Source organism: Chinchilla lanigera, unplaced genomic scaffold (genome assembly GCF_000276665.1).
Source record: "Chinchilla lanigera isolate Chin_1 unplaced genomic scaffold, ChiLan1.0 scaffold00006, whole genome shotgun sequence".
Classification (NCBI taxonomy): domain Eukaryota; kingdom Metazoa; phylum Chordata; class Mammalia; order Rodentia; family Chinchillidae; genus Chinchilla; species Chinchilla lanigera.
In genome coordinates this window covers 25,457,802-25,529,890 of record NW_004955407.1, presented here as the reverse complement: position 1 = coordinate 25,529,890, position 72,089 = coordinate 25,457,802, and the positions used below count along the sequence as shown (strand labels likewise).

The 72,089-nt window shown below is 38.3% G+C and overlaps 1 protein-coding gene and 1 long non-coding RNA gene across 5 annotated transcripts in view; both read left to right on the top strand.

Annotated features, from left to right (window-relative positions):
• The first annotated feature begins 38,776 nt into the window (after window positions 1-38,776).
• On the top strand, window positions 38,777-55,048 carry Mrpl39 (mitochondrial ribosomal protein L39). 2 transcript variants are annotated; one of them, XM_005375586.2, is made up of 10 exons: window positions 38,777-38,891; window positions 39,752-39,958; window positions 41,602-41,741; window positions 43,729-43,828; window positions 44,526-44,593; window positions 48,397-48,509; window positions 51,659-51,724; window positions 52,809-52,962; window positions 54,157-54,204; window positions 54,945-55,048. In XM_005375586.2, exons 1-10 carry the CDS (start codon window positions 38,810-38,812, stop codon window positions 54,990-54,992), a joined length of 1,026 nt encoding a protein of 341 aa, XP_005375643.1. In that variant the 5' UTR covers window positions 38,777-38,809; the 3' UTR covers window positions 54,993-55,048. The 2 variants fall into 2 exon arrangements, with proteins under 2 accessions (XP_005375643.1, XP_013359344.1); XM_013503890.1 differs by lacking the exon at window positions 38,777-38,891 and adding an exon at window positions 38,936-38,975.
• Window positions 55,049-71,423: 16,375 nt separating this feature from the next.
• The window catches only part of LOC102016447, an 8,630-nt gene continuing 7,964 nt past the window's right edge, over window positions 71,424-72,089 (top strand). For all 3 annotated transcript variants that reach the window (XR_259581.2, XR_259583.1, XR_001231470.1), the window contains exon 1: window positions 71,424-71,501. This is a non-coding gene — a long non-coding RNA (uncharacterized LOC102016447). The remainder of the gene's footprint in view (window positions 71,502-72,089) is intronic.

Genomic DNA, 72,089 nt, shown 5'->3' with positions numbered 1-72,089 from the left:
ATGATAGTCAAATCTAAAACTGTTGGGGTATTTTAAGCAAGGGGAGGAGGTGCAGAGTAAATGGTCACAGTGCATTAGGTGAAAACCTAGGTATATTCAGAAACCTGGTTAGCAGGATTATGTCATCAATTAGATGTAGGGGTGAGAAAGCTACAGGTAACTGAGATGTCTGGCTTGGGTGGTGTTTATAACTAGTATCATTAATCAAATAAGAAATATAGGGAGCATACATAGATTGAGATGAGCTGATTAAGGGTTGAATAGCTAACGCAGTGACAAGCAGTCTGTTAGAATGATGGGAGTAGACTTCAGGAAACCACCTGTATTGACAAAAGAAGTGGATGTAAATATTATCAGTATCTTATAGAATAACTAACACCTACACTCTCTGCTTCTCAGAATCCTGGGAAGGTCCATAAGTAGGATCATCTCCTTAAAATTATGTTAAAATTCTGAGTCCCCGAAGTTTCAGCTTCAGTGACACCTGTGAAGCTGTACTTCTTCAGCATCCTGGTTGATTCTGATCCGTGGACTGGTGTGGAACGCATGGGCTGGTTCTGTAAGTCAGGAAAAGCCATGAGAGCAAATCAAATGAATGAGGAGAAAGTGAATATTTATCTGTAGATAAATCTGAGAAAATAACTGCAGTAAGAGATCAGGAGAAAATGAAGAAAAAGAACAAAAGAAAGCAATAAAGAAAAAGTATGAGCCAGGCATGGTGGCACACAACTGTAACCCCAGCACTCTGGAGGCTGAGGCAAGAGGATTGTTGCGAGTTTGAGGCCAGCCTGCACTACAAAGTAACCTCATGGCCAGCCTGAACTGCATAACGAGACCCTGTTTCAAAAAGACAAAAAAAAAAAAGTATGAGAGGACTGGGAGTGAACCAGCAGCCACAGATGGAGGTGTTTACAATGTCAGTGTTTAAAAAGGACTGGGAATTGTCTCCTATATTTAGTAATTATGAGGGCATTGACCAATTAGGCGATAGAGAAAGAAGCAAACATCCAAAAAACTTACAGAAAAATATGTACAGTGATGTTCTATACTTAATAAACTGACAAATGCACATGTTAAAGAAAAACTAAAAGTTACTCGTGACACTTGTTAAAGATGGCAAGGCAAACTTTCCTCAAAGGTGGAGGCCATAGTAATAGATATAGGGATACTGCACTGGGTCTTGTGGCGGAGGAGAGAAATTGGACTTTAATTCCAATAGGGACAGGCCGAGATTTATAACCAAGGTAGGATAGGGGCAGAAGATGAAAGATTACTAAGAGGAAACATCACGGATAAGAGTTTGCTGGCTAAACTGACTTGGAGGATTATTACAGAACAAGGTGAGGGTGATAAAAATCAAAGATCAGATATCAAGAGTGGGGATCACCAACAAATGTATTTAACTGGGCTCTTGCTGAAACTGTATTCTACCAGAAGAGAGACAGAGAGAATCCCAAAGCCGGGCCTAGTCAAAGAGAGGACTCAGAGAAGTGTAACTAAAATTTTGTGCCAGAACAGTCTTTGTCAAATAAAAAAGAACACAAAACTGAAATTGTTAACAAAACATCAGCAGCAGCATGGTGAAGAGAATGCTAGCGGTTAACACTGCTTCATGAGTGACTAGTTAGGGCTTGGTTTTATTATTGTTTTGCTTGTAAGAATCCCTGTGCCAAGGAGCACACGGCAAGTTGTAGGGAGGAACACCTGCATAAGTCACTCTGAACTCTTCTGTTCCCGTGAAACCCTGCTTGTCATGGTCACTGTCACTCTGATGTTATGAACAGGATTTTCAGGTAATCATTAAATGGAGATTCAGTTATTTTGGGACATCTTAACATGCTGTGTTCTTTCCACCCACTGTAATTGTGAACTAAAAATAACGCTGAGGAGGTGTGGAGCCACTTTTCCTAAAACAAGCAATGAAAGAAAAGGCTGGGTTTAAATTGAGTGACTTCTCACAACACCTCATATTTGGCATGTCTGTGTTGGGTGGGTTATTTTCCTCATGGGTGTGGATGAGGTGCTGGAAAGCACACCCACGTGCTGCAATTTAAAGAAAAGTGAAAAAAAAATCTTCCATTTCCAAAATTATATAAATTCTGCATTTCCCCTCATGTACAAAATTTTCAGCTACAATGGATCAACTTCTAAGTCTTTAGTTAAGAAATTGCTTACTACATAGCTCCCCTTCTTTCTCACCATTATCTCCTCACACCATTTTCTGGAATATGCCTGATTTCAACACTCTGTTCTGATGTGCACATCGGCAAACCTGTGCTTGTGTTACCCTCCTTTGGTCTTGATGCTGCGTTGCCCCTAAAGATACCTGTGAAAATGCTTGGTCTCCAGGGTAGTGGTACGGAGAGGTGCTGTGGACCTTTGCGAGGCAGGGCGTAGTGCAAGGTCCTAAGGTCATTGGGAGTGTGCCCTTTTAAGGGGACTGTGGGAGCCTAGGCCCTCTCTCGGTCTCTGTTCCTGATCAGAGATGCAATCACGAGCTTGCTCCTGTCATGCATTCCTGCCACAGCTCTCCGCATCATGAGTGACACAGCCCAGGGTCGCCACTAGGCCAGTGCTATTCCATTTGGACTTTCAGCTTTCAAAACTTATGGTTTGTGTCTGATGTCTCCCGAAACCTCATGTGGTCACGAGGGGAGGGCTTTTTGGAGGTGCCTCAACCTAGAGTTTGTGATTGGTTCATTTTCTAGTGCTGGGGTTGTGGGGTATAAGTGCAATACTGCCTGGGGTGGGCAGCCTGCATACAATACAAAGGGTGGAAAAGAGGCTCACTCCCCTTTTGCTCTTATTGCTTTTGCTGCCTTCCACTGCCATGAACAGTTGCCCCTCTACCAAGCCACCCTGTCTTGAAGCCAGCTGATTATGGACTGAAACCTCCACGAACCATGAACTAAATAAACCTTTCATCTTTTAATTTTGCGTTTCTGGTATTTTGTCCCAGCAACAAGGAAAAAGTAACTAACACAAAAACTGTCTAACGAAATCATTTTCTTTTAATTTAGCTACTTCACGTATTGCAGTAACATGAAGCAAATACATATCCCCAGCCACCTTTTCAGCCAATTTTACCTACTCAGAGAAGTCCGTGGTGTTTTAGGCATGCAGTTCATGTTAGTCTCCCAAAGTGACACCTTCCTTCAGGCACATTATAACAGTGTGCCCCCAACTTAGTGCCAGGCAGGGGGCAATTGACTAGTGCCACTTTATTCTTGTTGCTACAAGCAGGAACATTCCTTCATGCACTCTGCTCCTAAAGTATTTAACATCATTAAGTGACTTCTACCTTCTAAGTAAAGTTCACTAGCAATTAATGAACAAGTTATTAGTACTTTTTTCCCAAAAAGCCTAATTATTATCAACTGAATAATTGGTATCTTCATAAAAAGGTAATTAGTACTTCTTAGAGAACTAGGTGATATAAAAATTATTTTTAGAGAGTTTTTTTTAGGGGAAGAACTAGTATTTAATAAACATTGTCAGTGTCAAAGAGTGGGCAGATATCAGTTAATCTGTAGGTGTGGAATCTCGACATCAACATCTTGGGGAGAACCGAGAGATAATTTTGAAATACACTCCTCCCCTTCTTTGTTTCATAGTTAAGGATAAAAGAGATCTCACGTGCTGAAATGACTTACTCAAGATCATATGCCGGGTAAGCAAAGAGCCATGCCTGCATCGAATACCAATTACATCTTTGTTGTCTGTCTAGCCCAAAGAATGCTCTTGCTTGAAATTCTCAATGCCTTCCAGCAGCTTTTAGAATCAGAGCAGAAAATACCATAGGACTTCCTTCCCTTTTCTCATCAAATTTTTGGGGAACTTTGTGTATACTGTTCCTGCTTTGCATTTATTTTCTTTAGTATTATGTAGTATTTATTGAATATTTGCTATTTGTTAGGCATAATGCTAAGGTCTTTTCATAATTATCTAAATTTAATCCTCCTAACATTCATACCAGATGAAGTAATTTGGACAGAAGTTGAACAGCAGACCAGAGTCTCAACAACTTGTAGATGCTCACTGTAGACTGAATGTGTTTTGCCCAAATTCACATGTTGAACTCCTAACCCATAAAGTGACAGTATCAGGTAGTGGAGACCGTGGTGAGCAATTACATCATGAGGGTAGCATCTATATGATTAAAATTGTAATGATGTAAGCAGAGACTGAGAGCTTCTTCCTCTCTCTGTTTTCTCAATGATGTGAGAATGCAAGAAGAAAATGACCATTTATTAACCTGAAAGTGAAGCTCCCGCAGATGTTTAACCTGCCAACACCTGGATTTCACAGCCTCCCAAACTGTGAGATATAACTGTTTATTGGTTAAGCCATTCAGTCTGTATCTTTCTGTTTTAACACCCTGAACTTAGTGTAATCTGAGGTTGGGAACTGTAGCTGATTGATTCCAAACTCAGTGTGCGTAACAGTGTTATACACTGCTTTCTACTTCTGTGAGTCTCACGCGATCAAAGTCTACCCATCCTCCTATCTCTACACAACTGCCATTTTCTTAGGAAACATCCTTTCGCTTCCCAAAAGAACCAAACCCTACTATTGCAAGTCCTAATTACCCCCCTCTCTTTCTTGTACCAGAACTAGAGCTTATGCTTAATTTTACATCGGTAAAAGCAGTAGACTGTGGACTCCATAAGGCAGGGACTGGTAATTTATGGTTCACTGTAATATTCTCTTTGCCTAGCAAAGTGCTTTGTAGTTAGTAAATGCTCAGTAAATATGGCTATTGGATGGCATTATGGTTTAGATCTGGGGCATCTCCAAAAGCCTCATGTTTGGATGGTGATTGGATCATAAGGGCACAGTACTGAATACTCTAAATGTGCCATTAGGAGGCGGGGCCTGGCTGGAGGTGGTCACTGGGGACGTGACCCGGCAAGGCAACCCTGCCTCCTTGGCTTCTCTTTCATGCTGTGCTTCCTGGCTGCCACGAGGTGAGCAGCTTTCCTCTGCCCAGGCCCTTCCACCATGCCATTTCTGCCTGGGGGCCTGCCAAGTATGGATTGAAACTTGTGAACTTCTCATAAACCAAAATAAACTGCTCTTCCTTTACACTGTGCGTGTTGAGTGCTTTGTCCCAGTGATGAGAAAATGATTAAGACAGATGGACACATAGCTCATACACCTTTGGGCAAAATGTGATTGTATTGTAAATGTTTTAAAAAACTTAACAATGCATTTTTAAGCTAATAGCCCCTTTAGGTTTCATGATCTCTATATGCAACCTTATTGCTAAGTGTTCTATTCTCATTACCGTCTTTGATTCCACACATGAAAGAACTGAGGGTTACGGTGAGGCTACCCAGCTGGTCAGTGATTGAACATGGGTGCACTTCCATGTCTGTCTGTAAAATTTTCCTCTACAACTCTGCTGTTACTGCCACTCTGACAACCTTCTTTCCAAGTCAGTCAATCTACCACAACATCAGTCCTGAGGGCACCATTGTGTTTACTATAGGGGCTTAGTAATTTATTTGAAAGACTGTTTTTAAAAGTATTTTAAAGTTGTTTTCATTTTTTAACGCTATGAAATAAAGAAGCTGTGATGCACCTCATTATGCAGTTCTATGTGTGTCTATTTCCTCAGGGCACTTGGTACATACATGACTTACTCCATTTTCTACTAAATAACACTGGTGATTTATAAAGGTTTATTTCCCTCATGGTCCTGGAGGTTGGAAAGTCAATGCAGAGAGTCCACATTGGTGGTGAGAACCTTCTTGCAGGTGAAGACCTTACTGAAGTGAGATAAAGCATCACAAGGCTAAAAGGGCAGATAGATACAAAGGACAGAATCAAACTGGCTTTGTGTGTGGGAGTGGTATTGGGAATCAAACCTAAGGGTTCATGCACGCTAGGCAAATATTGGACCATTGAGGTACACCCTCAGCTCCAAACTGGCTTTCACAATAGACCCACTGGTAAATTACCCACTAATCTATGGATTGATTAATGCATTCACAAAAGAGATGCCTATGTCCTAATCACATCTAAAAGTTCTTACCTCCAAATACTTCACAGTGGGGATTAAATTTCAATTTGAGTTTTGGTGAAAACATGTAAAACATATCAGTGAGTAAAAAAATTAGGCAATTCTAAAAGTTTCTGATGCACATGGCCAAATTAGCAACACTAATACCTGAGGTTTTAGTAGTAATTGTTTCTGCCATTGTGCCAACAAATAAAAACCTGAGGTAAAAAAAAAAAATCCTCTGCATTTTTGTTAATTTACCTTGGAGAAAGGGAGAGAAAGAGAGAGGGGAAAGTGGGAAGAGGGAGCAAGATGGAGAGGAAGAGGAATGATAAGGAAGGAAGGAGAAAGAAAAGGAGGAGAAGGGAAGGAAAAAGAAGTGAAGGAAAGGGAAGAGGAAAGAAAGGAAAGGAAGGGGGATTGAACCCATTGTACCCCCATCCCCTTTTCTTTGGGCCTAGCCCTCAAGGCATTCTTTTGAAGTAAAGAATTTATTGTTTACTCCAACCTAAGGCAGATGGATAAAGGGATAAATAAGAACCCATAGCAAAAATAGGTGGCTTGTGATTTATTTAGTATTTACTGTGTAGAGTATCCTGAACATATTTTTTCTAATATATCTGCATAAACCTTTTTTAAATAAAAATTTTAATGCTGACAGAATTACACACCTAAAACAACTTTACTTACTAGTTTCTCAGTTGCATTCTCTCATCTTTAAAGGTCTTTGGGAAGGCATTAGAGAGCATGTATAATTTGATCTATCTTGCTACCGGGAAAACTGGATGCGGAAGATGAGGAACAAAATGGTACCTCTCACTCCCAAAGATTTAGGAATTCTGCTACATTCTTGGACCTGTACATTCTAAACCAGGTGGATGGTTTTAGTCTTTCTGAAATGCACTTTTTGGCTGTGATGAAAAGTAGCTGACTGGAACAGCAGCAAAAGAGTAACAATTTAGTTTCTCCCTAATAATGCTGTTAAATGACAATGTTCTGTCTGCCTCATAAGCCACAGTTTCTGTTTTTCTGGAGAAATCCATATTATGTACTTGCAGATCCTTTCATTGTTTCATTATATTTTAAGGCTGCCTTGTGCCTTCTAGAAGTTAGTGCTGTTAAGAGTTAGAAGAGTTCTTAAAAGTGTTTTTTCCAGGAAGGGTAACGTTACACAGAAGGCCAACATATTGGTTCCTGGAAGAGCTAACAACCATCACAGAGCAGTTCCAAGTGCTGGTCTGTTGACTTGGAGCTAGGACAGAATGGCAAGAAATGGTGAGGATTTTGATCTTCGGGTAACAACGTTTAAAGCAGAACGCAAACTAGAGTGCATGGGGGAAGTAGCTGTTCTTGTCATTCCTTCCCAGAGAGAATGGAAAATCAAAGGTAAAAATGACTGTCCATTCCAGAAACAATATTTTTTTTCTTGCCACTCCCTGAGGGATGACATCTAATATTTTCTCTAGAAATTTGGTTCCTCATATTTAAAAAATGGGACTAAGATAAGGAATTTTAAAAACATTTTCTACTGTAAAACTGGACTGCTCATAAATTTGAGTCTTCAAATTCAGAAATAAAGAGTAAGAAATTCTTATAATTCCATATAGTTAGCTAGAAAGTTGTCAGTATGATAAATGACTTGTACTCAACTACTACAGATATTTTCTCTCTCTCCTCTTACCAGCAGCCAGTGGAAACATACACACTCTTTCTCTCACAAATATTCTCTCTCTCACTCTCTGTCTCTTTCTCCCACATACACCACATACAACACACACAAACATACTACACACACTATTGAAAATACATTTAACTTTACCTTAGTCAAGAATGTTGGAAGAGAAAGGGGTGTAGGGAAATAGAAGAAGAGATGCTCTGATGTGGCATGCGAGTTAAGATTCATAAGATGTTTCTTTTCTTCTCTCTCCTGATCATTTTTTATTGTTATGTTTCTATACTCCCTTCCCTTTTTTCTGTACTCAAAAGCTCCAACATGTTGCCTGAGATTCTTAATTAAGAAAAACTCCTGGTCCCTAGCCGAATCTTTCCTCAGTGTTTTTTAGTGACAAGAGTTTTGACTTCTGGCCTAACTTGACTAGAGTCTTCATCAGTAGTTTACGATTAGAGAGAGCTTTGCTTTCTGCTGTCAGGACCCACTGAAAACACCAAAATATAAAGCCTCAGCTGTTATTTGGACCTATTCTCACAAGTCCAACTTTTTTCTTCACCTCCTGCTAGTAGGACAAAAAGTGATGGGAATAATAATGAAAGTTTTTGGTATACTGGAAATGTCTCACTGTAACCTCTAAAGTTTTAGTTAAGTAAAACTAACTTTTTTATGTAATAAAATGTTACTTTTCAAAAGACGTATATAGAAGATCAGAGGTGAAATGTCATGCTGCCAGTAATATATTAAAATTCTTCTGAAAAATAAATAGAAAAATGTGGCGAATTGTTAATTTAATTTCTTTTGTTTGTGCAGACTACAAAAAGTACCATAAACTGCATAGTTTATAGACACTAGAAATTTATTTCTCAGAGTTCTAGATTCTGGGAAACCCAGAATCAAGACATGGCAAATGTCAGCATCTGGTGAGTGCCAACTTTCAGGTTCATAGATTGCTTCTTCTCATGTTGTTCTTATAAGCTGGGAGGGCATTAATTCTATTCTTCAAGGCTCTGTCTACATAATGTAATTACATCCTGTGGCCCTGCCCCCAAAGGCATTGGGGAACAGGTTTTAGCATAATGCTTAGGGGGGTGACAAACATTCATACCCCAGCACTGGCATTCAATGCAATATTTTTTTCTGTTTTTTTACATGATTGAAATAGTTCATATACATAAAAGATTAATGAGCACCAAGGCCTGTTGTTGCATACTTATAATCCCAGATATTCAGGAGGTTGAGGCGGGAAGATTTCAGGTTGGAGGTCAGCCTTGCTGATTTAGGAAGACCCTGTTACAAAACACAAGGAAAAGGATAGGGGTGTAAACTCAGTAGTAGTGTGCTTTCCTAGCATGTATGAGGCCCTAGGTTCAATACCCAGGACTACAAATCAGTAGATAAATAATAAAATATTAACCTAAACTTCATAAATAAGGAACCAAGGGATATTGAATTATTCTATACCCTCTTCCCCTATGCTCATCTTTTTACTTTTCAAAAGTGTAAAGCTAAGCTTTCTGAGGAAGCTGGATCTGTATAAAAGACCCTACAAATTACTTGATCTTGGCTGAGTGGAACACTGTGATTGTGGAGAAATGAAATTTTGCAAATTGAAAGCCAAAATTATCTGGCCTGTCTTAGGCTCTTCAATAGACACTTTAACTTTTGTATCTGACTTCATATTTTCACAATAATTAGGTAAACCTCTCAGAATGTATCACCAAGTTTAGCAGACATCTAGCCTTTACCACCCTAAAGCTGAAAAAGCTATAACATTTGGAACCTATAGAAGAGTTTCCCCAGTTTGCTGTAGCTCATCTACTTAATGCCCCACCAATGTATTTGTATAGTGTATTGATTTATGATGTTATTTTTAGGCTGCAACACTTTGTTTAACCTCTTTCATAATGAAACATGTCACTGAAGATATATTAAATCTGTTTTCCCATGTGTAGTTACTCACATTCAACTCAGAATAAACTATTTTCTTATTGTCTTTATATCATAGTTGTTATTTTACATTGACAAAGTAGTAAAATAAATCCTACTATGGTCCTAGTTCTACTTATCCAGGAGAAATTATCAATCTATCAAAAAATGTTAATTTTATAGAGGCCTTTGAGTAAGAGTTGGAAGGTGAGTTAACTGGGGAGGGAAAACAGACCCTTTTATGGTCTTATCTTGCACCTGTTAATCAAAGTCTTAGGCCAAAAGAGGCCCAACTTTGAAGATTCTCAACATGCCAGGTCCAAAAAACACCCCAAAAACCAAATGAGTAAAGCAGTCATGAAATGCAGGGAAGGAATTTGTTCAGTGTAGGCATCCAGGGAACACAAAGGGCACCAAATATCCCTACTTCTCTCTTTGTAGGCACTATAAGGGTCCAGGATTCTATGGAGAAGGGGTTGATGTAGGAGCAAGAGGTGTGAATAAATAAGTAGTCTTGGTCAAACTGTGACCTGGTTGATCATTTTCTTAAGTGTGGTTCCTCAAGGTCCTGGTGGTCTGCTTCCTCTTGGATTGTTCCCTTTACAAGGATTTAATGCCCTTCTTTGTCTCTCTTAATCAGTCTTGGCTTGTCTGCCAACAGAATAGCTAATCCTGCTTTTTTACCATGTTCTTGCCACATGGAGTATTGTTTTCCATCCTTTGACTTTCAGTCTATCAATTCCTTTCTGGATTAAATGCATTTCTTATATGCAGCATAGTGTTGTATCTTGCTTCTTGATCTATTCTGCCAGTCTTTTTCTTTTGACTGGTAAATTGAGACAATTAACATTGATGGTTATAACTGATGTGTATTGACTTATCCTTGTCATGTTACTTTCCTATTGTTGGCTCCCTTTCCCCCTTTCCTTCCCCCTATCTAATTGTTTGCCTTTCCTGGTGGATTCATTCTGTTAGCATTCATGGAGTTGTGGTCCTTGTTATCTTTTTCTAGAATGTCCTTCAGAACATTTCGGAGTGCTGGTTTAGTGGTCATGAATTTCCTCAAGTGTTCTTTGTCATGGAAGTATCTTATTTCTCCATTTTGAAAGGTACTTTTGGGAGGAAGGTACATCAGTCTGTGTTGGAGGTTGTTTTCTTTCAGGGCTTGAAACACTTCACTCCAAGCTCTCCTTGACTTGAGGGTTTGTGTTGAGAAGTCAGCTTTGATTCTAATGGGCTTGCCTTTACAGGTGATTTGTTTCTTTTCTCTAACAGCTTTTAATATTCTGTTCTTGTGTTGGATTTCTGGAATCTTGACTATTATATGCTTTGTTGTAGTTTTTTATCATGGCTAATTGGAGTTCTATGTGCCTCACTTTTATGTATATCAAATTCTTTTTTCCCTACACAGGAAGTTTTCTGCCACAATGTCTGTGAAAAGGTTTTTTAAAATATCATTTGTGCTATCTCCTTTTTTTTTTTTTTACTGACTCTGATCAACCTTATGTTATTCTTCTTTGCATTATATAGCAGCTGCTGGATGGACTTTTCATGATCTCTGGTTATTTTTAAGAACTCTTTCTCTTTATGATTGCTAATAGAACTCTTTCTCTTCATGATTGCTAATGGCAAGCTTGTCTTCTATGTCTGAGATTCTGTCCTCATATTGGTTTATTCTGCTCCAGATACTTTCAATGGAATTTTTAGTTTCCTGGACAACTGCTTGAATCTGTTTTATGGTTCCATTCCTTTCCTGTGTTCCACATTCATGGTTTCCATCATTTCCCTAAACTCCACTATTTTTTATCTGTATAAGCATGTTTTCCATCATGCTCACCATCTCTGTAGTTATATGAGAAATTATTTCTAATTTGATTTTTTTAGAGCCTTATTCATTTGCTTTGTTGTTAACACTTCAGAGAGTCCAGGTGGGTGGCTTTCAGATTGTGCCATCTCATTTGGTAAACTTTATGTCTGGAGTTGCATCTTGTTTAAGAGTCTTCTCACTTTCTAGGTTTTTGTTTTAGTTTTATTTCTGGCTTTATGTCTTGGTGAATACCTTTATTGCTAGTATTTAGAACCCTTAGGAAATGAGTACTTCTGAGGGATATCTTTTGGGTAAAGCTACTTGTGGGTTTTGAGTCTACTGCAAAATCTTGCCTCTTCAGTTTACTGGGGGTGAGAAATTGCTACCGAATTGGCCCAGCTCCTGATTCTTTGGCTGGTCCACAGTATTTTGTATGACCCTTAGGCAATCTCAGACTTGGTATATGAGGAAGAACATTGCTTAGAACAATTTTGGCACTTTGGCTAAAGTAGTGCAATCAGAAATAACAATATCATCAAACACAGCCTAGAAAATGACAAACTGAGGTAACCATTAATTTGCCACCTTTGAGGATGGGGATTTAGCTCAGTGGTATAGTGCCTGCCTGGCAAAAGCAAGGTCGTGAGTTCGATTCCCAGTACTGGAAACCTGCCCCCCCAACAAAAAATAATTTGCCACCTTTAACATATGAACTAGATTTGTAGTTATATAACAAAGTCTAAAACAAACTAGAAAATTACATACAGTAAATAAGCCCTCAATATTCCCATTTTACCCTCAGGGGAGAAAATTTCAAAGGGGTTAGGGGGAAAATTGTGAAATAGAAGAAGAGGAAGAGATTAGAAGCAAGGCTGGATGACAAAGGAGGATCACATAAACTTTGGGAAACTTGTGAAGAAAAGAGGAGGGAAAGAGAGAAGGAATAAATAAAAGGAAGAACAGAACAAGAACCACACAAAAAAGCTAGAAACCATGCTCACACTCATATAAAAACAAGATCAAACAATGAAAAAAACCCCAAGAAAACAGGAAAAGAGAGAGGAAAAAATATCCATTTCAAGGTTTGTCTCTGCTGTCACTGGTAGACAACAAGTGGAGACAGAGTCCAGATTCTTGTGGATTTAAGCCAGCTGTAGCTTTATGTTTGGGTAGTGGATAATTTCAGTGAGGCTGCACCTTTATTTCCTCTGAAGTTTAGGCTGGTTTCTGGCTGGGAGACTGGAATCAGACCCATTCGGCCTGCAGCAGTCAGTGCACCTTCTGCAGGCTTGCACTCAGCTGGGAGCCAATATATGGAGCCTGCAGTTACACTGAGTTGAAGCTCAGTTTGCCCCTTTCCAACATGGCTCCCAGCCTATCACCCTCTCCTGTTGGATGGTCAAGTCTGCTTCACTCACCAGCTAGCACAGTTCATGGCATCCACCCCCTCTGTTGCACTGCTGCATCTCTTCATGGAGGCCCCTGGGATTACCAGCAGTCATCATATGTCCACAGATTTGAACCATTCCTCCAACCCAGCGAGTTTCAATTCACAGAGAAGGTGCCATCACCACCTTCTTCTTCTTTGTTGAAGTTTCCCTCTTCACTCTCTCCACAGGCTTCTACTCTTGATTCAAATCCTTCCTGGGTCCAGAAGACCCACTTCCCTCCTTTTTCTCTTCCTCACCTGGTGTCTGGACAACAAATCTCAGAGAGGCTCTTCATCTGCTGCTTATCACTCTGCCATCTTTTGTTTACTACTCTGCCATGGGTCCTACTGCTCCTGATGAAACTGTTATTGCTTGAACTTATTGTCCTGTTTTAGTATGAATTACTGGTCCTGCTTTGAGTGTGTGTGTGTGGGGTCCTGACATAGTCAGATAGGGACAGAGTATAAACAAACTCATGGGCCACTTTATTCATCAAGACCATGATTTATGTTTTCTTCTGACATAGTTAAAACCTTAGAGGGGCTGGGGATTTAGCTCAGCGGCAAAAGCGCCTGCCTGGCATGCGCAAGGTCGTGAGTTCGGTTCTCGGTACCGGAGAAAAACCAAAAAAAAAAAAAAAAAAAAAACCTTAGAGGTTGTTTTTGGTGAAACCAACATCAAAAACCAGTGATCTTCTATTGGACCTATGATGTTTAATTGGTAATAAAAAGCAAAAAGCCAGACCTTCATTTACTACCTTAAGACCCATGTTTATCTCTGCATATAAGCACTTTAGTCATTTAGGTAGCGTCTGTCTAAAATTTGGCAAATCAAGTGTTTCAAGCCCCAAAAGATAACAACTTCCAACTTCAGCTTATGCATCTTGTAAACCTTTCCTTCAAAACTAATGGAGGAGTAAGGTACTTTCATGACAAGGAGCACCTCAGGAAATTCATGACCACCAAGCCATCGTTATAAATAATTCTTAAGGATATCTCAGAAGGAGAGAAATGAAGCCAACAATGCCAACAAGTAAAAAACAATGCATATACCTAGTGACATGAGCAGCTAAGTGAAAGAGAAAAAATCAAGGAAATCAGCAATAGAAAAATAATGCAATGAGAGGGATAAGTTAACATGTCTTAGTAATAACTTTCAATGTGGATGGTATCAATTGCCCAATCAAAAGACACATATTGGCAGAATGGATCAAGAGATAAAACTCAACAATATACACTATATGGGAAACACATTTAATTCAAAAAGAAATAAACTAAAAATCAAGGGCTAGAAAGTAATATTTCATGCAATGAGAAACCAGATAAAAGCAGGAGTAGCTATTCTGACTTCACAAAAAGCGAATTTTAAGCCAGAACTGATCAGAAAAACTAAAGAAGGTCATTACATATTGGTTAAAGGAACAATTCAACAGAAATAGATGACAGTTATTAACGTAGATGCACTAAATACTGGTGCACCCAACTCTATAAAAGACACTAAAGGACATGAAATATCAGATAAATACTAATACAGTTGTAATGGCAGTCCCCAATACCCTACTTTTGCAAATGGATGATCAACTAGACAAAAGAAAACCAAACCTTTAAGCAAATGGATTTAATACACATCTACAGTGTACCATCCAAAACCAGTAGAATACACATTCTTCTCAGAGGCACATGGGACTTTCTGTGAAATAGACCACTTAGTACTCAGTAAAGCATGCTTAAGTAAATGTAAAAGAACTGAAATTATCCTATGCATATAATCAGATCATAGTGTAATGAAACTAGAAATCAATGGCAAAGACACCCCAGAAACTGTACAATCACATGGAAATTATATTATACCCTCTTGAATAATCAGTGGATCACAGATGAAATTAAAGAAGAAATTAGTTCCTCAAATCAAACGATAATGCAAGTATAACATACTTGAACCTATGGGGCACAATGAAAGCAGTCCTAAAAGGGAAATTTATAGCTGTGAATTCCCACATCAAGAAAACAGAGTGAGATGAAATAAATAACCTGAAAATACACCTCAAAGTCCTAGAAAAACAGGAACAATCCAAACCCAAAGCTAGTTAAAGGAAGGAAATTATTAATATCAGAATAGAAATTAATGAAACAGAATAAATATGCAAAGAATCAATGAATCAGAGTTGGTTCTTAGAAAGGTTAAATAAAATAGACAAATCCATACCCAATCTTACAAAAATAAGGAAAAAAAAATACTCAAATCCATACAATTAAAAATGAAAAAGAGAAATCACAGCAGATTCTGCTAAAATCCAGAAGATTATCAGTAACTATTTTGGAAAACTTTAATAAAATGGAAAATTCAGGAGAAATGGATAAATTTCTAGTTATATATGAACCAGCAAAATTAAACCAAGAAGATATAAAAATTTCAAATAATCTAATACTAGTCAATGAAATGGAAGAAGTAACAAAAAACTAACAACTAAGAAAAGCCCAGGTCCTAACAGATTCACTGCTAAATTCTTCAAGAACTTTAGAGAAGATCTAACACCAATACTTCTCAAACTCTCTCTCTCTTTCTTGGGCTGGCTCTGCTTACTGCTTGCAGCTTTCCTTGACAAGAATTCCATATTCCCAACCTTGCTAACTTCCTGACTATTCTATTATAGCTTTGCCTCCACTCCCACAACTTCACACATCCCCCTTTCAGTGGCTCCTCTCAGGAATTGTAGACCTGTCACACATTGCTTGGATTCCCAGGCCTTTCTTTGAAATCTTAGTGGAAGACTTTGTAGCATAATTCTTGTATTCTGCACACCTGAAAAAGAAGCATCACATGCATGGATAATGCCAAACTGTACTGTCAGCTCAATTGGTAGTGAGGTCCCCTCTGACCATGGCTGCAGAGGCCTTTGAATGCCTGGATGGCTGAAACAGGGAAAACTTGCAGTGGTAGCCCTGAGTAATTAGGAAGCTCTACGGGCATCCTCTACTTTTCTCAAAACAAAGTCTGTTAACTGGTACATCCATTGAGTCTGCATGGATGGAGTCTGGCCAATTCTGGAGATGCTCTTGAAGCATTTTTTTTTTATCATCCTACTGTGAAGTACTTAGCTTCTTTTTAAATGGCACTAATCTCTTCAATAAACACACTCCTTTGGCCCCAAATTTACATATGCCTTTCTCTGGCCAGACTAAAAGTTTAAAAATATCTTTCTAACCTTTTGCTCCTGATACTCACTATAAATCTGGGTAACAGTAGGCAACAGTACTCATGCCAAAGCCTGAACATTGGGCTGCCTTGAAATTTCCTCCACTGGATCATTTAATCCATTGTCTTTTAACTCTGCCTTACAGAAAGTTATGGACAAAGTATAGACAAGTTCTTTGCTAAAATGTAACACACATAGCCTCTAGTCCAGTTCTTGATAGAGTCTTCACTCCCATCTGAAGCCTTGACAGCACAATCTTTTCTGTCTTTATTCTTATCAGCATTCTGATCTTCTATGTTCCCACCAGAATCATTCATTATGCTCTGTTTATATAATTGTAGAACTTCACTAGCCTACATCTCCAACCCTTTTCAACCTCTTTGTGAAAACCAATACCAAAGTCTTCTGAACTATATGGTCAGGTACAATGAGAATAGCAATCACTTTTTAGTACCAATTCTGTGTTATTCTATGTTTCCTCACTGTAACACAAATAACCTGACATGCAGAAATTAAAGGAGAAAAGGTTTACTTTGAGTCACAGTTTCAGAAGTTTCAGTCCATGTTCAGCAACAAGAAAGCCCATTGAACTAATGAGCTCATTAGCTAATTAACTTCACTTGATGAAGTTAGAAACTTCATGATTCAGTCACTTCCCCAAAGGACATAATCTATGAACACATGAGATTTCTGAGGGGAATTTTAGATCTAAACTGTAAAGCTGGTATATATCCGAAGGATATGAAACCCATATGTCAAAAACATACCTGCACTCCTACATTATTGTAGCATTATTTACAGTAGCCATGATGTAGAATCAGCCTGTGTTCAGCAGTAGATAAATAGATAAAGGAAATGTGAGGTATTTACAATATATAATACCATTCAGCCATAAAAATGATAAAATCTTGTCATTTTTAATAACATTGACAGTCCAGGAAATCATAAGTTCAGTGAAATAAGTGAAGCATGAAAAGAAAAATACCATATATTTTCCTCAGGTGCAATATAAAAAATGTAAGCTCAGAGTTGCTGATAGAATAATAGTTACCAAAGGCTGGGGAGAGAATATGGGAATGACTGGATAATGGTATAAAATCACAACCAGATAGGAGGAAACAATTATGGTGTATTATTACACAGAAGGGTAATTGGCATTAACAATATTGTATTATGTATCTCAAAATAATTGGAAGAGATGACTTTGAATGTTCTCATATAAATAAATGATTAAAGTTTTAGATGATGGATAACCTAAACATTTTAAATTCATTATTAATATGTAAATGCACTGGAACATTACATTATACCCTATAAAGATGTATAACTATTATACAACTTAAAAATAAATTTTAAATGAACACGTGGTCTTTTAAATAGAAAACAAACAAATAAATGAGGCTCTAACAGTTTGTTGAGTTGGTTAGCTGAACCATGAATCAAAATGTAGCCAACTCTGGGTGAGTTGGATATGCCCAGTCTCCTTTGGTTTAATGAAAAGGAAGGGATCCAAAGTCTTAGAAATATTGGGATGTTGAAGTAGACCATTTAAGACCTACTCACTTACACTGAGATGGTTTGAAAAACACATGTTTCACCACAACTATGAGGAATAAGCTTGTGAGGGTAGCTGTAGCACCTTTCAAATTAGAAACATCAGTCACGAAATGGCAGGGACTGAGTAGCAACTCAACTGCCAGGGACAAGGTGGGTCCAAATGGCAATCAGAATAGCCTGCCTTACACAGACCTATAGGCTTGCTAATTGATTATGGTGTTTTTGGAAATGAAATCGATAAGATTCTGCCTAAATTCTTATTTTATTTACATAAGATTTCTAAGTCAAATGAACAAAAGTCTAATATAAATCATAAGAACAGGGTCACAAGGGCCAGGGATATAGCTCAGCGGCACAAGCACCTGCCTGGCAAGCGCAAGGTCTTGAGTTTGATTCCAACCACTGGAAAAAAAAAAAAGAAAAGAAAAGAACAGTGTCACAGCCCTTTAATCAATTCCCAGACTTGAGCCAGTTAACAGGCCCACAACTTTTCAAGAGCCTGGTACCCCTTCATGAAGGAACCCTGTACACCACCAGAGACTTTATATTGTCATATTTCTTCCAACTTTCCCACAAAAGACCTATTGCTTTCATCAGGGTGAATGTGCATTGGCCAGAATGAAATACTCACATCTCTTATTCACTAAGAGAAACTGGACACTAATTCTACCATGGCCTGTCAGTTAGAACAGGGGCTTATGGAGTTCAGTAATCAGTAGACTTTTAGTTCAGGTCCATATTACAGTAAAACTATTGGATTCACTAATCCATTGCTCTAGTTCCAGGATGTATAACTTGAATACATATGTATAATGCATGTATATATATAACATATGTGTTATATATAATGTATAATTGGAATACAGTAGCTGGCAGAATCCCATTAGCTTCTTGACTTTTGAAATGAGAATTTGGGAAAGGCCGGATGAAAACCACTAGAACTGCTTCTGTCTAGGAAATAGTAAACCAAAATCAGTTCCACATTTCTGGAGGGATTGAACAGATTAATACCACCATCAAATATTCGAAGAAGGTAAGGTTGAGGATTCTCACCACATCCTCATTAAATTTATCTGTTTGGCCTGTGCAGAGACAGATGGGTCTTGGGAATGATGATAGATTAACATAAGGTTGGCCAGGTGGTCATTACAATTGCAGCTGCTATATCAGATGTGATTTCATTGCTTGAACAATTTAATACGTCATCTGGCACATGGAAGCTATTGCTCTGGAAAATGCTTTTGTTTTATCAAGTTCAAATAAAAATATATAGAGGTGAATCTCCAAACAAAGGATTTATTTGGCAATAATGAAAAAAAGCAGAATTACAATCTCAGACATACACATAAACCAGGGTGATTTTTGTTATGTGTGGGGAACAAAGGAAAAGATTATCATGTTATTGTGAAAGGGGAGGTTATCAAAGTTGTTTTGAAAAGAAAATTCATTAATTCCAGCACTGTCTCCCTAGGTCTGGTGGTTTCTATTTGAGGAATGTCAGCAGTTGCTATCTAAGACTTGCAATCCTACAGTTACATTTGGGCCTTGTTGTTTTGTATTGGGCTTCTGAGGCAGTTTTGGAAAAAGCATAAATGACCTGAGTGTTTTCTATTATGGTCTCTGACTCCATTTTTCATATGACAATAAATGACTCACTTTTGTACAATAAACTTTCACATTTATTAATACCAGTGAGTAAAGACAAGCAGCAGTGGATTGCTTTCAGCTGACAAGACCAGCAGTGCACATGCACGTCCTACTTCAGTGCTATATCTACTCTGGCATGATGTTATCATTTAATTTCCAGAGATCTTGATCACCTTTTTCTCCCATAGGGTATCATACTGGCCCATTACATCAATGATGTTATGCTGGTTATATGTAATAAGCAAGAAGTGGCAAATACCCTAGACTTATTTGTAAGAAATTTGCATGCTGCAGGATGGGGCATATATATGACAAAAATTCAAAAGCCTCTATCTCAGTCAAATTTCTAGGTATCCATCCAGTGGTACAGGTATATTGAGTTTTGTGTTCTAAGACGAATATTACATCTGATCCATCCTCCAGTAAAAAATGTTTAATGGACCTCTTAAATGTTATATGTCTTATATCTTATATATTTAATGGGGCTTTCAATAAATGCTTAATGGGGCTCTTTACATTTTAAAGGCAACATACTATTCCTTCAGGTTCCTTACTCTGGCCCATTTAGCAAGTGACCTAAAAAGCCGCCAGTCTGAATGGCACATAGAGCAAGAGAAGTCTCTGCCACAGGTACAGGTTCTCCACGAGCTGCTCTGCTGATTGGACCACATGACCAAGCAAATCTAACAATACTTGGAGAGTCGGTGGTAGATAGGGATGCTGTTTAAAACTGTCGGCAGGCTCTTAGAGGTGAATCACAGAGCAGGCCCCTAGGGTTTTAGAGCGAAACCTGTCATTCTCCACAGATAACTACTTTCTTTTTTAAAAAAAAACAGCTCTTGGTCTAAAGCTGAGTAGCTTTAGTGGAAACTGAGCACTCAACTGTGGGCCATCAAATTACCATGGAACCTGAGATGCCAGTTATGAACTCTGTGTTATCTGGCCCAGCAAGCCATCAATTTTGTTAGGTACAACAGTACTCTGTCATCAAGTAGCAATAGTACAAACAAGCTTCGGAAGAAGTGGTCCAAACGCCCACGTTCCCCTCTCCTACTGTACAGTCTTCTCTTCTCCAGTGTGTATCTATAGCATCATAGGGAGTTATGTATTATTAGGTGACACAGAGAGAAAAGGGTGGGGGCAAATTTATAAATGATTTTATGCAAGGTACAGATATCACCCAAAATTGGATAGCTGCAGCATTACATCTTCTTTCTGAGACATCCTTGAAGGAGAGTGGTGAAGGGTCATCATCTCAGAAGGTGTAATTTTAAATAGCGCGCCTGGTTGTTCACCTTCCTTGGAAGGATAAATGGCCCAGAACATGAGATTATGTGTGGATTCATGGGCTGTGGCTGATGATTTGACCAGACAGTGATGTTTGGAAAAAATGCAATTGGAAAGCTGGTAGCCAGGTAATTTGGAGAAGAGGTTTGCGAATAGACGTCTGTGAATGAGCAACAACTGTGGAGATATGTAAGTGGTCCACAGAGGGGAACAGAAGCAGAGGGGGATTTTAGTAATCAAGTGGATAGATTGACCTTTTCTGCATCACAACATTGGCTCATAAATAAAGTGGTCCTGTGGCAGGGATGGAGTTCTCAGCAAACATAGAGGACCACTCACCGAGGCCATCCTGGCCATGACCACTACTTAGTGTGAAATCTGCCAGCACAGAGACCAGTACTGAGTCCACTATTTCCCAGAGTGGTCACTAAGCTACCTGACTGCTCCTCTCATGGAAAGAGCAGCGTTTTTTCTTATTTGGATAGACATCTTGATACAGATTTATCTGCCTTCATACAATACTTCTGCAAAAACTGCAACCTGTGGACTCATAGAATGCCTTTTCTGCCATAATGATATTCTGTACAGCATTGCTTCCAATAAAGGAATTTATTTCACAATAAAAGAAGGGCTGCAATGTGCCTATGTTCATGAAATTTACTGGGCTTTCCATGTCCTCCATTATTCTGAAGCAGCTGGAGAAATAGTACAGTAGAATGGCTTTTTAAAGAGTCAGTTGCAGCACCAGGGAGATGGCAGTACTTGTAGGACTGGGCCAAGGTTCTGGAGAGGCTGTGTATAGTCCAGAACAGTATCTGTATATTGTGCTGCTTCATAGATAGAATTCATGGGTTGAGGAATCAAGGACAGAACTGGAATAAGCACCTCTTACTAGCATCCCCCATGACCCACTGGCAAAAATTTTGCTCCCTTGTTCCCATGACCATAAATTCTGCTGGCCTAGAGGTCTTATTTTCAGAGGCAGCAATGCCCCTACTAGGAGACAGAACTGTAATTTCACTGAACTGGAATTTAAGAGTGCCATCTGGTCATTCTGGGCTTTTCATATTTCTGGGTATATCTCTGAGGGCATAGCTGGAAGAGATTAGAATTTGAATCTGTAGGCTATGTAAAACAGGTTGCCCTCCACAATGTGTGCGTGTCGTCTAATCCACTGAGATCATGAATAGAGGAAGAGAGAATTCACTCTCTCTGCCTGAGTCAGGATATCAGTCTTCTGTGCAGAAACCAGAACATACACCATTGGTCTTCCAGTTGTCAGTTGTCAGCTCTTCAGACTCAGACTAGAATTATACCACCTCTTTACTCGGTTTACAACTGCATGTTATAGGACTTCTTGGCCTTGACCTTGATAATTTCACAATCTCAATCTCTCTCTCTCTCTCTCTCTTTCTCTCTCTCTCTCTGTCTCTCTGTCTCTGTCTCTGTCTCTCTCTCTCTCTCTCTCCCCCCACCCCGTTTCATACCAGGGATTGAACCTAGGTCCTTCACACTGAGATAGACCCTCAGCCTTTTCTGAGACAGGGTCTCACTAACTTGCTAAATTGTCCAGGCTGAGTTGAACTTGAGATTCTCATGCCTCAGTCTACTAGAGTAATGGGGTTACAGGCATACATCACCAGTCCTGGCTCATGGCACAATTTCTCATAACAAACCTCTTCATTTATACCATTCATTTGCTGAAGAAGACAACTATAGTTATTTTTTAAAAATGGGAAGTCTTAGTCACTTTTCCATTGCCGAGACACAATATCAAACACCTGTAACTTAAAAGAGGAAAAATTTATTTTAGACCATGGTTATAGTCCCTGGTCAGCTAGCTCCAGGGCAGAATTGGCATTCCGGAAGGGCTTAGGTGGAGGATATCTTCTCATACTGTGGTGGCCTAGACTGGAGAGAAGGGAGGCACAAGGAGAGAGGTACCTATACCCTTGTGGGTCATGCTGACAGTGAGCTGCCTCTTCTGACAAGGCTCCACCTCCTAAGAGCGCCTTCCACTATGGATTCCTTGGTACACCAATTCACTTGTGAGTACAGCACCCTGGATGATCCGATCACCCTCCAAGTACATGAAGGTTTTGGAGGACACCTCAGATCCTAACCATAACAGCTACCTAGACGTTTGTGGAAAGCTTCATTTAAGAACGGTGGGGTAGTTTATTTGACCAAAGAAATTTTTGAACAACAAAGCACTGAAGATGCAGTGTGGGTATTGTTAGCTTTTAGCCAGATGTACAGTGGGTTCAAAAGCAAAGGGAAGCAGTGGAAATCCTTGAAAAGTTCACAGCCTGACCAAGGAAAGAGCAAAAAGGAGAAAGTGGTCAAGGGTGCAGCTTAGTGACTGCTTGCCAAAGAGATTAGTATATACAAAAAGCCAATTGTTTCACACTGAAAACAATAGGAAAAAGTCCTCAAGGGCATCTTAGAAATTTCTGAGATCTCTTCTCCCACTGTAGGCCCAGAGGCCTGGGAGGCAACTTTGTTTCAGAGACTGAGCCCAAGAACCTTTCATGTCTTGGGTTTTATCTCCCTGCTTTGAGTCAATAAAGCACTACACAGTTGCACTGTGGTACATGTGGGCACAAGCACACCTCGTGCTGGCAGCGGACCTTGATGGTATCTTTGTGGGACTAATTTCACCAGCATGCAGAGTGGAAGAGCTATAGGGTCGTAGCAGCTTTCACCAGAATTTCCAAGGATAGCCTTGGAGGTCTGCAGAACCTTGTAGGGGTGGAGCTACCACCAAAAGCCCCAGGTAGGGTGGTGCCAAGTGGGGCTGCAGTTGTGACCCATGGAAACTACACTAGTGAGTGAAGCCACCAGAGAGGGCTTCAGGCAACAGCACAGGGCCCTGGAGAACAGCCCTGTGGCCTGTGACAAATAAAGCCAAAGGACAGGGGTACCTAGCCCCTTGGAGGTCCACTCCAGGCTGTAGTATACACAGGATGCTGGACTTGAAGCTTTAAGATTTAATCTCTATTGTGCTGAGTTTTCATCTTGTTTTAGTCTGCATATGCCTATTTCCATTTTGGAAGAAGAATTTTTATCTTATTCCTGTTTTGCTGTTGTACCCAGAAGATCTCTAACTTGTTTTGTTTTGTTTTTTTATTTCAGGGAATTACAGTTAAAGGGTTGGCTTGAGGTGAGACTTTGGACTTGGATTTTTGTGTGATGCTTGAGGAAGTTGAGACTAGAACTATTGAGGTGAAATAATTGTATTTTGTGTCATGAGAAGATCATAAACCTTGGGAGCGACGAGTTGGATGCTATGGTTTGAGTTAATCCCCTAAGGGCTCAAGGGTTAGAAGCCCAATGTTATGGCTGGGGTCTAGATAAGTGGGGCTTTTTTCAGAGGTGGCTAAATCTAGAGTGTGTGATGTGGGGATTTAAGGATGAGTGATTACTAAATGAGTACACTGATTGGTTTCGCACTAACCTAATCCCCGTAGCCTGGTTATAATATAATGGACAGAAAAAGGATTGTGTGCTCCTTGTTTGCTTGCTTGCACTGCTACCGTCTGCCCACCATGAACTGTTTTTCCTCTGTGATGACTAACTGCCTTTCACCCCATCTTGGAGCCATCCAATTATGGACTGAAAGCTCTACAAACTGTGAGCTGAATAAACCTGTTCCCCTTTAACTTTGCGTGTTGGGTAGTTTTCTCAGCAACAAGAGAAAAGTACCCAACCTGTGACCTAGTCTCTGGCTTTCCATCTCATCAATTTGATTTTCCTCTCTTTCTCCTTCCCACCCTCCATTCCTTCTCCTCTCTCTTTTTTTTCTCTTTCACACAGTTCTGCCATGATGCCATATACGGTTAGATCTTCACCAAAGCTAGTACCATGCTGTTTGTAGTTTCAGGCTTGAAAACTGTGAACTAAATAAGTCTATTTTCCTTGTAAGGTACCCATTATAATAACAGAAATGAACTAACACATAGCTTTATTAAGATATAGTTCACATACCATATCATTCACCCATTTAAAGTATAAAATTAATGTTATTCAATATATTAATTGGGACATGCAGCCATCATTCCATACAATTTTAGAATATTTTGGGCACTCACAAAAAACCTAGTTTATTTTAGCAATCATTCCCCATTTCTACAACCTTTCCCACCCAGATTTAAACAACTGTATATCTACTTACTTTATCTGCAGACTTTCCTATTCTGTACATTTAATATAAATCAAATTATGCAATAAATAATTATTTGTGAAGAGTTTTCACTTGGCATAATGTATGTAGATTGATCTGTATTGTAGCATTTGCTTTTTATTGATTAATAATATTTATTGATTAATAATAATTTTATCAATTAATATTTTATTGATTATAATATTGAAAAATATATTACTTTTGTTTCCTAGCCATCAGCTGATGGACATTTGAGTCTTCTCCTTTTCTGGCTTTTATGAATAATGCTGCTCTGACTATATAAAATTATTTGGTTTATGTACACACTATGATCCAAAAATACAGCAAATGTTTAAAATTTTCAAAATTTATTACAGTAAAAGACAAATTACTGGGCTAGAGATATAAATCAGTGGCGCAAGTGTCTGCCTGGCAAGTGGAAGGTCCTGAGCTCGATTCCCAGTACCAAAAAAAGAAAAGAAACCAAAAAAGACAAATTGCTATTAATACTCCCCTTCACCACAAACGCATTCATCATTGCTACTTCCTGAAGCAGTTCTGCAAATGCTTTTTTTGTGAGTGTCGCTGAGCTGCCTCAGTGTCCTGTCAATTAAAATATTTATGTTTCAGGGCCGTTTAGACTTTGGGGAAGAGCCAGAAGTTGTATGGTGTCAGATCCAATGAATAAGGTGGATGAAGACACGTTGTAATGTTTTTGTAAGTCTGCCTTGCCATTGGATGGCACTTAGCAGTAGGCTCATAACTTTGATCACACATTCTAAAAATACACATGAAAGAGGGCTTCCAGAACTGCTTCAGAAAGTGGTAAGAAAGATGGGATATGTGTGTTCAAAGCAAGGTGGAATATTTGTAGGGGTTTGATGGCAATGTGTCTTTTACTGTATAATTTTTTAAAAATTTAAACATTTGCCATATATTTTGATTGCTCATCATGCATTTTCATTTCTCTTGGTATTTGCCTATGGCACAGCACAAAATATAATAGGTAACTCAGAGTCAGTGTTCAATTTAAACTCCAAGGAGGCCCAGAGAAACTACCCTTACCTGAGACCCCTCCACATGAGACAGTCTCATAGAGGCAGCCCTAACAGAAGCTTCTGTGGCTTGTTACTGATAGAACAAAGAAGCAGGATAGAGAACAGGGGAAGGACAGGAAAGATCAGGGTGGTCTGTTTCATGATGGACCTTAGAGCCAATCTAAGTGATAAATCAGAATATGGGGAGGAGAGGGCCAGAGTATTCATTTCTTAAAGCTATACATGTAGATCAAATTTAAATGTCAGGACCAGATTTAAAGAGATGTTAAATTTTAATCACATATTTAAGGTCTAAACATTCATTGTTTAAAAGATAACACTTATTAGTTACTTTGTCTGTATTAAACTTACATAGTCTTAATTCTATCAATTTAAAGCATAGACTCACAGCATATGTAGTTTTTTGATGTATATGTGTATATATATATATCTGTCTTAGTTATTTTTCTCTCGTTGCTGAGACAAAATACCTGACACTCAAAATTAAGGAAGGAAAGGTTTATTTTGCTCAGAGTTTGTGGAGGTTTCAGTCCATACTTGGCTGGCTCCAAGGCAAAGTGGCACATGGCAGGGGGCAACAATTCATGGTGAAGGAAAACAGCAAAAGCAACAAGAGCAAAAAGGGGGGAGTGGCAGCTGGAAGAGCAAGCCTCTTCCCCTCCCTTATATTGGATGCAAGCTACCTGCCCCAGGGTGAGTGGAGCACTCACACCCATAATCCCAGCATTGGACAATGGATCAAGCAAAAACTCTAGAAGCTCACACCCATGACTGTATGAGGCTTTGGGGGGACATCCAGACTCAAGTAATAACAATGTCCAAATATATAAGTTATGTCATAAACTATGATAATACTTGTTTATTTAAGCAATCATGAACTGATTACTGAGGGCATTCTATAGATTAACATTCAAATACTCTTTAACTTTTAAAGATCACTTTTTAACAAAAAGCCTCACAATGAGAGCACAAGAAACTCATTTTAGTAAAATATAGAGTTTTTGCTTTTAAATTTAATTTTGTAAGTTTAACCAAGAGCAGCTCAATATTTTAGAAAACCATATTATTTTAGACATGGAAAACTTAATCGTTTAATTATAGCCAAAAACAATTACTTTAGATGACCCATCATAACAGATAACACTTATTTAAAGCTTTATATCTATTATCTTCTACTGAGAAAAACCCTTAAGTGATGCTAAATAGACAATAATAGACATTGTATTTATAAAATTGATTTTTAACATTATCATGGTTACCTAAGAATCTGGATGGAAATATATTACCAACTTTAGAGACATTTTTATTCTTAACAAGTGATTTAAACTAGCCTACTCTTAAACTATATGAACCATAAGCATTTGAAATAATATCTTAAGTGTTTATTTAGCTATAAGCCAATATAAGTAGAAAATTTGGAGGATAATACAGTATATACCTGAAAGCTAACACACAGAAACATATACATATTAACTCAAACATATGTAAGCTTTATGTTATTAAACTTTAAGGCTTTTGTTCCTATGTAAACCTCAGGCCTGTCATTATTTACCTGTTAATGTTTTAAATAAGTTTCGCTATCCTGAAAACATACACAAATTGTCTTTCCATGGAAATCTCAAAAAGAACAACAAAAAAGTAAAACTAAAAAGAAATCATTGAGCTCAAAACAAATATCTTCCTTGCTCAAGGCAACTGAAAGTATTTTAACCAGTTATTAACACAGATTAAATAGACAAACATACAAACACATAAAACAATTATCTCTAAACAAGAGTGCACTCTTAGATATTTTGGCCAAGTTGAACTACAATAAACTCTTTATAATTTTTAGGGTTGTAACTATAAGCAGACTAGTGGAAACTTTGTCATAGGTTTTCCATTAACAGAGATCTCTTGTAATAAGAGTCAGAAAGAAACAATCCTTGTAACCCTGTGAAAGCGAAGACTGTTATTAAGAAGGGATTTAGGCTGGTGTTTTACCATATTGGAATTGACCTATTTCTGTTTTAAACTGATAATAAACTATAAGGTTCCCCAGGAATATTTTTATCAATGAGTTTATCTGTGCTATAAAAACCAGTGAGTTTGCCTCTTGGAGCAGCATTCCTGGAAGAAGAGGGAAGAGAATGAATTTCCGGTTTTGCCTAAGAGTAGAATGGTGATAATATGGACTAAAACATTTACATTTATTCTTTGAGGTTCCTAGGATCAAATCCAGACCAATTTTTAAGGATGTGGCCCAGAGATAAGTGAAGGTTAGCTTCGCTCTGAAAGGGTCACTGGGAGGGGGAAACACCCACCCTGGAAATCAGAATGCAGCAGCTACAGAGAAGAGAGCTGCCTTGGAGCATGAGAGCTGAATCCCAACATCTCAAGGGCAGAAAGACAATCAAGACCAAAATCTCTCCCAGGATGGATCTTTAGTCCTTATCAAGACACGCCTCCAAAGACAAAAACTATGATTAACTCTAACTACACTGCCAAGCAGAAAACCAGCAATAAAAGAACTTGAACTTTTTAACTTTCCTGAGAGAGAGCAAGACAAAGAGGGAAAGAAAATCAGGACAGATTGCAGATGCTCTTTTAAGCTTTACAGTTTTGGGCTTATATATGTGTGTGCTTGAGCCTTTGCCTGTAAAACGTACAGATGGGGGCTCCTTTTTCCTGGTAAATTTGCCTCAATTTAACATCACTTGCTTGTTTGACTTTTGTTGTCTCTAGCTTTCTCCCTTTAAGAAATTTTTTTCTTTTCCTTTTTTTTCCTATTTGTATTTTCTTTCCCTTTGATTTCTTTTTTGATACAAGTCCAGCTGGCATATACTATTATAATTTTACAGCCCCCATCCTGCTCACCACCTCTTCTTATTGCCCTAGGCACTCAGAGGGAGATGGGGGCTTTCAGAGCGAGGGGGGGGAGGAAGAGGAAGCTATTTTAGGGGAACTTCCTTTGTTTGAGTGGATTGAATAGATTTAAGTAGTGACCCTGCAAAGATGACAGGATTGCAGAACTTAATGACTGTCTCTACCTTTGGTCCACATGTTCTCAGTCCTCCATCTCCAAGCTCTCCTCCAGAGGAAGCCGTGGACATTGTGGTTGAAGCCTATCAATAATTTAATAAGCTGAGGTTCAGAACCTTTACAACCAGATGTCTTTAAGAGGCATTGTAAATGTTGCTTAAATTGCTTTTCTTCTTTGAATACAGTTGGATCTCTACTGTAAGAATGAAAGTAAAAGAGCAAAGAGAAAGAAAAAACAAACTGCCCCGGCTCACTTAGCAGTTGAACAATTAAAAGACCTCTGGGCTGATAAACATAACCTGTGACCTTGCCAAAGGCGTTCCGAACTATTCCTCAGTGTCTCTGTCCCCTTACCAGGAAGTAAAGTTGGGCATCCTTATTCCATTTCCAGACTTTGGAAGGTCAGTCCTCTGAATTGAGTTGCACCAAGCTTTTCCTCAAACAGGGCACCACTTGTTGCAGTTCATGATGGTGGCACAGTGCAAAGGATAAGAGATAACTCAGAGTCAAGTTCAGTCCAAACTCCAAGAAGGCCCAGAGGGACTACCCTTAACTAAGACCCCTTCGCATGAAAGAGTCTCATAAAGACAGTCTCAAACTGAAGCTTCTGCGGCTGTTTATTGACAGAACTAGGAAGCAAGAATGGGGAACAGGAGAAGGTCACAGTGATCTGTTACATGATTGACCTTAGGGCCACAGTTAAGTGATAAATTGGAGTATAGGAAGGAGAGGGCCAGAACATTCATTCCTTAAGGCCATGTGTTTCGATCCTATGCAGACTTACTATCTTTTAATCTCTAACCATGCGTTTGGGAGGTTTTGCATGTGGCTCCAGAGGTCCCTTATCTCTGCATAACCATCTGATACATACTTCTGGCCAACACCCCCACATTTGTTTAGTGGTTGAATTTCTAGATTACATGATAACTTCATGTTCTACATTTTGAGAAATTACAAGCCTATTTTCCAAAGCAGCTGTACTACTTTATATTCTCACTAGTGGTGAGGGTTCCAATATCTCCACATTTTTCACCAAAATGTCTCCATGTCTGCAACCTTAATTATAGATATCTTAGTAGGTATGCAGTAAGATCTCATTTGTTTTGATGTGAGTTCTTCTGATGGCTAATAATGTTATGCATCTTATTTTAATTTTTCATACTACTTAGCTGTTTGTATATATTTTTTAAAGAAACATTTAACACTTGCCCCCACCACACATTTTTGCAGTACTGGGTTCCAGTCCAGGGATACTCTGCTACTGAGCTACATCTCCAGCCTTTAAAAATTTCCTATTTTAAAACAGTGTCTTTGCTAAATTGCCCAGCTGGAAGTCAAACTTGGGATCATCCAAAGAGTCAAATGCAGAAGAATGCAGGACATCTGTTCAAAACTAGAGACCCAAAGAGTCCAGCTAAAGGCCTAGCTCCCACAGCAATTCCTGTATGATTCCTGTCACATCCCAGTGTGGCTCTTGGAGTGCTGGGGGTGGGGGAGGGATGATGGCAAGAAGATGGGAAAAATAAGTAGACAAAAGTTGAAGTCAGGTGGAGCCCTCTCTCTCCTGATGGGAAGAAAGGAAACTGCTCAACCACTGTAGGGCATTTATTTATACATTTTTGAAAGTTAGTGTCATGTGATATGGCCTTGCCTAGCAACAACTAATGGCTTGGATTGTCTCAGACTTAGTGTTTTTCTGGACTGAAGCAGCTCGGTCATGTGCCTTGCCTCAGGTGCTCTTCGTTCTCACCCCTCACATGTGTGATCAATTTCCTGCCTCAGCTGCTCCCTACAGATTCTAGCTGAAGACCTAGAGCCCATGTGTGAGGAACCACCCAGACTGCTAAAAAGCTCAGGGCATCTAAGGACACTTGAAGATGTGATCTCACTTGTCTAGCACAGACACACAGTGGGATACAGTTATGTAACTATGACTTAGCACAGGTAAACATGCATGTCTGGTTACAGTGCTATGTAAGAATGTAAATACGAGAGAACAACCTGTATGAGAATTATGTAGTAAAGACACAGGCAGCTCTTGTGCTCTTTCTGTTGCTCTTGTGCTCTTGTACTCTTGTGCTCTGCTCTGCTCCATGCTGCCTGCTGTTGTTGCTGATGTCTTGCACACATGAATTATTTAACCTTGGGACCTCACCCTTGAAAATCTCCCTTAGTACTGCTTGTGGGTGTGCTGACACCATGGCAATGTCTTCCATGAATTCAACTGAAGGCCTAGAGCCCACACATTGTCTCATGTAAGTCTGTATCGAGGATCTGCACTGGGAAGGCCCAAAGGTCAGTGGTCAAAACTAGAAAGTCTATGCCAGTGGGATGAAAGATCTGTGCCAGCAGGCTGAGGAATCTGCACTAGAGCCAGGAAGTGACATTCAAGGTAAGGACCAGAGCTCCCCAGAAGACAATTGCAGCCATCCTCACTGACAGTGAGTGTCTTGGTTACTTTTTTCTCGTTGCTGGGACAAAATACCTGACGCCCAAAATTAAGGAAGGAAAGGTTTATTTCACTTACAGTTCGTGGAAGTTTCAGTCCATACTTGGCAGATTATAAGGCAGAGTGGCACATGGCAAAGAGGTACAGCTCAGGGCGGCAGAACACAGCTAAGCCTCAAGCACACATCAGGGCGGAATGGGGGAGGAATGGCCTCAAGCACTGTTTTCCTCTCCCTTACATATGCAAACTATCCACCCCAGGGCGGGTGCAGCTCTCACACCCATATCAAACTCTAATAGCCTGCCCCATGGCTGCAGGAGGCTTTGGGGGGACACACAGACATAAACCATAACAGTGAGGAACTGAAGTCCTCTGACAATGAGAACAGCAGAGTTTATATCAGGAAATCCAGTGAGACAAGCTTCTCCAAAAGAACCAACAGCACACCATCTTGCCCTCCAGTTCTGCTTTTATGCTACTGGCAATAATGCTCAAGTGGGCCTTCCACATCCAGAACCACACTGATTCAGTTCAGCTGGATGTTACAAGTTGACCATTAGTTAATCCATCACAGGATCCTCCAGCCTCAGCATCCCTAAGTGTTGGCACCAAAGGCATGTGCTACCACTCCTGACTATATTTTCCCATTTTAACATTTGGTTAGTTGTCTTTTTTGTTATTAAGGTGTGTTTTTATATATTCTAGACATAACTTCCTTATAAAATACATGTTTTGCAAACATTTTTCTCTTATGTGTATTTTCTTTTCACTTCCTTGATATCATTTTCAGTACAAAAGTTCTTATTTTAATGTAGGTCAATCTAGTTTTTCTTCTGTTACTTGTATTTTTTGTGTCTAGCTAAGAAATGAGTGTATAACCAAGGTAATGAAAGATTTATTATGTTTTATCTATGAGTTTTATAATTTTATTTCTTACTTTTAGTTTTATAAGCCATCTGAAGTTAGTTTTTGTAGAAGTTCTGTGGTAACTGTAACACTTTTGTGCATGTTGTCTGCTCTCTGAACTATATCTTAGCAAATAACTCCATTCTTTGTGTGTGGATGTTCAGTTGTCCTAGCCATGTATTGAAAAAGTTGTTCTTCCTCCCAATGAAAATATTAAGTCTTCTGATTCTGAACATGGCATATATTTCCATTTATTAAGGCATTTAATGTATTTCATTTCAACAGTGCTTTGTGGTTTCCACTGTACGGGTTTTGCATTCTTTTGCTAAATTATAGCTAAATAATTTATTGGTTTTGGTGCTATTATATGTGACATTTTCTTAATTTTGTTTTTTGAGTTTTTATTGTTAGTCTGCAGAAATGCAAATGATTTTTTTGTATGTTGATTTTGCATCTTGCAATATTGTTACCTTTTTTTATTGATCCTTATGGCTTTACAGAGAACTCCATAGGTTTTCTATATACAAGATAATGTCATCTGCAAATAGAAATAGTCATATTTTTCCTTCCCAGTCTAGATGGTTTTTGTTGCTTGCCTAATTTGTCTATATGTTCTTTTAGCAAAATGCTAAATAGGGAAAAGGTAAACTATTGTGATTTCTTATTCTTAATTAAGGTATTCAGTTGTTCACTTTTGAATCTGCTGTTAACTGTGGGCTCTTTATATATGCACTTTATCAGGGTGAGACATTTGCTTGCCTTTCCTAATTAGTTGAGTGGTTTTTTTTAAATCATAAAAGGGTGTTGGACCTTGTTAAATGCCTTTGCTACATCTATTGAGATGAACGTGTAATTTTTCTGTTTCACTCTATTATAGTATATTACGTTGCTGAGATTTATATGTTAAACCACCTTTTTATTTCTGAGATAAACTCATTTGTTCATGGTTATCATCTTGCTATATGTTACTGGATTCAGTTAGCTAATATTTTGTGGAGGGCTTTTGCATCTATATTCATATGAGATATTAGTCTATTTTGTCTGTATATGTATTTATTTGTATTTTCCTTGTGATGTCTTTGGTTTTGGTATTAGGATAATTTTGGCAAGCATAAAATGAGTTGGGAAATGTTCCTCCTTCTTCTGTTTTAAAAGAGTTAGCAAAAATATTGGTATTAATTCTCCTCTGAATATTTGGTAGGCTAAACAGGAAAGCCATCTGTACCTGGTCTTTTTTAGGAAGTTTTAACATAACTAATTTGATGTCCTTATTTGTTATAGGCCTATTCATATTTTCTATTTCTCTTTGAGTCAGCTTGTGTGTTTGTAGAAATTTGCCTATTTCATCTATGTTATCTAATGTTTTTGGCATAGAGTTGTTCATAATTTTGTATACATGTTTCTATCTACATTTTTCTATATTAGTGCTAGGGGAACCGAAGGGCACTCTACCACTGAGCTACATCTGCAGGCATTTTTATTTTTATTTTAAGACAGTGTCTTGCTAAGTTGCTCAGGCTGCCCTTAAATTTGCAATCATTTTATTGCCCCACCTCCCCAGTAGCTAGGGTTACAGGCATGTGTCACCAGGTCCCTTTTATTTTTATAAGATTCATAGTAATGTGGCCTCTTTTGTTCCCAAGTTTAGTAATTTATAATCTCTCCCCTTTCTTTGTCAAACTAAATTTTTTGTAAATTTTATCTCTTTAAGGAATCAGTTTTTATTTTCACTGATTTTTTTGTATTGTTTTTCTAGTCTTTATTTCACTGCTGTTGGTTTAAAACTTTATCATTTCCTTCATTCTAGTTTTGGGTTTAGTTTGCTCTTCTTATTTTAGTTCCTTAAGGTAATAGTGTTATACATCAATTTGAAATTTTTTCAAATTGTAGGCATTTACAGCTACACATTCAGAAAAAAATAGGGACTGCTTAATAGTTTAATGGATTAATGGATTAATGAAGATTTAGTGGTTTGATAGAAACCCACCAGTAAGACAGAATTACATAAACTCTTACCTGGGTGCTTGTCTGCCTTTTCATTATGTGACAGAGTGGCACCTACACTGTAAAGTTAAATACATGAACTCCACTAAAGCTTTTGTTTGAGCAATGACAATTATTCAAGAGTTTGGATAATTTTTAATGCAGAAGGATTAATTATTTGGTGACAATTGTGCAACATTCTCAAAGCTGTCACATGTAGCTATTCCGCAGTATGAGAAATTGCTACTGGCATTTGCAAGCATGGCAGAAATTTAATAAACTGTCGCCAAACCATTTGTTTGTTTGAATGCCAAGGTTTCCTTCCCTACATCACATGCACCGTCCTGTTGCCAACATTTATCAAAATACTCCCACAGTTGTCAGAGAAAGAATTGTGCAGAGATTTACTACTTCTTTATTCTTCTTGCCCTTATATTTCGTTGCTTTGTCACTTCCTGGAGATTTATTTGAGTAACATGAAAAATGTCTGTATGGAGCAGTAAAATGTTAAGTCATGGACTGAGAACTAATATTAAAGTAACAGCTATAGAAACAGATATAGAGTTTAGTGCGATCATGAAGATGACTTTCATGCCTTACTTTCTCTGTGTTCCTAATGTCTGAATTTTTATAGGGAGACTGTGCAATGTAAAGCAACAATAAAAATGTAAAGTCAAATGAGAGAGAGGAAGAATCAGGAAAAAAGGCTTAAGAAGTCCAGCCAGATCAACTCATTTCTGATCAGTTGTGCAATTATGCGAGACAAAGGGTAACAATAGGATTTAAGGTAAAATCTATCTTTTTGGACCAAGGATTGACAAGTGGTTGAAATTCCCGGCTCTGAGTTTGCATTTTATGCTTTGACCCCACCAAGTAAGTGGCTGCTTAGATTTTAAAAACTTTGCATATGAAACAGGAGAAAAGGAAGATTGGAAAGTCTGGCCCAGGGCTTCAGTCACAATTTCAAAGATGAATGAAAGTGTAGCCTTTCCCCATTAGGGTTAGATACACAACTATCATGTGAAATAAATACTTTGGCAATCCTATCACAACTTTAAGTGCATATACTCTATTTTTCATTATGAACATATGGTTTATTCTTTTTTCTTTTTATTATTTTCTCTTCCCTTCCCCTTATATCTCTTTCTACTCCCTGCAAAAGTTCTATTTCCAATGTTGAATGTGCATTTATTTCACTGCTAGGAGCTTCTTTTGAGGAAATATACCAGTGTACAAATATTAGATTGACTGATGCTCACTGTAGCAAAATATTTCTAATGTCCTATATGTAGGGGAAAGAGGGTGGGGGTGGAGAGAGGAAGAGAGGGATGAAGGGAGAGAAAGAGAGATAAGAGAGAAGGAAGAAGAAGAAAAAGAAAAAGAAGAAGAAGAAGGACAAGAAGTTGGAGGAGGAGGGGCGGAGGAAAAAGAAGGAAAAAAGGGAGGAGGAAGGAGGAGGGGAGGAGGAAGTGGAGGAGGGGCAGGAGGAAGATGGAGAACCACCTATACGTTTTTCCTAGAGTATGTAAAGATTTAATGGTGTGTGGGCAAATGTCATAGCCAAGGTGGGTCAGCAATGCAAAATAAGAAAACATGAGGGAAAAAGTTATATATAACTAAGAAAAGGGGATTCTGGAGGAAAGTATTTCATTTTGCAAAAATAACATTACCTTCCCAAGTCTCATTCTATTCCCAGGAGCCATGAGGCCCATACTAAAGACTCCACATGAACTTTTCATTGGTCTGATAGGCTTTTTCACTCTGAATAGGATGGGAGGGGTGGGGAAGAGTTTATTTCTGGAGAACATAGTTGTCTTTTTTCATCAAAGAAAATCTGCACTGACATGTATTTGAGGGATTAGTACATCTTTGAAATCCTAAGCAAATGGGAGGAGAAATGTTGCTGCATTCCCAAACTTTGAGATGAAGGATTGAGTGTGGCTGCTGCGGAGTGGGATGATTCAGAGCATTTTAATGATCACGTGCCAATTTCAAGAGTCTTGACATTTTCTGAATGCCCTGGTGTCTCCAAGTATCTCAGATGCTACAAGAGTACTCTAGATGACCTGGAGCCAAATGCTAATCCTTCTATGATTCATCTTCTCTATCTGTGAAATGAGGAAGGAGTATGGAATGAATGATCTGTGCCATCAATTTGGGATTTAATTTATAGTCATCAACACATGGACTCATCATCACTTCAAATAAACATTTTTGGCATTTATTAATGATGGTTAAAAACACTATTTTCTAAACATGGATTTCAACTGAACATAAAAATTGTATTTTTTTATTTTAAAGAGAAAAACAATAACAAAATAACAACAAAGACAGAAACAAAACAACATAAAAATGATACAGGATTTCAAAACACGATGATAGGAATTAACAAGGGTTGTTATATTACATATTGTTATCTTCCACAAAGTTGCTCATATTATGAGATGTAAGAATGCAAGGTTGATTAAACAATTAAAGAGAACAGAAAGTAATAAAAAATTAGAAATGATACAGAGTTTCACTAAACAAGACAGTAGGAATTCAACAATGGTTGTTATATTGCATATTGTTGTCTTCAAATTAGTTTTTCAGATTACCAGATGTGTAAGAACCTGAAAAGTTGTACTTTTTAATGGATATCAAAGTATAACAGCCACCATACCAGCTGAGGGGATGTCATTTATAACACAACCAGGAGGCACAAATGTGTCAGATTGCCCCATTTTGGGTGATGATAAATTCATCCACTTTGTTAAGGTGGTAGCCACCTTGTTTTCAATTGCTGTGACAAAACCCCTGCATAACCAACCTTTAAGGAGGAAAACTTTATTATGGTTCATGGTTTTAGAGGTTTCAGGCCATGGTCATTTGGTCCTATTGCTTGGGCCTATGGTGGCACAGTATATCAAAGGGGGAGAATATAGCACAGGAGGCCTATTCACTGGAAGGTAAGACAGAAGCAAAAAAGATAGGTAGAAAGGAGACAGATTGTAATTTTAAGGAAACTATACTTTGGAGGAAGTTGTAGCTTTGAGAAAACTGCAACTTGAAAACGTAATCAGTCATCCAAGGTTGCAGCTGTTTTTCTTCGAGACTCTTCACACTTCAGTTCCAAAGTGTCTGAAAGATACTATGAGTCTGTAAACTGAGCCTGTGTTTTTCTTCCAATTGATAAATTAAATTCAAAAGATTTTCACTTTCAAAGAAATAGAATTACTGATTTACTACCGTATCCTTAAAGATCAAACAGATACAAATGGTTTACATTTCAGCCTAGTTGATAAGCTTAGTTTTGGTTTCAGCTCACTAACAGGCAACCTGACTTTAAGGAACAGATACCAAGAAATGATAACTCAAAAAATAAACATCCTTGATCATTTGTCTTGAAGATACCCAAGACCGCATAAATATGGTATCAACACCTTCCAGTAGTGCCTCACGCTGGGGAGCAAGCCCTTCACAGAAGGGACTTTGGGGAACATTTGGGATCCATATACTACCTCACCAGCTGTTTCCTAAAAAGGTCCATTTAGCCTACTTTGTTTAGTCAGGAACTTGTGAGTTGCTACCTAGAGACAGTGTGAAATCTTGATCCTTAACACACTTTCTTAATTTATCCTGGTAAAATGTAGAGTGAATGAAATCTAATCTCGGCTACTTACATTTCTCATTTTCAAAGTGGAAACCCAGATTTAACACTTTCTCTACGCCAATTGGTGAATGTAAAAATCTGGGCCAAGTAGACACAGCTCTGTCTGCTTGGGCCAGGAGGCCTCAGAATTGTGTCTTAGGCTGCACTTCCACCTGCTGGCGGCGGATTCCCATAGCAGCTCACCGCCAGGGACTGGGATGTCTTGCGGGGCGGGCTTGGGCTCAACCTAGAGGTTTATGACGCTTCAGTACAGCCATAGTACCAACCAACTTTGAGTAAAAACACTTCCAGATTTTACTTACCGAATGCTTACTTGATACTAACGTAGCATCCTGGCACGACAAAGGAACTGGGCACAGCTGGAGTTTCTGCAAGGCATCTGTCCACTCATCCGTCCATTCTACAAATATTTAGGTTTGGGGCTCTTGGGGTATGCCAGAGGACAAGATACAGAAAGTCCGCCCCGAGAGGCCTTCATTACGCTCTCTGTACTTTACAGATACCATATAAACGAACTCGGGTACATGGAAAAGAGCTCTACACACTACCGTTTCCTCCAATGTCAACAGGCCTACAAGATAGTGCAGCAAATTAAATGAAGAACCCAGAGCACATCGGCCCTGGCCGGCAACTCTGCAAAACTGAGAGTTCAAACGCGACCTAGGTATCTAGGGTGTGGCCGGCCGGACTGACCGAAAAGCCCCAGTAAACCGTTTTTCCCCAAGCTTTCTCCCTAGACATACTCTCTGCAGGGAGCAAGGCTTTCGGCCCGTCCGCAGAGGGCAATGGCGTGCAGGGGATTTGCCCCTGTAAAGGAGACACTTGCTCCCTCGCGGGTCCCACAAGGTGGCTGCGCGACCGCCCCGCAGACCTGGCAGGTCTAAATCCCCTGACCAGGGACAAATCTTCAGCGCAGCGCGCACGCGCCCCCAACTGGCGGCGTGCAGTCCCGGAGCAGGGTCCGGAATGGAACTGCGCTAGGGAACCTTCGGAGCGCGTTGCTGGTTTCCGGGGGGAGGAGGACAATTGAGGACGTGCGCGCTGCCGTTCCCATGGCCGCCATGGAGGCGATGGCGTCCGCTGTTCGCGGACTGAGGCTTTGGCGGGTTACTCCAAGCGGTGGGGCCAGCCGGAGTGAGTTTCCGCGGGCCGTGGGGACGGAGAATCAAGCGTAGAGAGCGGTGACTGCCCAGATGGGGCCTGGCGGGGACCCAAGAGGTCCGGCGGGTCGAGGAAGGAGGAGCGTTTTCTGCCCGGGCTGTGGCTGCGCCCCGTAGCGGTGTCAGAGGACAGTTCTAGGGGCGAGAGGGGGCCGGGGCGGAGCTTCTGGTGCCGCTGGGAGGGAGCCCGCGTGTCCCTCAAACATGTTGGGATCTCCCCTTGGGGATACTCGTAACTGCCTCGTCAGATCTGATTTGGGGACGGAGCCGGGTGGGGTGGCAGAAGAATTAAGGCGTGTTATGCACACGTACAACTCCCCACGGTGAACGTAATTACTAAGTACTGGAGCCATGTACTGATAAACACAGTTATTTAAAAAACCACTTCCCACCCTAAGATGTTGAGAATTTGGGCACCAGACTTGCTCTTTACTGTAGGTCTTTTGGCCTACCCCAGGACTCTTCCAAACCGACAACTTCGTTCCCCTTTCCAATGATTCTGTTCTGGTTTTGACTTTGCTTCTTGGTTACTTTTGTCCTAAAGCACAGATCGGAATATCATACAGGAAATCGGCGAGAAGCAGATCTGATGTGAACGAGCAAAGTAGTGGCAGGGGTCTGATCTAGCTGCGGTTCTCCCTTGTTGACATTTTAGTTATTATTATTAGAAAGTTGTTTCACTTTGCTTCTGAATGAATTTTTGACGAATGCAAAGTTCTGTTGATTCTTACTCTTTTTCCTTGTTAAGGGAAGATAGTTATAAGGAGCGCAGTGGGGCGGGATTTGGACAGTAAGTTACTCATTTTTTTATCTTTATGTTTAACTTCTCTGCAGGATGTGTAGCAACTTCGCCAGCTGCTCAGCTGTCATTGACTGAAATGACAGAAATGCGGAATGATCTCTTTAATAAAGAGAAAAAAAGACAGTTATCATTAACTCCCCGAACTGAGAAGATTGAAGTTAAACATGTTGGGAAAACTGACCCCGGCACTGTCTTTGTTATGAATAAAAACATTTCAACTCCTTACAGTTGTGCCATGCGTAAGTAACAGTATCAAGATAAAATTTTTACCATTTTACATGAGCTGTGTGGCAGAACTGCTGCAGAGGAGATGCTGTAATTGCTTCCCCAACTTCTCAGAAGTTCTCTTTTCTGTTGTCTGCTCACTGTTCCTTTACTTCTGGAGGATACATACTATGGTTATTGCAAGGTTGGCCTGTAGTGCTTCTGTTGTCCTGGACCTTCCTGGAATCTGGCTGTGTGTAGCATCTTAAAATACTGTCAAGCAGAAGGCCAGACTTGAATGCATTGTTACTGGTGGACTTGTCCTTTGATATAGCTGGAGTAGTTTGCCTTTCAGGTTTCACTAACACGTTCACGATGGGGCCATACATGCTTGACTGTCCCATCACGTGGCTTGTACCAACCAATTGGACTGTCCTATGCCGTCTGATGGTACAGTCATACATGTACCACCTGTTTTGTTCATATCTTAAGAAAGATAATTGTGCCCTGTGTGTGTTTTGGTGTGAAAATCAAAACTCCATACATATTATTTTGATCAAACAATTTGGATGAAGCTTTGATAGAAAGGATAGTATTTAAATTAGAAAGTACCCCAAAGTACATGTCATGACTAGCTGCTTTATTTAAATTTTTGGAAAGCTTAGTAATGATTTCTTTTAAATATTCAGCAATTTTAGCAATTAAGAAGGGCTAAGGAGTGTATGTCTTCTCAATCTTCTCCTTCGGCATTTGAGTTAGCACTTATGATTATTATTTATTTGATTTTTAAATATTTCTTAAACCTCTTGTATGTGATAGGTATACAAGAGAAACTTCAGGATGTTATCAACACCAAGCATGATACGTATCATGTGTAGAGGTGTAGTTTCTGAGGTACCTGCAGCATCATCTCTCCTTGTCATTCATACCTTCCGTCATTCAGCACCTGGTACATTCTAGTATTCTGTTTTCTGTCTTTATCTGTACTCTGTATTGTTATAGTCTATATTTATCTAGCACCTGTTATATTCTAGGCCTGGTGCTAGGCTCTGGGAATACTAAGGGGTGGAGTTTATGTAGTGGCTAATAATTTAGACATTATTATTTGAATATTTTTGTATCTGTGTACTTGCAAGACATCAGGGTTAGAGCTATATTCTAGGGCCATAAAGCAGACCAGAGCTAAATGACTTTTATATGCATTTGTATTCCTAATTAAAAAATGATAGCCACAGTATTTGATTTGAATCCATGTCATGAGAGTAAGATGGTTTGGAAATAAAATCCCAAACAATCTAGAACAGATGAATGTGGGTGTGTATTAATATAGTTTTCCTTTTCTTCTAAGTTTTGTGTCCATCTATCTAAATATATCCATGTTGCTGCTCTCTGAATATTTCAGTGTAGCTCTTGGCAGATTGTTTCATTAATAATTGACAACTTAATTTCAAACTAAACTTACCCTTAATGATTTTTATAAATGGTTTGAGTAATTTTGTTCATAATCAATAATACCTTGAATGTGTTAAGTAGTTTTTTGTTATAACACTTTTCTACTGCAAAAGACAATCTCAAGAATTTTGCTTTTTTTATTATCTTACTTCCTAATGAAGCATTGTTTAAATTTTTACTTTGGGTTTTGTTAGATGTAGATCATCAATGAATTTTAAATTTCTAGATTTAAGTGAATGGTACTGCAGGAAGTCTATTCTGGCTCTTGTGGATGGACAACCTTGGGACATGTATAAACCTTTGACCAAGTCCTGTGAAATTAAATTTCTTACATTCAAAGACTGTGATCCAACAGAAGTGAATAAGGTATTTGTCTCTACCTTCTAACTCCCTCAGTTTTTTCTGTTTTTATTAAAACCTATTTTGTATGTAGTATATAGCATGTAAAAATATGGTGAAGATCATATGCTGCACTGTCCTAGATAGGCAGTGTTTTATTTGTTAGATTAGAAGATACTGTAATTCAGAAGATACCAGTGGCATCTACTTCTCTGTTTGGGATTGAGGCACCTGTATGACTTACCTTTTACTTTCATGACTGCTCAGCTTACATTTATTGATAACCTTCCTCTAGGTTGCTGGAGATTACATTCCCACTACTGCTACTTGAACTGTCCTCTCTGGGTGATTTCAGTAACTTCTAAAAATTCTCTTCTGGCTGGGGATATAGCTCAGTGGCATAAGCACCTGCCTGGCAAGCACAAGGTCCTGAGTTCGATTTCTGGTTAAAAAAAAAATTCTCTTCTGTTCTCTCCACCCATTTTTTATTAAGAGTTTTATTAAGTGACTTGAAAGTATTGCTTCTTTCCCCTAAAGAACTTCCCTGCCTGATAATGTTCACGTATCCTGCCAGGTTCCGGGTAGTGTGCCCAGCCTGCCTTCTTTGCTGAGCCCCCTTCCCCCAGCCTTGTCTCTTCATCCTTTCTGTACTGTGCTCATCAAGAGCCCTGGACATTAGCGGTTTATGCTGTACCATCTCCTTGCTCTCATAGATGCTCCTCTGTCAATGCTGAGCATTTTCTTTCCCTTAGGAAATTTGTGTATCATCTCTCCTTCAGTTGAAATGCCGTCTACTTTGTGCAGCCTGATAGCTTTCTCTTTGTCAGAATTTTGAGAGTGTGGCAACACTGTCTCTAGATAGAGTATTTTAATTTTGTGTTGTAACATAAATTGTTGAAAGTGTTTGATTCTTGGTTCTGTGAAGCTAGTAACCATTTCCTTACTGGACCTAGTACTTCACTTACATACTATAGTGTTTAGTAGATATTTGTTGAAATGAAATACTTAAGAAATGATAGAAATGGTAATATTAGCAGGCAACATCGAGTAATTATTATATATCAGACACTGTTCTAGATGACTTACATAGGTAGTTATTAACTTAATCTGCATGCCAACTCTCCAGAATGGGTGCTGTTCTCCTTATTTTTGTTGTAAGTAAACTCACAGAGGTTCCACAGCTTGATCAAGGTTACTAGTTCAGGAAGTGATGGAATCTGGATTTGAACCATGGTGTTCTGACTAAAGTAAAACATTTAAAAACATTTAATGAAGTGGGATGGATGAAGTATATTTTGCTCCTTGTCTTTAAGGCCTAGGATTATACTTATTTCTATAAATATAATGGGATTTTATAGAATACACAATGGAGCAGTCTTTGCCATATGCAACCAAATTACCCACTTCTGTAGTCCTCATGTGGAGAAGAGTTTAGAAGGTCAAGTGCGTAGAGGGTTGGCAGTAAGGGGAGTTAGGTGGTCAGGTGTGGTGAAGTCTTACGTTTCTCTTTTTGTCTCTGAGAAGGGCATTTCATGGATGCCTCAGCCATGTCCATGCATCAAAATGTGCTAGGAAGGTGAAGGCCCTGTAGGTGGGGAGGCTGCTTTGAGTAACTTGAGTGATGTTGGGTATAGGGCAGAGTCATAAATAATTCTTATGACTTGAATTTTCGTTACCATATTTATAAATGGTATATAAATAAATATTAATATATCTTAGTTTAGCACGTTTCTTAAGAATTTAACTTTATCCAGGGTTAAAAGTGAACACTGTCAGATACTAAAACTACCTATTTGTTGATACCAATTTGAACATCTGATATGTTGCACAGAAGCATTGCTAGTATTTGCTGTTGCTGTTGTTGGGAGAGGTCATCTCATAGCTTGATAGTAGCTATTGCTCCCTGCTGAGAATGGACAGATATTTGAAAAATCATGCCCAAGCCAAAAGTTAACTTAATGTTGTGGAAACTTCGCGAATCTTTGTGTTATGTTTTTGTATACTTTTCCTCCAGGCTTACTGGCGCTCTTGTGCCATGATGATGGGCTGTGTCGTGGAGAGGGCATTCAAAGACGAGTATGTGGTCAGTTTGGTCAGAGCTCCAGAGGTGCCTGGTAATGTACATATGTAACTAGAGACGCTTCCTGTATTCCTTAAATATTTTGATACCTAATTGTGGTGGTATACAGAATTCATTTCTATTTTTATCTAATATAAATTACCACTCTATGTGTTTCATTTATTATAGGTAACAAAATTCATCCTATTATGAAATAATGAAGTAATTTTTAGAAGTCAATAATCAAATTAGTGGGAATATTTCTTTAAGTATGGATTTCATAGAATTTTAGTGTCGCAGTGCTGATTTCTTACCATTTTGAACCTTTAATTCTACACTGGACATGTGGCAAAGGAAATGGGCACCTGAGTACATTGCTGGGAATTGCTGTGCTCAGGTGCTACCGCTCCACCGGAAGTGTCCGTGATTCTGGTAGGGATACCACTTCGATGAGGTGGAAGGATACAGATTTTGTAATTTTGTTGAACTACAATTTCTTACCATTATGTGTACTAGGATCACATAGGTTATTTTTTTTTTAAAGTATATACACCAAAAATATCTGAAAGATGCTCAAGAAATGAGGTGATAGTGCTCTGGTAAGCAGCTGGGATCGTGGCAACAGTTTTATAATTTGTAATGTTGGGAGAGGTTGCTAACTTGATTTCCTGGTCTAAATATTCATGTTGCAAATGAGTAAGCTCCTGCCCTAACAGATTTGACTTTGCTTTTTATTTTGGTTGGATTTACAGTAATTGCCGGAGCCTTTTGCTATGATGTCGTTTTGGATAAGAGACTGGATGAGTGGATTCCAACAAAAGTAAGTAGAATATTAATTTTGTAGTCTAACCTTTCTCTGAAAATGATTCCTTCCCTGTTGTTGAATGTACTGTACACTGAGGAACTTAAAAGAATCTACCTACCTATCTTTCTGTCGTTGCTTTTTCAGCATATATATTTAAGACAGACTCAAGGTGAGGGTATTCGCAGCAACATATCTGATGTCTTTTATGTCCTGTTTGGCTTTTTCTTGAAGTGCCAACTTTTCTTAAGGTAGTGGTTTTCAAGATGCTGGGGTAACTCTTGGTTGATGTGGTGACAGATGGATTAGATCCGTACCGATTTCAATCCCCACAGCACAGTTTGAAAAGCACTGCCTTAAATTATTTTAGTGTGTTGCATGCTCAGAGATCCCTCTGCGCACAAAGGTTATGCGAAAGGGGATGACGTAAAGAATAAACTGCAAAAGCTAACACAGATGGCAACAAAATAAACTCTTTGTGAATGCCTGCCTTCATAATAAGGGTGCTTCTTATTGGTCAGAGACTTGAGTCGCAAGAGGACCTGGCTACCACCGACAGTTCACATCAGTTGTCTAGGAGGTAGGGTTACTGATGGTTATGAGAGACCGAGCCTGGAGGCTTAGTTATGATTGGGGAGGATGAGCATGGACCTAATTCTTTTTTTTTTTATTTTATTTTAAGGATAAAAGGAGGGAAACATTAACAGACATACAACATTTTACAACATATCACAAGCACAATACAGACAATACAGAGTTACAAACAAAGTGGTAGGGAATTAACAATGGTGGTTGTATTACATATTGATATCTTCAAAGTGGCTTCTCATGAAAACAGATATAGACATGCAATACTGGTCAACCAAAGACTCATTGACAGTTTCTTTCAGCATAGAAACAGCAGATAGAAGAACAACCATGTTATCTATCCTGTATATATATACATACAAAATTTCTCCTTCTTTCCCTTCTCTTTTCCCACATCCCAGAAGCCCTTTACTCTTTGGTGGTTTCCTATCATTTCACAGTGTCTATCATACCTCCGAGTTTGAATTAACTCTTTCAAGTTTTACACTAGTGACACAATGCGGTGCTTGCACATGTATGTTTGATTTATTTCACTTATGAGTATGGTCTCTAGTTGTGACCATTTAAATATAAAGGACTCGAGTTTATCTTTCTTTACAGCTGAGTAATATTCCATTATATAAAAGTACCATAATTTTCTTATCCAATCCTCAGTGGATGGACATTTGGGTTGCTTCCACATTTTAGCAATTACAAATTGTGCTGCTATGAACATAGGTGCACATATATCACTGTGATATGATGTTTTTAGATCTTCTGGGAAAATACCCAGCAGGGGGATAGCTGGGTTGAATGGGACCTCTAAACCTAGTTTTCGGAGGAATCTCCAAACTGATTTCCACAGTGGTTTCACCAGTCTGCATTCCCACCAGCAATGGAGAAGGGTTCCTATTTCTCCACAGCCTCGCCAGCATTTGTTATTGGTTGATTTCTTAATGCTAGCCATTCTTACTGGGGTAAGGTGGAATCTTAGTGTTGTTTTAATTTGCATTTCTCGAATGACTAATGATGTTGAACATTTTCTCATATATTTATTTGCCGTTTGTATCTCCTTGTCTGAGAAATGTGTGTTCATCTCAGCTGCCCATTTTTGGATTGGGTCTTTGAATTTGGAGGGGCTGAAATTTTTTAATTCTTTATATGTTCTAGATAGAAGCCCTTTGTCTGAGGGACAATCAGCTAAAATTTTTTCCAAGTTTGTGGGTTTTCTTTTGACTCTGCTAGTGATTTCTTTAGATGTGCAGAAACTTTTCAGTAGGATGAGATCCCACTTGTTGATTCTGGACCTAATTCTTAATTAAGTGAAAGTGTATGTTATGAATTTGGGAGTCTGGAGATCAAAAAAGTGGGAGGAAATATAGCATACCATTTTACTAATTTCATTGTACTGTTTTTTACATTTCAATATTTCTGAAAATAGAATTATCTTATAGTGCATACCAACTAACGGTTATAATTGGTAGTGTTTTTTCTTAGTGTTACATCTTAGATTTAGTAGTTATTAAAATCAAAGATTCTGGAGTCAGGAAAGGTCAAGCTTTAAATTCTGCCTTTGGAAGTTACTTCTTCTTAATCTTGCACTTTACTTCACATGGAGAAGAGGAGAAGAGGGAAACAGGAAGGATGGAGAGAAAGAGAGAGGGAAGAAGAAGGAGAGATGGGGCAGAGAGAAGAGGAGCTCTGGTTGTTATGCTGAGTTCTTATCAGTATAACTTTTTCCTTTTCAATTGTGGTCCCAAATTTAAAAACAGATTTTCACTTTATTAGAAGTAGAGTAAAACTACTGAGATCAAGATCTGTTATCAGTGAAACTTGCTGCCTCTTTTTTTCCTTTTTTTAACATAAAACTTTTAAAAAAAAATGTCCTAGCTGATAGAGGCTCCATGCATTGGGTGGGTGACGCAGGGAAAGCAGGGAAGAATTACGTTGAATGGTGCTTGTATTATCCACAAGTACAGATTTTTAAAGTATTGCGTTATCCCATTAAGATGGAAAAGTCCTTTCATGTGAAAATATCTAATGAGAAGCTTATGAAATCTTATTACGAAAATTATTAAGTAGTAGTACTTGACCTTTTCTATATTAGTAACAATTTATAATATGAAATTGAATTATACATTTTTATTTAAAATCTCAAAAACATAGTGTATATTATTAATTATTGTAATTATGTAAAATTGATCATTAAACAAATTTTTTTATTTTAAAGAGAAAAGAACAGAAACATTAACAAACACAAAGATATAGAACAACACAAAAACAATAAAAAAGTGATACAGAATTTCTAACAAGGTGATAGGAAATTAACAATGGTTGTTGTATTACATATTGTTATCTGCAAATTGGTTACTCAGATAACCAGATATAGGCATATATGATTGATCAAACAATTAAACATGAACTAAACAGAAATTTATAATACTGAGCATATGCTTTATTTTGTACAAGACCAGTGATGATTCAGCATTTCTATTGAACCTTTCTTAGTTATGAAAACAATAATTTTATTCTCCTTTCATTGAATAAACTGTCTTAGTGTAAACACATTTTATGTCTTGCTATTTACTAGCATTTTTATTTTGTTACATTGTAGTTTTTAATAAATATAAGCCTATATAATTTGGATGAAATGTTTCATTAAAATTATTTGTAAGCTTATCTTTAATACATTTTTTTTTTTGAGACAGTGTCTCATTGTGTAGCTCAGGCTGGCCTTGAACTCATGGCGGTCCTCCTGCCTTAGCCTCCTGAGTCCTGGGATTGCTGATGTGTGCCACCATACCTGGCTATAATAACTGCTATTAATGCAGGACAATAATATTTTTACATTACTGAGGATTCTGCCTTTGCCTTTGCACTGAACTATACCTGCAGCCTTTTAAAATTTTTTTAAAATTTTGGGACAGAGTCTCATTTTACCAAGTTGCCTGGGCTGGGCTTGAACTTGCTATCTCCCTGCCTCAGCCTCCCACATTGTCAGGATAACAGGTATGTGCCACCACACCTGGATAATAATATTCCAATTTTAGGTAAATTACAAGCTTTATAGCTTACAGAGTGGGAGATGTATGTGGTCTAAATATTCAGTTATTGCAAATTAGTAACTTACTCTTCCAACAAATTTGCTTTTCGCCTTTTAGTTGGATACACAGTACTAAGCCTACAACTTTATCTGACTTATGAAGACATGGTGTTAGGTAAATCACTAAAGGTTAATACTTTTCATTTTTAAGGAGAACCTACGTTCCTTCACAAAAGATGCTCATGCTTTAATTTACAAAGATCTGCCATTTGAAACTCTGGAAGTTGAAGCAAAAGTGGCATTAGAAATATTTCAACACAACAAGTAAGTGTTAGCTTAATTTAAAGCAAGCTTAAACCTCTCAGTATTATGTGTAATGACAAAAACTTAGCTTTTTAGGATTTTTATACTTGAGGTACATATACCATTTTGTTTTCTTCTCTGAGATCCCTTTTTCTACACTAGTCTGTTCTCTTTTGTTTATCTTATTGTTGATTTTAATTTAAAAAATGATCCCCTCACAGTTAGCAATTTCCACACTTTGATTTCTCTGTTTTCTAGGCCAGCTCTTCACTTTATATCAACATAGTAGTGTGCTTCCCCTTTTACTGTCCATGCCGAAGCGATAACATACTAGAGTGCTGTATTATTTTGCTCACTTGCCAGCCTTTCTGTTCCATTCTTCCACTCTAACTGGAAAGGATAAGATTGAAAATGCAAGCAGTTGGAGTTGACAGCAGAGGAAAATGTGTACGTGGTTAGGTCTTAGTCTTCTGCATATAAATTAAAATATATATAAATCTATTTGATGGAGTTTTCTTTGTCAGCATTTTATTTATTTATTTATTTTTTGGGGGGTTTTTCTCTGGTACTGGGAACCAAACTCACGACCTTGCGCTTGCCAGGCAGGTGCTTTGCCGCTGAGCTAAATCCCCAGCCCTTTTGTCAGCATTTTAAATCCTACCTGCTTCTCAATTCTCTTTTCCAATCAGAGAATGTCTAGTTCACCTTCTGCTACTAGTTGTAAGAATATAAACTAAATTTTAATATTAATCTAATAGAAAATTAGTACTACTTAGAAACATAAGTACTGTAGTCTGAAGCCAAAATACACACTTGCAAATTGTTAAAGCTTATATGTAAGAATTTTTTTTAGGGGGGCTGGGGATTTAGCTTAGTGGCACAGCGCCTGCCCAGCAAGTGCAAAGTCATGAGTTCAATCCCCGGTACCAGAAAAAAACCAAAAACCAAAAAAAAAAGAATTTCTTTTAGGTATATAGAAATTGAATCATAAATTTGCATAGAGATAGTTTCATAGGGATAGTCATAAGTATGTTCTTGAATTAGTTCATAGAGTCTTCTCTGCTCATATTGCCTGGCGTTCCTCAAAGGAGTATGGCTCACAATATTCTTCCATAAGACAGTTATTTACATGCTGAGAAAAGTACACTGTATTCAGCTGTTTGGAGAAGAGTTGGGAAAAAATTTACTCACTGAAGTGTAGGGTATACCAAAGCATTTTGCAGTATATCCTGGAAGCAACGTACTAAGAAATGAGTAGAAATATATCATTGTAAAGTACTGGTAGTGCCGTAGAATCAAAGCACCATTTACAGTATTGATTAAAAAATTCCTTGGATTATCAACTCATCAAATCACTTTCTGACAAAAGTCTAGGCATATGCTCTCTAACAGAAATATATGAGCCATACCTGGTAATCTGAGCAACAACTCTGAAGATAATATGCAATATGACAACCACTATTGATTTCCTACCATCTTGTTTTGAAATTCTGTATCATTGTAATGCTTTTTTATTCTATTTAAAATAAAAAAGAATTTTCAAAAAAAAAATATATATATGAGCCATGAATATAATTTTAAAATGTGTAGTACTACATTTAAAAGTCAAAAGAAAGGTATAATTAACTGTAATAAGAAATTTTATTTAAGCAATATATTTAAAATATAATTTCAACATATGATCAATATTAAAAATTGCTGATGCTGTCTTGTATTCTTTTTCATAGTAAGTCCTCAGAATCTGGTATGTATTTTACATTTAAGGCATACTTTACGTAGGACTATGCACATTAAAATGCTCCATAGTTATATTACTGGACAGTATACTTTCAACTTCCATTCTCCCTCTCTCTCTTTACTTGTATATATTTTTGGTACCAGGAATTGAACTCAGGACCTTGCACTTTCCAGGCAGGTGTTGTGCCGCTGAGCTATATCAGTGGCCATTCTCTATATGTTGAAATTTCACTTTACTCCACGTAAATATTCAAGTCTGGTGGGGACTTCTGGGACTTAGATAAATTTAGCTGTCATGTGGCAGGATGAAGAAGACAGTTCTGGAGGACGAAGAGTGTTGGGCTGTGGTGGTGAGTTAGTGATTGAGCCTCTCTGTTTTAGAGGGAAAGGCGGGAACCTTTAGAAGTTTTGGCTCACAGGGGACAAAAGTATCTCTTGGGGGTGCATCAGGAGAGACAGTATTGAGGGCATTGGCCCGCTATGTAACGCATGGGGACTGTGGCAGACGGGATGGCCGTCAGTGGATGTTTTTGATGAACTAGTGCTTCCTGCCCATGGCCTGCCATTGTGCTCACGCAGATGTGGTCACATGTATGTGCACACTTGTACTTGTTTAGCGTGCTGGGCTAAACAGACAAGGTTCTTCATAGTGAGTAGTAGAGTCCTGATCTGAATGTGGGCTCTGCAGCTCGACTTGTGCTGTCAGTTATCCTGACAGAACTGACAGATTTGAGAGATATTAGGCTGTAGAATTGATAGGCCTTGGGGGTGAATTTAATGCGATGAGAAGAGGTATGGTGTAAAAGGAGGAAATGGCCCTGCTGTTTCACTTGGACGTGGTTGTTTGGTGGAGTCATACTGATAGGACATTTCGGAATAAGAACAAGTTTAGTGTGAAAAGAAGGAAATAATCTGTTTAGTGTGGAACTTTGGAGGATTAAGGTATTTGTGGACCAGCCTAGTGAGTGTATAGAAAGGTTTTGGATACACAGTTCGGGACATGGAAGAGCTAGGTGAGTTAGAGGCAGAGAAGATACAACTGTGTAAGTAGGAGCTAAAGCTTGTCGATCAAGGAGTTAGCCTGGAGGGGGTGCTTAGTGTGAAAAGAGTGTCCAGGATGGAATCCTTAGAGGGTGGAGGAGAGCAAGAGTGGCTGGGAGATAAATAGGCTGTGGGAGGGAATGCCTCCGGCCTGTGGAAAGCGCTCTGTGCAAAGCAGCGGTGAGCTGTGGTATGAAGAAAACGCGGACTGAAAAGCGCCCATTGGGTCGGCCCCAAGCAGGCCCTGCTAACTTTGGTGTGGAGTTCTAGGGCGGTGAGGATGGGCAGCTCCAAGTGAAACCACAGCTGAAGAGGAGAAAGTGAGGCGTCTTAGACACTTTTTTTAAAAAATATATTTAGAGTTAAAATTTTTTTTCTACACTGCTTTTTAGGTACAAAATAGATTTTATAGAAGAGAAGGCATCTCAGAACCCTGAGAGAACAGTCAAGCTACACAGGTAAATAAACTCCCCCACAATGGCTGATATGCTAATTTACAGTGAAGTTTAGCATTATTGTTACCTTAGAGAAGTCTATGACTGAAATAGATGAGTTTTTACTGTATTTTATTGTTCTTACTATCTTGTTTTCTGGTGCTATGTTCAATTTTTTGACATAGCAGTAAAAGGAAACTTTAATTATCTTTAGGAACAGTTGTGCTTTCTGGTCTTCATTTTATTATTTTTATTCATTTTGAGAGTTGAAAAATGATGTTTAAAATCGAAATTTTTAAGAGTTAGTTTTGAAATTATGGGAGATATTTATTGTTACATAAATTCAACATGATAGTACTTTGAACAAGAATATGAACACTAATTAGAGATTACTACTTTATGTTACATCAAAGTTGAATTGGAATATACTGTCTGTCCTGAGAAACTATCTTGCATATAACAATATGTAGAACAATAACCATTGATAATTTCCTAGCACTTTGTCTGTAATTTGGTAAGCTCCCCCTATTATTATGTTATCCTTATTTTACTCTTTAAAGTTAAAAAAAAAAGGAATATACTGTCTGATTCATGGGTGAGAAAGGTCCGCTGCTTATGTCAACATTCTTCTATATGGAGCAAATCCAAGTACAATGCCTTATATAAAAATGACTTTATGGCCTGAATCTATTTTCTCAGCTATATTTTCTTCACTTGGACATAACTTTGTTTCCTCTTGAAACTGCTCTTTATTTCAGGACACCAGCTGTCCTGAGTACTGAATTCTAAGCCACTGTAACAGGTTATTGCAAGATTGTAGGTTTTCAGTGTTAGACAGTTAGCTGTCATCAGTAGCATGATGTATTCCATGACTCTTCAAAACTTTAAACTTACCTAAACGTTGATTAAGAGAAGGGTTCACTTGGTGTGATTTTCAAAGTTTAGCAATTTAACTTGAGGCTGTATGCCAGGGGTTGTTACAGATAGAATGGAGCCATAAGATTGTTCTTGAGTGGGACATAGTGGCAAAGAGAGTAATTTCTTTTCTAACCAATCAAAAATGATTTGATGTTGAGGTTTTGTTTGTTTACCTTTTAAATCAAATCAGAATCGGAGACTTCATTGATGTGAGTGAGGGTCCTCTTATTCCACGAACGAGCGTTTGTTTCCAGTATGAAGTGTCAGCAGTTCATAGCCTTCAACCCACTCAGCCACGTCTTGTTAGAAGATTCCAGGGCCTGTCCTTACCTGTTCACTTAAGAGTAAGTAAAGGGTAAAGTTCTAGGTTTTTGCGATTTGGGATGAGATTGTAGATTGGATTTTATACCAGCTTGAAGGATATAAATTTTAATTTTCCTTAAGTTGTGTGCCATTAATATTTTGTAAACTTGAGTTTATGATTAAAAACAAATTTGCCTAGGATATAAAAGCTAATTCACAAAAGGAACAATTGTTAAAAACATAAAATCAAATTGAGATACTACTTTTACTTTTTAGATTAGGATGAGGGTGCATTGAGGGGACATTGGAATGCATATTGGTAAGACCTTTCTAGAGTACCTTTGACCTAACGTTTGGCATGTCCTTCCCCTAATTTTAATGATATATTCATGACTCAGGGCCTGTTCTTCTTCCATATTGGATAAGTCCCAACCCCTTACCCTGTTTCACAAAGGCCTGCATTTTCTGGCCCTGCCTGCCTTGGTCTCTGCTCCAGCTGTTCATTCTGGCTGAGTAGGGTAAACGTACCATACTGGGCTTTCTCTAGAAGGATTTGCACATAGATAGTAATTTTGTTTCAGGTTGTCTGAGCTTATTCTGAAATAGTCCCTGGATCATCCGTATGCCTCAATATTGCCTTCAGTTGCTTAATGAAATTGATATGGTCATTGTCACTTTACCATTTTCACTAATGAATTCTGATAATCCTTTGCTACATAAGACTTAAGAATTGAAGAAATTGGCTCTATCATTTTTCTGTGGTCTTTATTGTTTCTGTTTATTCTTGCAATTTGCTAAATCCTCTGGGTCTGCCAGTTTCAGAGTGAAGATGTCACAAGTAGTTCCTAATGAACCTCTTGTGATAGCTTAGGATTTAAAGAATAACCTCTAGTACATTGAAATTGGCTGTTTAGAGAAAGAATTGCAGACTTTGGCAAAGTGGGACACATTTTTACCTTCCGTTAGGAAGAATGTCTTTTATGATGGAAATGATGGAAAGGAATAAAAGAGGAAGAACGATGTTTTCTGTGCTTAGTCTTTTTTCCTTAAATGCCAATAGAGCAATTGTTCTGTGTATGCAGTACCTGTTTTCCCTAGTAATTTCATTTTTATAACCAGTTAGTCACATCAGTGCTTCTAGCTTTTTATTTACTTGTTTTCTTTAAAAAGCTATATAAGAACGCAATCCTTTTTAACTTTTCTGCTTTGATTCTCAACAAATCTTTTCTATTCAGGCACATTTTACCATATGGGATAAGCTATTAGAAAGATCTCGGAAAATGGTAAGTATTTTCTTCTTTCTGTGCAGAAATTTTCATTAAAATTAACAACAACCAAGGGGATGGGGGGGTAGTATCTTGACTCAGTAGCCAAGTTAGTGTTGTGACTGTTTGTTTATCCCGGAGCTATACTGGCAAAAGTAGAGTTGTAATTTGGTAACTCTCTTTTGATTTTGTTAATAGCATGGAAATAACATTGTAGAACTTGAATGGAAATGAGACTATTACTGTATAATAGTACTAGATTTTAATTATTGTATTGGTATTAACTACGTCTTAGGACAGTTTTTTAATAAACTTAATGTACACTTAAAAGATTATAATTTGTCAGATTTTTAAAGCTGCCTTGACTCTTAATAGTAATTGTGTAAATACTCTGTAACACTGGATTTGAATATTTATGTGTCTGTAGTTAATTCTGTCTTAGCATTGTATTTCACAAGTAGGACTGATTATATTTCTTGACTACAGCATCATTATATCATAGGCTAAGTATTCTCCTTCACCTTACTTTTTCAGATAGCTGTCCTGTATAACTTGATCTAGTGTATTCTTCCATCTCACCCTAACTTCCCATGACTGTACGCTAATCAAGCTTCTAGTTATTACTGTTATAATAATTATTGTTGAAGGAAAAAGACAAAATGTTGTCATAACAGGACTGTGGGAGGAATTAAGCTGGTGGCTAAGGGGTAAAATTGAAAGTATTTATTAGAGAAATAAAGCTGTTCATGTTTTTACAGGTAACTGAAGATCAAACTAAACCAACAGAGGAAAGTGCATCTACCTAAAAACTTTTAAAAATTTAAATGTGTACAGTAACTTAAAATAAAAGATTTTAATATAATATCTGTGTGTACTTACAGAAATTAACTGTTCCTGTCCCCAAGATTGATAGTAATCTTTGCTTTTTGTTTTCTCCAAAGGGTAAAAAAATTTTTATGTTGCTCACAATAAAAATTTCATATAGAAACAACCCTTCCTTTCCTGCTCCACAGTTGCAGTACTTCATCATGTTTTCTTTTTCCTACATGTACGTATACAGATACAATTTCAACACAATAAGTAAGGTCATACTATATTTGTTGTTTACATTTTTCAACTATTTAAAACAGGAGTGCAGTAAACAGCTTTCTGCAAATGGCACGTGTTTGTAAATGGAATCTGGTGTTATCTAAGTAGTTAATATGCGCTGGGCTTTGCGCTGAGTCCTTCATGTGGAGCTTTTTAATTCTCACAACAGCTTATTGAGAAGATGTTTCCATTTCATAAAGGAGGAAACAAAGCATAGAGTTTGAAAGTGGCAGAGCTGGAATTTGAATGCAGGCAGTTTTACAAACATGCTCTTATATACTAGTATATACTGCTTTATAACTTTATAGGTATAGATTGCTGGTGGTAGGTTTACCTACTGATGCTACCAGGTGCTGGTCTCCAGAAAGTTTTGCCAAATGCTGTTCCTTGCAGCAGTGTCTGTGAGTGCCTGTTTGTCCACAGTTTTTTTTTTTAGGGTTCTCAGTGGCAGTTCCAGGGGTAACTCCAAAAGAGAGTGCAGGAGTGTACTGAACTGGGTTTTCAGGGAGGGTTAGTGGGACAGGCTTAGGCGGTGGTGGCGTGAGGCGACAGGGAGCATGAGATTTGGGAAGTGAGAGTAGCAACAGCTGAATGGCAATAACAAGGGTTGAGGTTTTGTCATGAGAAGCAAAGCTGTACCTGGGTACCGTGGGTCCTAGCAGAGTGCGAAGGTGGCAGCAGGATGCGGGAGTCAGACCGTAACTGTTCCCAGAGTTTAGGCAGTCGGGAGCAGCCATTCCTGGAACACAGGCTGCTGGCGGCAAACGGGTCAGACATACCAAAACCATTTTGGAATTTATCTTGCTGTTTGATTTTTTTTTAAAAATTTTATGGAAAAAAGGTAAAACAATTTCATAATAATAGAATAACAATAGGTAATACATTGCATGTTGGTATCTTTAAAGTAGCTGTTTGGAGTACAAGACATGGGCATTAGAATTTCTCTAATCGATATTAACACAAACCTTGTTCAGTGAGCTAAGAGACACTCACAGTATAACTGAGTTGTATTTTTTTTTCCCTTCTATCCTTTCCTCTTTTCCCCCATCCTAGACCCTTTTTCTTTTTGAACAATTTCTTCCCATTGACAATATCTATTGTGTATATTTTAGACCTTATTTACTCTTTTCGTTTCTCACACCAGGGAGACAATACGATATATACACAAGTGAGACTGATTTATTCCACTTATGAGTATGGTTTCAAGTTGTATCCATTTACCTATAAATGGGTAAATTCTCAAATTGATCCTTCTGTATGGCTGAATAGTACTCCATTGTATAAAAAGACCACATCTCAGGTGATGTTGCCCACACTTTTGACCAAGCTTTGATTGTAGGTCTTAAAATATTTTACCAAAATGTTTCTTCCTGTTTTAGTCTGAACAGGCTTTCTGGAGCTGGCACAGACTTCCCCTGAATATCTTATTTTTTCCTGAGTGAGATTTGTTTTATTTCCTAGAGTTCATAAAAGCCTGTTTCTTGCTGAATAGTTTCATTTTGTTGGGATTCATTTTAGGATCCTTCCTAAGGGGAAAATGTGTAAGAGGAGAGCCTTTGCATATTGTAAACTTCTTTTCTTGCACTTGCATTTGATCAGCTCTTTACTTGATATAAAATTCTAGATTGAAAAATGACTGAAGGCTTTGAAAGGAGCTCTGTTATCTTCTATCATCTGATATTGCTAAAAAGAAACCTGAAAGCTCTACACCCCTACCTTCTGAACACTGCTTGGACTGTATTATTTGCAGTGTTGTAAACTTGTGAGAGTCCAAATCTATAGCTAGATCTCTTCAATCAATTCTGCTTGGCATTTAGTAGGTCTTTTCAATTTTTAGCATCTTTAGGTATAGGCAGTCTTGTATTTTACCCTTCTTTTTGTGGTGGTTAGTGTGGAGGGTCAACTTCATTGGCTTTTACCTGGGAGACTGGAGGAAGACATTCTAGATGTGTCTGGGTCGGGTATGGTCTTGGGGGGTCTGTGTCTAGTCCATTGCCTTCTTTATGACACTTCTCTGCTCTGCATCTGGCCACCGTGACTTAAGCAGCTTTGCTCTGCCATGCCCTGCTGTTTCTACCTTGTAGCCTATTGACCAAGGACTCAATCTTCTGAAGTTATGAGCTAAATTAAATCTTTACATTATGGGTGTTGGGTGTTGTATCCCTGCAGTGGGAAAGCTTGCTGAGTAGAGAAACTATCACAAGTTGAATTGTTGCTGTGACTGTACCTGACCATATGGTTTAGAAGCCTTTGGAATTGGTTTGCAAGAGGAATTTCGAAAGATTTGGAGATGTGGGCTAAACAAGCCTTAATGCTGCAAGTAGAGCCTAATGGGTGATTCTGTTCACAGTACTGACAATAAATGCAGGAATGCAAACCTTGAAGGCCAGGCTCAGGAGGACTCAGTTCAGAATAAGGACTTCATTGACGGTTGAAATACAGGCTTTATGCTCTGGCAGAAAATATCCCTAGACTTTGCCCATGTCCCAAGACTTTGCAGGAGACTGAGATTAAAGGCACTGGATTAACTGATTTGGTGGAGGAAATTTCAAAGCAGCCCAGTGCTTAGACTATGGTGTTGGTACTGCTGGCTACTTTTAGCCAAACTTACAATGAAAATGGGGCCAGGGGAAATAGACCAGAACAATTGGAAAAGCTTTTCCAACAGGAACTACATGTACAGTTGGAACCAAAGGAAGTATGGTTGCTGAAAAGATTAGTGCCATTAATAAAAATCTCAGTACTTTGTACAGGGACAAGAATATGCCTTTGGGGCATCTCAGAAATTAGCAAGCTCCACCCTTCAGAGGCTCAAGGGTACAAAAATACCAACCTTTCATTTAAGAAGAGAGTTTCTAGAACCCTTGATCAAGAAGGATGTTTTAGGAAATTAATTCTCCAGGATTCATTTCATTGTTCTATGTAATCCACTCAGAGGCCACTGCAGCCATGGTCTGAGAGGGCCTGGCTACTGCTCCTGCTAACACACCTTGGTGTTGTCTTTATGATGCTGGTTTTTCTGGCATGTAGAATGCAGGAGCTGTGGGTGTATGAGTCACTTTACTGTCCCTGGGACAAAATGCATGACATCTGCAATTTAAAGAGAAATCTGTGGCAAGATGTGAACTCCAAAGGGCTTGGGTGGCCCTACCCCCCTGGCACTGGCAGTGATTGTAGCTCTCATTGCTTTTCTCTAGGACCAGCTTTGCTCACTGCTTGTAGCTTTCCTCAGATGGTCCACTCTCCTGGCTTTTCCACCATGTTGGGGTCTCCACTGTACTTTTAGCTTCATCCTCACAAGCTTCATGCACTGCCTTGGGTGCACTGCCCGGCCTCCCAGGCCTTCTGAAATCTATGTGGAAGCCTCCTTGACCCCACAGCTCTTACATTCTGCATGTGAGTAAAACCTGCACTACATGGATGATGCCAAGGTCTGTTACCAGTTGGAGCAGTATCCAGGTTTCCTGCTATCTTGGCTATGCAGGTCTCTTGAGTGCCTGGATGGTTGAGTGCTATTACTTGAATCCTGAGGAACAAATTCCCTAGCAGGGTGCCATTCTGGAACATGGTACCCTGGGACTCTCAAAGCAAACTTTCAAAAGACCTGGGTCCTGCTGGTGATGCCCTCAGACCATTTTTTCTATTGTCCTATTCCAAAGTACTTGGCTTCCTTTTAATGCTAATGTTTTTAGTACTGCTGTCCTCTGTTCCATCTTTATAGGCCCTAACTTGACCAGGATTTCCTTTCTGGCCAAATTCAAAATTTTTAAAATCATTCTGCAGAGCTATTTGCTTTTGAGTGTCAAGGTAGAGCTGACTAAAACAGTAGCTAACTTTGAAATTTCTTCCACCAGATTAGTCCACTGCCCTTAATTTCAGTCTTCTGCAAACTCACTGGATATGAGCAAAATGCAGACAAATTTTCTGCCAGAGCATAACATACATGGCCTGGTGTCCAACTGCCCATGGTGTCCTTCCCAACTGAAACCTCTTGAGCCTGGCCTTTGGCTATATCATGGGCAATATTCTGGTCTTTTGAGCTCTAATCAGAAACTCATCAAGCTTGGTAGATTCCAATATAATAATAGTAAACCATTGCCAGGCATGGTGGTGAACACAGGACGCTAAGGCAGAAGAACTACCATGAATGAGAGGCCAGCCTGGATGATATAATGAGACCCTGTCTCAAAAAACAAACAAATAAATAAGCAAACAAAAACAAGACAAAAACTACTTAATTTCCACATACTTGTTTATTTTCTGAAGCTTTTCTTTTTACTCATTTCTAGTTTTTGCTTCATTATAGTCAGAAAAAATACTAAATTATTTCAGTGCTAGAAAATTTTGAGACTTTTTTGCAGCCTGTCTTGGAGAGTGTTCCTTCCACATGGTATCAAGAAGAATATGTTTGCCTCAGCAGTTGGATGGAATATTCTGTAAATGTCTCTTAGGTTCATTTGGTCTGGGATTCAATGTAACTTCTCTCTGCTGATTTTCTGTCTAGAAGATCTGAATATTCCTGAATATGGGATGTTAAAACTCTCAGCTATTGTTGTATTGGAGTCTACCACTCCCTTTTGGTTAATTAATATTTGCTTCCTATATTTGGGTGCTCCAATATTGGGTGCATGTATATTCAAAACTGCTATTTCCATTTGATGAATTGACCCCTTTATCATGTAATGACATTCTTTGTCATTTTTTTTCTGCTTTTGATTTAAAGTCTATTTTGTTTCATAAAAGTATGTCTACTGTTTTTATTTTGCAGTCCTTTCACTTCCAGTTTCTCCCTGTCCTAAGAGATGAAGTTCTTAGCAGCATATGGTTTGGTATCATTTTTTTTTAAAAATCCATTAAATTACTCATGATTTTTAATTTGAAATTTTAACTCATTTACATTTAAGGCAATTATTATGGCTTGTATCTAGATGTCCCCCTAAAGCCTCATGAACTCATAGATGGGGCTTTTGGGAATGACTGCTATGTGATACTGGATCATGGGTGTGATACTGGATCAGTCCCCTATTGAATTAGCACAGTTCTCGGTGGATTTACTAGCATAGCTGGATTTACTGAAAACAGAAGACACACCCTGGCTTCAAATGGCACCAACCAATAGGTTTTAGCCTGCATGAAATAAAAAGGGAATGAAAGTGGGAAGGCTGCTGCTTGCTGCTTTCTGCCTGCCACACCATGAACTGTTTCTTCTCTGCCATGCTGCCCTGCCTTGGAATCAGTGACTAGGGACTAAAACTTCTACAAGTTATGAGCTAAAATAAATATTTCTTGCTTTAACTTGTGGATGTTGGATATTTTATCCCAGCAGTAAAAAAAGTAACCAAGACAGTAATTATTGCTAAATAAGTCTCACTATAGTCCATTAAGACTTGTTCTCTAATTTTAATTTCTTTATTCCTTTTATATTCACCCTCTGAGGTTAAGTGATTACTGTAATAATGGGCTTTGATTCCTTGCTGATTATGTATAGTTTGTCTATTATAGATTTTTCATTTGTGATTATCATGAGGGTCACAAAATATTTTTATTATAACAAACTTCTAAAATGATAGAAACAAAATTATTGTAAAGATAAACAAAAAGGAGAAAATATACTAGTAAAGAAGCTCTGTATTTGTAGTTCATTCTCTCTCACAGTTTGAATTTTTGATGTCCTTTTTCACATTTTTCTATATTGCCTGTTAATGTATTAATAGTTTTGTCTTTAATTTTCCTATTAAAGATATGAATAGTTTATATACTACATTTATAGTGTTAGAGCATTGTGAATTTTTATACTAACATATGCCACTAAGATTTATATCTCCTAATATTGTCTTGTTAATATTTTTCAGTTTGAACTAATTCCTTTAGTATTTCAGATAGGACAGGTGTCATGAAGGTATATTCTCTCAGCTTTTCTTTGTCCTGGAATATATTTTTTCTCTCCTTTTCTTCTACTATGTAGCTTTGCTGGGTACAGTGTGTTTGGTTGGCAGCTTTTTTCTTTCAGTACTGTGAAAATCTCATGCCACTCTCTCCTGACCTCTGAGGTTCCTTCTGATGAACCTACTGTCAGGTAAATTGGGAAACTGTTATGTATTTTTTTTTTCTCTTGCTGCCTTGATACTTTTCTCTGTCATTATTTTGGGGTAGATTTCATTGAGTTAAATTTGACTGGTGATTTTTGACCTTCCTGTACTGGTATATTTGTATCCTTCTCTAAGTTTGAGAGGTTTTGTGTTATTCTTTGAATGAACTTGCTGTTTTGACATCTCACATCCCTTTTGAGTCCCCAAGAATCTCCATATTTAGCCGTTGGGTGATACCCCAATGCTTCCATAAGATTTCTTTATTGCTTATTGTTCTTTGTTTTCCCTCTTGTGTATGTTTTTAAATAGCCTATATTTGAGTTTACTAATTCTTCAGCTAGATCTGTTCTGTTATGGATACCTTCTGCTGCACTTTTTACCTCATTTGGTATATTTTTTCAGCTCAAGAATTTGTTTAAATTTTAAAATTGCTTCCATTTCTCTATAAAGTTTCTCTGTAAGAGTACTGAATCATTTCTCTGTACTTTCTTTAAAAAGGCAGTCCCTTGTCTGCACAGGGTAATGCTACACTGGGTCACACTTGAGTCTCACTTGCATGGATCTGGACCATCTCAGGAGTATATCTAGACCTACCCTGCAGCTACTGCTGATACAGGTCAGAACACAATCTGTCTCACCATGGGGAAATCTTTGCCTAGTGCCAAGGCAGGTCTACCAGCTTCAACTGTGAGTAATGGTCTAGGTATAACTTTGCTTTCCAAAGCTAGAAGAGAGATGGAACAGTGCTTTTAGCCAAGCCTGAAGTTAAGCTGTTTTGCATCTCAGTGTCATGGGACCTGTGTAGTCTGCAAGGGTGAATGGCATGCTCTAGGCCCACTCCAAAGGTGGGCAATGATGTAGGCTAAAACTTGCATCTGTCTCTCCATCATGCAGATGGTCTGGAGGCTCCATCTGCAAGTTCTAGCTTAAGTGTAGGGGCTTTTGTTTTCTGCCCAGTGCTGAGTCTAACCACAGTGAGTCTAGCACTGTGCTGCAAGGCTGACTTCTGTACTATTATGGTTCCCCAAACATAAAGACCTAACCAGAAAATAATCAGCCTTGAAACCTAGTGATCCAAAATGCCAGCCCCAGATACCCTGCCCTTGTCTTGCCTGCCTTAGAATAGCCACTGAGCAAGTGAACAGTGATGGGAGCAAGGCAAGGTTAGGCTGGTTCAGCGCTGGCATTTTTGATCTCTACTTTCCCAGGCTGATTACTTTCTGGCTAGGCCTTATTTTAGGGGAGGGGAGGTAGCTTTTGTGTCCTCCTCTCAAGTGGGTAGTGTCTTGTCCTTTACTGCCAGAGCTTGGGGTAGGGGTGGTGGAAGGAATCACTTAGCAACCTGACTGATGCAATCATTGAGGTTGGGAGAAGAGGTGGGAAACTTGTTCCTTTCTGTCTTCTTCCGTGCATCTTTTCTCACTGTTATACTAAAGCCAGGCACTGTGGTTTCTCGCCTGGCTACCGTAGATCTTAGGAAGGTAGTTTGGTCGATAACTATTCAATTGATGAGTCTATGTAGAAGATCGTCACGGAGGATCTTAGCCTCCCATATTGTACCACTTGTAATTTTTCTTTAATTTGCTTCTATTTTAGTGTTTATGTGGTGTATACTTACTTTCATTTTTTTATATCATTAGTTTTCAGGCCTTTTTTTTTTGTAAACACCATAAAACTGTTATTTTCTTTTAAAATCCTGTCTTAGTTACTTTCTCATTGCTGGGAGAAAATACCCAGCACTCACAAGTTAGAGGAAAAGTTTATTTTAGCTCATAGTTTGTAGAAATTTAGTCCATAATTGGTTAGTTCCAAGATAAGACAGCGTGGCAGAAGAGCTTGGCAGAGGAGAAACTGTTCATGACCTGGCACGCGGGAGGCAGCAGGGCCTTCCTTTTTCTTTCCCTTTTTCTTCCTTCCAAGCTACAAGTCTATTGATTGGTATGACCCACACCCAGGTTGTGTCTTTCTTGTCTAGTAAATCTATCACCCACACCCAGAACTATGCTAAACCAATCAGTGGACTAATTCAGTATCATACACTCATGTTCCAGTCACTCCTAAAAGCCCCACCTATCAATGCTGAGGCTTTGGGGAAACATCTAGATATAAATCATAGCAAATGTAGGCTTTGAATTACTATATTTTAAAAATGAATTTAATTCAAGTGCATCTTACTGCAATTATCATTTTTTGGTATTCCTCTGATCCTTTTATATCAGAATGATCCAGTTTTTCCTTATCTTTCTGTTATGGTTTGTTTCCCCAAAGCCTTATGCAGTTTTAGATGGGGCTTTGTCAAATCCTTTTTCAGAGGTAGCTGAATTTAGAATGTGTGATTAATTCGTAGTGCAATGCTGTGAGTGCTACACCCGCCCTGGGGTGGGTAGCCCACATATAATATAAGAGACAGAAAGAGGCTTGTTTTCTCTCTCTCTCTCCCCTGTTACTTTTGCCATCTTCAGCTGCCATGAACTGTTACTCCTCTGCCATGTGCCACCCTGCTTTGGAGCAGCTGTTATAAACTGAAACCTTTACGAACTGTGAGCTGTATAAACTTTTCCTCCTTTAACTTGGGGTGTCAGATATTTTGTCTCAGCAATGAGAAGAGTAACTAAGACATTTTCCTTCCACTTCCACTTTAAATTTTGTTTTAGAAATTACATATTGTTTCTGTTTTTTCAGTTTATAGTCATTATTCACAATTGATTATTTACTCTGTTCTCTATTGAGTTTGGTTTCATTTTTTTTTTTTTTATTACCAGGGATAGAACTCAGGACATTGCACTTGCCAGGTAGGTGCTGTGCCACTGGGCAATATCCCCAGCCCCGGGTTTCAATTTTGCTATTATAATAATGCTTCAGCTAGTAATCTCACACACACATAATTCTACATATCTGCTATAAAATAATTTTTTGAAGGTGATTTCAAGTCAAATAGTATGTATATTCTAATTTTGATAAATACAAGCTATCCTTTTAAAGGTGTTTACTTACTAAGTTGATTTTATATTTCATATGTAATCAGATATATTGAATAAAAGGGAAGCAGGTAGGGGTTCAGCTCAGTGGCATAGTGCCTGTCTGGCAAGCATGAGGTCTGGAGTTTGATTCCCAGTACCCACTGCCCCCAAAAGGGAAGTATTTAGTTTTGGGGAGACTTCTGCTGCAGTGTTAGTTTTAAATGATGTTGAACTTGGGTGTCACTATGTTAAGATTGCTTGTTCAGATTAAAAATGCTGAGGACAAATTTTCTATATATTTTTTAAATAATGGATCTATATATTTCTATATATAATATATTTCTATATATTTCTTAAAATGAACATGTAGATTACCTTCCTGATTTGAAGAATTTAGGGAGAACCAAATTGATGCTTGAATTGTCTCTAATGGATCCATGCAGGTCAACTTGAAAACCAGTTCCTCAAATTGGGACACCAGTTCCCCAGGTACTGACACTATTCACAATAGGTCCAATTTCCAGTGTCAGTGGAGAATTGGATACATTATCCCATTCAATTTAAGCAGCTGTGAGCAAAGTTGGGTAGAAAACAGGAGAGTTTAAACTGATACTATTTTCCTTAAGAGCTCAGTCTAGAAGAAAGGATGACATGGACACAAATAACAGACCAAAGGGGCTGTCAATGTGAGCTAGAAACGGCTTTGATAAAGCAGAGGAGAAAAATCACTTCACTGTGCAACCCTTGTCAAAGTTCTTTTTCTATGTGCTGTGCCTGGGCTAAGGGATCAGAAATTGCTGACTGTGGGGATTTGGGAAAGGGCAGAGTGTCCCTAAGTGGAGACTGGATGTAATGAACGTTGAACTGCTGGCAGCGCAGCTCTGAGGGTGAGTTGGGAGGGCAATGCATTTGTGACTGTTCCATTAGTTTGCTCTTTGCTAGGCAGGAACTGGGACCCGATCGTTTCTCATTCACCCTCCCTTTCTGCCACTCAACAGCAGCCGGTAACTTGGGACTAGGTACTACCAAGTCACTGGTTGGTAGCAGCTGGTGTGTAGAACACAAGTAGCTGATGTTGGTGGGATTTTCAAGTCAGGTGTATTTGAGGTTGGTAGGATGTTTTTGTTGGAGAGGGATGATGAAATTGTGAATTTAATTGCTGTTTATCCCAAAGATGTGAACCACAGTATAGCATTCCTCACTCAGCTCATGTTGCAGTTTCTTGTTATATAGAAGGAACAATGTCTAAGTGGCCATTAGATCTACATGTTACAGGATTTCGGCAGAGCACAATTCCTTTTGTTTGTTCTGAGAAAGAGTCTTGCTAGGTAGTTTATATTGGCCTTGAACTCTCTATGTAGCCTAGGCTAGCCTTGAACTTGTGGGGATCCTCCTGCCTCAGCTTGCTAAGTGCTGGGATTACAGGCATGCACCACCACACCTGGCTCTGCTGAGCACATTTCTAATCATGTCAACAGTAGCACTGTATATAAACCAGTTTGTAGAGATGGTTTATAAATCACAGTATCTGAATCATCCAGCCAGCCTGGTAGAAATGTAATGTCCTTAGCTCTACTACAAAATCAGTGTCTGGACGGGGGAGGCTGGGACTTTGCATCTTGACATGCTTTCCAGGTAAGAATCACTGCTTATACTCTTCAGACTTTTTGGAGAACTTTTTAGTCATTTATTTGCTATAAGGAATTTTATTCAACAAAAATTACCCAGAGGTGCTATTAAAATAAAATGTTGAGTCATTTCTGTTGAGAATTGGACTTAGAATAATAATAGTGTGATCAGCTGGGCATGCTGGTACATGCTTATAATCCCAGCATGCTGGAGGCTGAGGCAGGAGGGTCTCTGAGAGTTCAGGCCAGCCTGGCCTAAGTAGTGGACCACCTGAACTACCTAATAATACCTTGTCTTAATACTCTACCTACCAAATAATGGTGTGATAAAGCCAGTAAACATTTGAGGAGCAGATGATTATGCAAGGTGGTGGGTCAGCCCTCAAAGGTATCACTGCTAATGTAGTCATTCATACCACAACAAGTGATGATACAGTAAGTTAAGTGCTAGTGAACTGGGAAATCCCCGAGCATTGCAGAGAAGAGTGGACGAGTGTGACTGAAGATAGAGGACATAATTGTGATGACACTGGCGAACCTACTTAAAAACTTTAGTAGTTATATTTGTTCAGCCAGTGAAAACTAATGCTGGCACATTTAGACTTTTTGAAATACAGTAGTAACAGTGAAAAGAACCCCAGTGACAACATTATTCCCTTTATCCTCACTGCTGTTGGAGGATGTGAAACCAAAAGCAGAAAGCCGAACTCATGTGCAAGTTTTACCTGTTAGTTTCACTGTTTTCTATTCATTACCTATAGAGAAGCACTGACAGGGTCAACTTTCAGTGTATGTTTTACATTTATGGACTCATTATTTTTCTTCAAGCTCCTTTTTCCTCTTTAAGTTTCCTTGCTTTCTCTGGGGTTTGTCTACCCCTTCTATTTTCAGAAAATTTTTAATATAAAATGTTTCCTAAACTTCAATCCTCTGACTTCAGTTTCTTCTTTGTTAAACTACCGGGTCTGCCTAACTGGCAAAAGAGAGAAGAAAAGGCCTGGTTTCAAATTCAGCAAATTTCTGGGGAAGTGGGTCAGATTCTAGACAATTCTCTTGATATTCTGCAATTTTTCAAAAAGAAATCATGTGCCACATAGTATTTCATTTAATCCAACGTTTTGCATACGAAATTGGGTTGCTTTTACCTTCTTCAGTCCCCAGAGAACTCCCATTCCCTTAAACAAAGCTCAGTTTGTCCTTCACATGCATCCACGTGCACGCGCGCGCGCGCACACACACACACACACACACACACACACCCCTTCTTACTAACCCTCCAACTCAAATACACACCCAGTATTATTCATGCTCCAAGAATTTTTGAAATAACTGAATATACTGGTCAGGAAGAATCCATCTAAGACCAGGAGATCAACAAACAAAAGCTCAGGAGAGTTGGGCATAAGAGAAAAGCTCAACTAATCTTTGCACTATTTAGGTTCTCTGGGTTGTTATTGCAGGATTATGTAAGGCTGGATCTGGAGTCCTTGGGTATATCTCCTGTGGTAGAACATTTGATTTAGATGAATGAATGTGAAAGCTTTAAAGTTTGCATTTACCTATATTTAACATTTAGTACAAAAGACATTGTGGCCTTTACATGCAGTGTTCCATTTAAGTATTCCATTTACGTCCAGTATTCCATTCCAATTTTACTGATGAGAAAAAAACTGAGGAGAGATCAAGTAACTTGCCTGAGGTTCATATGAGAGTCCAGTACTTTTCAAACACAGCATTTCACAGCGCAGTTTTTCTTAAAGTGTCTTTGTGACGTTCAGACTTATTATAACAATAGGAAGGTAACATTACAATAGGCTACCCCAGTCCTAACATTTGTGACCTTGTGGCTGTAGGCAGCAAGTTGGATTTTAAAGAATTGGGTCTCAAGGCATGCATTCCTTTTGAACACGTGACAGATCAAATGAACCGTGTGGGAAAACACCCTCAAATGTGATGGACCCGTGTGGGAGCCCCATGGAGCCATGTCATCCTAGGGGCGAAGAGGAGAATTTTATCTTGGTAGCACACACTTCAAAGGAAAGGAGTGAGGCCAAGGGAGTGACCTTCTATGAGAATACTGTGTTCTAGCCGTCAGGATCATCCCTTAACTATCCTTGGAATGTCTTCCCTTTGTCTTCCGAGTATATATCTTCGGAAATTACAATTTGTAATTGTAATTACATCGCAATTACAAAAGGAAAAGGGCCATCAAGTATCATTTTAAATCAACTAAAGACTCATGCAATTTATTGGGTTACAGTGAATTATTTGACAAAACATTGAGAATTGTTCAAATAAGTGCACATGAAATATGCTCACAAGTACAAATGGCTAGGTCTGTGTGATATAATTAGTTGTGGAGAATAGTACAAATCCAAACCTTAAGAAGTCTGTAAACCAAATCATTAACTTTTAGCTAATGAAGTAGGGGAACTCATTCCTGGATTAATTTTACTACAGCTTTAATGTAGCACTTTATCATCTTATAAAAATAATTCTGTATCTCATGTAAGCCTCATACCAACTTTGTAGCGTTTTAACCCCATTTTATGGATGAAAAACAGGCTTAGAGAGGAAAGGCGGATTCTCTGTTTCCACTATATAATTATGTGGTTTAGCTACTAAACTTGAGCCTACATTTGGGACTTCATTTGAAATATGAATTTAGAAAAATTAAAGCTTTGTGTCATGTATGGAAAAGGCAGGTAGCTCTCAAATGTTATTTGCCATGTAATTTGTTAACAATATTTCATTAGACACATAGTTTCATTTCTTAAGATTCAAATAAAAGTATTAACTTTAAATTGAAGATGTCTGAATAGAAAATTATTACCTGGGGAAAATGCCAGTTTCTAAGTCTTTCATAAAAAATGTTTCCAGACAATACACAATATAACTGGAGAATGGCAGTCTAATTTTTAACTATGGAGATACTACAGAAATTTGTTACAGTGTGCTTAGCGTGTATTGTAGGTGAACCATTAAAAATGTTTATGAACAGTGATTCTGTAATAAACAAACCATTACTTTGAATTTAAACCAATGCCACTATATTTTCTTTTAAAAATATCAATGTGTGGGCTTGAAGATTAAAGTACAAATGTCTGTTTGTGATACTGCTGATAAATCTTTTAAATGACCTTATTCTTAAAAGTTAAAGTGGAACATCCCAGGACCAGATTAACAAATTTAACAGTGATAAAGCCTGAAGTCTCACTTATCCAGCAGAGTGACTCATGCTTCTTTGTCATCCTCCCACGGCAGTAAGTTGTTCCATGTGAATGCTAGTAACAGGCATCATACCCTGTTAATGCTAACATGTAGGAGTCACTCAGAGGTAAAAACCCCTATCACGATTAGCATTAACAGCATACAGCCTACAGCAAGCCTCCAGCACTTACAGGATGAGGCATAAAGAATTTAAACCACAGATTTCCCCTTCCTGATTTGCGACACCTGCAAAAAGAGAAAAAATAGTTGCGTATGCACATGCAGTAATAAAGATGGAGTGATAGGATATAAATCTGAATGCAAAATAGTCTTTATTTTCTTTTACAGCTCATTAAATCCTAGGAAGTAATTTGTTGAAAAAGGTAGAGAACTTGGCAAGTGAGACATAATACTATTACTTTTAAGCATATTTGAAGACTTTCTAAAATTATAAATTCTATTCTGTAGTTGAGAATAATTTATGCATATGTATCATTTTCCTTAAAAAAACAAAGAAAACCACTCTTCAAAGTCCGCAAATGCTAAAATGAAAAGGAGATAGTTTGATTATGTACTCTAATTTATTTCCCACTGAGGAGCTAGGCAAGTTAAGTAAAAGACAAAAATATTAAATAGTACTTTATAAAAATTAAAAGTGAATTAACCTTTATATGAAAGGATTTGGGCTAGATTTTTATTCTGGAGTACGTAGTTGAAGTTTTACTATTATTCTTTCAGGAAATATGATATAGACAATGCAGGTCTTGTCTATAAATGAGTACTTCTAAAAATCTCTTCATTTGCTATGTAGAGATTCCTTTGGGAAAGCATGACCCAGCGGCTTTGGTTTTGATCCATGTATAGGAGTGTGACTTAAAGAGTGTTCTGTGTTTCAAATGACTTGTCTTCAGCAAAGATTTGATCAGAAAAAAAAGATGAATTGGCTATTTCCTGTTACAGTCAGACTTTTCTCTTTCAGATAAAGTGACATTTCTCTCGTAAGTTTCTGGTTTCAGTGTTAGTATTACAGAACCTAGAAGTTAAGAGTATCATTCATGTGTGTGGTCTCCTTGAGTACCGGAGGGGAATCACCTTTTCTTTTATTTAATAATGAAACCAGCTAGATGTAAAAATGTGAGCAAGTTCAAACGTAATGTATAAAGTTAAAAATTCCCCAGTGAATATATTTTGACAGGGGAGAATATCGTGGTTTGGAAATTTCCAAACCGAGGAAACATATCATACTTACTGATAGTATTTTTTTAAAACTTTGCTGTTTCCTGAGATGAATTCATTTCATGATGAAAGGATTTGAAATAGACAGTATCAGTTCAGGATTTTAGTTCCTTTTATAGACTATCAGTAAAAAATATTGTAAACATAATGACTTTTTCCTCTTTATGGTGCCTTAGACACAGAAAATGCTCAGTACATGCACATTAATCTTAGGTGTTAGCTCCACTCAACCAGTATAATTCCACTTTCTCTTACCCAATATAATTCCACTTTCTCTTAAAGACATATATGAGTATATATATTTGTGTACATATATATGGATAATACACATACATTGTGAATTGATTGATAATATTCTACCCATAAATTTTACTCCTATTCTTTAAATGTGACATCTGAGTACGAGTACTAAAAGTTATATTTTGTATAATAAAATTTTTCCTCTTTTACCTTTTCCTACCATATGAATTGCCTAATTAGAGTACTCTGAAAATGGACCAGGGTACCAGGTTTTTTGATAGTTGTACTATATTAAAAATTCTAACAGCTTTCAATTCTTCATGGGTTCACATGCTAAAGCTATGCTGAAATAAAGTGTCACACAGGTCTTGTTCTTAAGGCCCAAACACAAACTGTGGTATAGGTCTGATGAATTTATAAAAGTGCAGAGAAATCAGCGGCTTGTTTAAGTATGCTACACAATCATAAGTCTCTTTTAAAACACAGATGAAAACAGCAACAAAATATTAAAACACAGATGAAAACATTAACTTCAATAAACAGAGTTGAGGAGAAAATATCCAAGAACATCTTAAAAAATATATTCAATAAACTTCCCACCTCCTAAAAGTGGAAGGTGTGTTTGCTTTCAACGTTGCTGTCAGTCAAGAACAGAGCTGCTGCGCACCTGAGTGGATACTACTGATCACAGACAGGATAGGCTGGTCTGCTAGCCAGGGCTTTGGCAGAGGATGATGTCATAAAGCAAAAAGAAAGGAAGGGCTCTGTTTGGAGTTAATACCCCTGCCAGCTGGTAGAGTGGCAGAAGAATTATACACAATTATAGACCTGGCAATTAATAGTGACTGCATCAACCCAAAATGGTAAGAATACAGCAAGCATAATTTGCAGTGCATAGCAATACAAGAGAAATTATTGTGAATTATACAAGATAAATGGGACTAGGGTCTTGCTTAGGTAGTTCTGCACTCCTCCCTTCACAAAAGCCTTTGACCTTTTGTATGAAATATCCATTGTCGGTAGGTTTTATTGTAGCAACGTGCCTTTCAATAGCTGGGAATAGATGCCGTGTTAAATCTAGTGCTTGAAAGAACTGTTACTGTGTAAATTTCAAAACCAATCCTCACCTTGGATAAGAACCTAATAAGATGAAGCGCTTTACATCAGACAAATAATAGTACCAAATACCTTTCATTATTTGGCAGGTTACTCTTCCTCTGGGAATAAGATCTAATCTGAAAGCATATTCAGGAAAGTTTCTCCTAAATTATGCTTTTGTGAAGGATGATTTTTTTGGGAGTAAAGGAGGTATAGGATTTCCAAATATCTTTTTATTCTTACCTTATTGATTTGCTAGGGAAGATGTTATTGGATGTTATATATTCAGAGAAGAATATAGCCTAGGTTTGATCTCTTTTTCAATTTTTGTGTGATAAATTACAGATAATATT

Bases quoted from the DNA above. Each gene is read 5' to 3' on its own strand.
- Mrpl39 (XM_005375586.2), top strand. From the start codon at position 38,810: ATGGCCGCCATGGAGGCGATGGCGTCCGCTGTTCGCGGACTGAGGCTT. The intron at 38,892-39,751 runs GTGAGTTTCCGC...ACTTCTCTGCAG, and splicing joins AAGCGGTGGGGCCAGCCGGA to GATGTGTAGCAACTTCGCCA. The intron at 43,829-44,525 runs GTAATGTACATA...TTGGATTTACAG, and splicing joins CAGAGCTCCAGAGGTGCCTG to TAATTGCCGGAGCCTTTTGC.